The sequence below is a fragment of the Moschus berezovskii genome, chromosome 7, assembly GCF_049115385.1.
Source record: "Moschus berezovskii isolate FMDL1 chromosome 7, NW_MosBer_1.0, whole genome shotgun sequence".
NCBI lineage: Eukaryota > Metazoa > Chordata > Mammalia > Artiodactyla > Moschidae > Moschus > Moschus berezovskii.
The window spans coordinates 4,057,424-4,129,512 of record NC_142466.1 but is presented as its reverse complement, the minus strand read 5'-3'; the positions used below and the strand labels follow the sequence as shown (position 1 = coordinate 4,129,512).

The window sequence follows — 72,089 nt, the reverse complement described above, 5'->3', positions numbered from 1 at the left end:
AATCTAAAGAATATGATAGAGTCTTGCCTTTTCTACTTGCAGCTCATGATCCAGGCTACATTTCTAGTCAACTTACACCATGTTTCCTCTAGTATCAAGTGGGAACATTATGTCAGCCTCACAGTCTCTTATGAGAGTAGATTTAGAAAACATATATGAATATACCCATCATACTGCTGTGAAAACACAAAGCAACTTCAGCTTCTTTTATGGCTCTATGTGCAGCTAGTAGACAGGGAGAATTGACAATTTGAGTAATAATACAGAGAAACTTTTAAATATGCAGTACACTGGGAGAAGCCAAAGGGACTCATATGCTCATAGCAGTTGATCCAAGAAAGAATTATCCTTCTTCCTGCTTGGAATAAAGGTGATTATTTTTATTTTCTAATACATTTATATATTTTGTGTATGAAGTGTATTAAATTTTCTTTTCATCTCTCAGAAATGGCTTTCATTATTAAAATAAGTGTTTCCTGATTTTTTTTTTAAAGAATATCTAGTTATGGAGTGTTAGCTCACACACATTTCTTAATCTCCAGCCTCAAATGTATCATCTATCAAATTCAGTTCAGTTCAGTTCAGTCGCTCAGTCGTGTCCGACTCTTTGCAACAACATGAATCACAGCACACGAGGCCTCCCTGTCCATCACCGACTCCCGGAGTTCACTCAGACTCATTGTCACCCTGCTTATTTAACTTATATGCAGAGTACATCATGAGGAACGCTGGGCTGGAAGAAGCACAAGCTGGAATCAAGATTGCCGGGAGAAATATCAATAACCTCAGATATGCAGATGACACCACCCTTATGGCAGAAAGTGAAGAACTAGAGCCTCTTGATGAAAGTGAAAGAGGAGAGTGAAAAACTTGGGTTAATCTCAACATTCAGAAAACAAAGATCATGGCATCTGGTCCCATCACCTCATGGGAAATAGATGGAAAAACAGTGGAGACAGTGTCAGATTTTATTTTTTTGGGCTCCAAAATCACTGCAGATGCTGATTACAGCCATGAAATTAAAAGACGCTTACTCCTTGGAAGGAAAGTTATGACCAACATAGATAGTATATTAAAAAGCAGAGACATTACTTTGCCAACCATGGTCCGTCTGGTCAAGGCTATGGTTTTTCCCGTGGTTATGTATAGATATGAGAGTTAGACTATGAAGAAGGCTGATCACCGAAGAATTGATGCTTTTGAACTGTAGTGCTGGAGAAGACTTTTGAGAGTCCCTTATACTGCAAGGAAACCCAACCAGTCCATTCTAGAGGAGATCAATCCTGGGTGTTCATTGGAGGGACTGATGCTGAAGCTGAAACTGCAGCACTTTGGCCACCTCATGCGACGAGTTGATTCACTGGAAAAGACTCTGATGCTGGGAAAGGTTGGGGGCGGGAGGAGAAGGGGACGACAGAGAATGAAATGGCTAGATGGCATCACCAACTCTATGGACATGTGTTTGGGTGAACTCCGAGAGTTGGTGGTGGACAGGGAGGCCTGGCGTGCTGTGATTCATGGGATGGCAAAGAGTCGGACACGACTGAGCGACTGAACTGAACTGAATAACCTATTATATAATAGTATACATACTAGGGCTTCACAGGTGGTACTAGTGGTAAAGAATCTGCCTGAACATGCAGGAGACACAAAAATGCAGTTTCTATACCTGGGTCAGGAAAATCCCCTGAGTAGGGAATGGCAACCCACCCCAGTATTCTTGCCTGGAAAAATTCCATGGGCAGAGGAGCCTAGTGGGTTGCAGTCCACGGGATCACAGTGTTGTAACATGACTGGGAACACACATACATACATACTAACATAACAATGTTATATAACTAATGTATATGTAATATATGTGTAAGTATACATGCAATATAGCTAATTATATAATAATATTTAATATTATTATATAATAATATATGAAATGTATTATAATGCACACACAATATGTGTGTGTGTATATATATATATATACATAGGTCTGAAACAGTCCCAGACTCTTTCAATGGTAATTAGGTTACCCTTCTGTCATTGTTTTCTGACAGTTAAGAACATGATTTGAGTGATTAGTTAGATTCTGTTTATTAGTTCTTTGATATTTTCATTTTGGAATTTGCTCCTTTCTCTTTAGTCTCTCACCTGTTAATGGGGAAAACAGCCATGCCTAGATCTATGGATTGTTACTGAGATTATCAATAAGAAACAATATATTTTATTTCTTTTCTTTTTACTAGAATAAATATTTTGAACCCATATAAATTGATGAATTCAGTGATATCAAGTTCCAGTTTGATAGAATTTTATACATATTCAAAGAATGGTCCTGGGTTTGGCCTTTCCCATTTTCTTGCACCAATTTCTAATCTGCATCTTACAGAATCTAAGTTTGGTATTTTTTTGTCGTTGTTGCTGTTCGTTATTTCACTAGGTATTCTTTGCAGAGATTATCAGCAATATCCCTTTGACAGTAACTCTGTTCAATCGACTTTGCGTTCTGGCCACATTTATATTTCACGTGAAATAGCTTTACTTCTAAACCATTTCCCAATAGCAGTTTTCAACTGGGCATTCCTCAAGGTATAGATTAAGGGATTTAAAATGGGGGTTATCATAGTGTAGAATACAGCCACTGTTTTATCAATAGGCAAAATAACTGCAGGTCTCATGTATACAAATGTTCAGGTCACAAAGAATATGACAACTGTTGTGATGTGGGAGACACAAGTGGAGAGGGCTTTGCGTCAGGCCTCCGAGTGTTTTGTCCTTAGGGAGTGCAGAATGACCACATAGGAGCCAACCAAGAGAAGGAAGTTTAACAGACAGAGAACATCACTTTTGGCAGCAATGAAGAGCCCTAGAGTGTGGGTATCAGTGCAGGCAAGTTCGAGCAAAGGGTTCAGGTCACACGTAAAGTGATCTATGACATTAGGGTCGCAGAAGGGTAATCTGATGATGAAGAGGATCTGTATGACTCGGTGAAGAAAGCCTCCCATCCATGCCACTCCCACTAGCAACCAGCATAACCACCGATTCATGATGGTTGTGTACTGCTGCTGCTGCTAAGTCACTTCAGTCGTGTCCGACTCTGTGTTACCCCATAGACGGCAGCCCACGAGGCTCCCCCGTCCCTGGGATTCTCCAGGCAAGAACACTGGAGTGGGTTGCCATTTCCTTCTCCAATGCATGAAAGTGAAAAGTGAAAGTGAAGTGGCTCAGTCGTGTCCAACGCTTCGAGACCCCCTGGACCGCAGCCTACCAGGCTCCTCCATCCATGGGATTTTCCAGGCAAGAGGACTGGAGTGGGTTGCCATTGCCTTCTCCGGTTGTGTACTGCAGGAGCTAGGAAGTGTTCCCAAAAGATTTGATGCATGCATCCTTTGAAAGTACCGGTTTTCTTTTCACAGAGTGAATCTATGACCAGTTTAGGGGTATCAACACAGGAATAGCAGACATCAATAAAGAAAGATGAGCCAGAAAGAAGTACATTGGGGACACCAATAATGGGCTGGTGGTGATGGCGACCACAGTGAATACATTTCCTGCTATAGAGATGATGTTCAGTTCAGTTCACTTCACTTCAGTCACTCAGTCATGTCCAACTCTCCGCGACCCCATGAATCACAGCACACCAGGCCTCCCTGTCCATCACCAACTCCCGGAGTTCACCCAAACTCATGTCCACAGAGTCGGTGATGCCATCCAGCCATCTCATTCTTGGTCGTCCCCTTCTCCTCCCTCCCCCAACCTTTCCCAGCATCAGTAGACAACCGAAAACACAACAAATATGATTTTCTGCATCTTTGGATTTTGCATGAGTCCCAGTAGAATAAACTCTGTGACATTGTTCCTATTTTCCATGTTTTTCGTGTTCTTATTGATCACAGTACCTTAAAAAGTCACAATTTTTTAACACTACCTTGAATTTTTGTTTTTCATCTAATAAATAGCAATTGCCTAGATTCTATATATATCTAAATTCGAATAAGATTTTTTAAGATGGAAAATATTCTGATATCTTAAACATTTTTCAACTATGAGTACATGAGGATTTGAGTGCAAATATTAGAATATAAGTACAAGAATATGGGCACATGAGTGTAGGCATGAAGGCAAATTTGAGAAAGAGTGAATTTTGCATATAACTCTCGTAAAGATTTTTTGTGTGTGTGTGATTTGGACCAAGTGAGCTTTGAAGAGGTTCCGTAAGGAGATGGAGATCAAAATATTATGTATAACAGAGTAATTAAGCATTCACATTAAGTGTTATGGGGAACCCATAATAGGAAAAGAATGAATATAGGGGACTCTGGATACTGTAATAGAACTGAAAAGCCATGTTGCCTAAATCCAATAATTTAACCGTAGCTAACAGTGATTGATTGCTCTGTGCATGGCATGGTAGCGACCTGCACATGGCATTATTTCATCCATTTGCACAAGGTAAAGGATATCAGAGACTAATGTTAACAGTAAGACTAATAATGATAGCAGAAAAATGTAATTATAGCCACTAGCAACAATAAAACTCGGTTTAAAATCATAATGAACACTTACTGTGCTCTACATGTTTTTTCAGACATCTGATTATTTAATGCTCACTGCAGACCTCTGAAATGATTACTACTATCATTTTTATACTTATTTTTCACACTAGTGAGTAGACGTTTATAGAAAGTAAGGATCTTGACAAAAATCAAGCAACTAATGAGAGCAGATCTAAGACTAGTTCAGATTCTACTTCTTTTTATTTCCTCCAAATACTTAAATAGTGTTCTATCTTATTAGGTTAAAATAAACCATGTTGATCTAAAAAGAACCTTTACATATAATCACAATAATTATAATTAATGTTACTTCAGAGGTGAGTGTCTATGAAACAGTGTCACTTAATAAATGTAAATATATATACACAGACTCAGACACATACACACAGTAAAACTTGCTGAAATTCTTAATTTTGAATAACCACGTAATACTACTTTTATTGAGGGTCAATTTTAGTTTTATCTCTTCCTCACCCTTATTTCTTTTCTCCACAATTTCCCTACAACGCATTAACCTACAGACTCTTCTGCAAAATGCTGAAAAGATGATTCCTGCAGTTAAATATATTGATTTGAGAATCAGAAGAAAAATAAAACAGATAAGGATCTTGTCTTTCCCCACTTGCAGCTGCTTGATTCTGGGGTATATTTCTTGTCAGCTTACATCCTAGTTTCCTCTAGTATCAAATGAGAACAATAATGTCCACCTCACAGGCTGTTATGAGAACGGATTGAGGAAACATATATGAATATATCCACCACACTGCAGAGGACAAAAAGAGGACCTTCACTTATTTTCATGACTATGGCAATCCACTCCAGTGTTCTTGCCTGGAGAATCGCAGGGATGGTGAGCCACATGGGCTGCCATCTATAGGGTCACACAGAGTCGGACACAACTGAAGCGACTTAGCAGCAGCAGCAGCAGCAGCATGCACCTAGGAGACAGAAAGAATTGGTATTTTAATCAATAATACAAAGAAATATTTAACCATGCTATAAACTGAGGAATAATCATCTGGAATTTTATTTTTAAAAAAGCCACAGAGACTCACATTATCCATAATGATTGATCACAGGAAGAGCTCTCCTTATTCATGTTTGGATTAAACAGATGAAGATTTACATCATTTAGTATTTACACTTAAAGAAGGCAATGCCAAAGAATGCTCAAACTACGGCGCAATTGCACTCATCTCACACGCTAGTAAAGTCATGCTTAAAATTCTCCAAGCCAGGCTTCAGCAGTATGTGAACAGTGAACTCCCAGGTGTTCAAGCAGGTTTTAGAAAAGGGAGAGGCACCAGAGATCAAATTGCCAACATACGCTGGATCATGGAGAAAGCAAGAGAGTTCCAGAAAAACATCTATTTCTGCTTCATTGACTATGCCAAAGCCTTTGACTGTGTGGATCACAATAAACTGAAACACTCTGAATGAGATGGGAATACCATACCACCTGACCTGCCTCTTGAGAAACCTGTATGCAGGTCAGGAAGCAACAGTTAGAACTGGACATGGAACAACAGACAGGTTCCAAATAGGAAAAGGAGTGTGTCAAGGTTGTATATTGTCACCCTGCTTATTTAACTTATATGCAGAGTACATCAAGAGGAACGCTGGGCTGGAAGAAGCACAAGCTGGAATCAAGATTGCTGGGAGAAATATCAATCACCTCAGATATGCAGATGACACCACCCTCATGGCAGAAAGTGAAGAGGAACTCAAAAGCCTCTTGATGAAAGTGAAAGAGGAGAATGAAAAGGTTGGCTTGAAGCTCAACATTCAGAAAACAAAGATCATGGTCCCATCACGTCATGGGAGATAGATGAGGAAACAGTGGAAACAGTGTCAGACTTTATTTTTTTGGGCTCCAAAATCACTGCAGATGCTGATTGCAGCCATGAAATTAAAAGACGCTTACTCCTTGGAAGGAAAGTTATGACCAACCTAGACAGCATATTAAAAAGCAGAGACATTACTTTGCCAACAAAGGTCCGTCTAGTCAAGGCTATGGTTTTTCCCGTGGTCATGTATGGGTGTGAGAGTTGGACTGTGAAGAAAGCTGATCGCCGAAAAATTGATGCTTTTGAACTGTGGTGTTGGAGAAGACACTTGAGAGTCTCTTGGACTGCGAGGAGATCCAACCAGTTTATTTTAAAGGAGATTAATCCTAGGTGTTCATTGGAGGGACTGATGTTGAAGCTGAAACTCCAATTCTTTGGCCACCTCATGCGTCGAGTTGACTCACTGGAAAAGAGTCTGATGCTAGGAAGAATTGGGGGTGGGAGGAGAAGGGGACGACCGGGAATGAGATGGCTGGATGGCATCACCGACTCTGTGGACATGAGTTTGAGTGAACTCCAGGAGTTGGTGATGGACAGGGAGGCCTGGCGTGCTGTGATTCATGGGGTCGTGGAGAGTCGGACACGACTGAGAGACTGAACTGAACTGTCAATGTAAAAGTCTTGAGTGTGAAGTGTGTTACAAATTTGCTTTCATTCTCATGATTAGTCTTAATTATTAAAAGATATGTCTGTTGGCAAAAGAAGAGCATCTGGTGTTAGAGAATTGAGTCCTACAAAATTCTTATTCTCTATGAGCCTCAATTATTTCTTCATCTGCTAAAGTAGGTAATAATATTCATTAACCCTCTTTAGAGGAATGGGGTAAAGATTAAACACTCTATTATACTATTTGAAAAATGATGAACCATAGTCATTACTATATATGGAAACAAAGAATCTTTAATTAGAGTCAGCACTATTGAAGAATACTCTTTCAGATCTTATATGGTCTTAGTGATATTTAGGGGTATTCAGAACTAATCTCATTTGTAAAACAGACATATTCTTGGGATAAATAGCTTTCAGTACAAAAACTATGACACACTCAGAAAGACAGTATTCATACAATTCAGTACCGTTCAACAGTGGATAAGTAAGTCGTTTTATAAGCCTTAAATCTTCACTTCTAGCCTAAAGAATCAAAAAGTTTTCACAGAAAACCTGGAACTTAACTTCATAATGGATTCAGCTGGAGCAGTATGGAGAAATGTTCTTCCATTGATGGCTCTCATTTCATGGTCAGGAGGCACAATGTGTGGTGGAAACACACCAGAGTATTCATTTCACCCTTGATCAATCTTGCTCTGTAGATGTGAACAAGTAAAGGAAACATTTTTGCCTGCAATGCATGGATATTTAAAGAGGTCCCCACTAAGATTCAAGTACTTTGTCTTATAGTTTCTTTTTCTCGCCCAGGAATTAATTACATCTTTGAAGAGACATTTGAAAAACACCTATTCTTGAGTGGGGACTTGTATTCCCTGCACATGCAACCTAAGCATGTGAAATCCCTTTCTCTATCTGAATCTGAGTTTCTATGAATGCTGAATGTTCTGTGAAGACTGACAATGGCATAATTCTAGTGTGGGATCTGCAATACTGTTATGTCAGAGAGAGAACACTCATGTCAGATAGAGACTTCTGTCTTCTTTTCAACATTAAACCTTTTCTGGAAACCCAGTTTTGATTGGGCTTCCCAGGTGGAGCTAGTGTTAAAAAATCTGACTGCCAATGCATGAGACATGAATCACAGATTGCAATGCAAGCATAAAATTGATGGAAGCCACTTCAAAGTACTTGAATTCAAAACGTGTTTCACACCTTACAGAGTTACATGGGCTTCCCATGGGGGCACAGTGATAAAGAATCCATTTACCAATGTAAGAGACGCAAGAGATGTGGATTTGTTTATTGAGTTGGAAGATCCCATGGAAGAGGAAATGGTAACCCACTCCAGAATTCCTGAAAAATTCATGGACAGAGGAGGCTGGTGGTCTTTAGTACATGGAGTCACAAAGAGTCAGACACAACTGAGCAACTGAACACACACACAGAGGACTATGGAAGTGACTCAGATAGTAAAGTGTCACTTGCCATGCAGGAGACCCAAGTTCAATTCCTGGGTTGGGAAGATCCCATGGAGAAGGGAATGGGTACCCACTCCAGTATTCTGTCCTGGAGAATTCTATGGACAGAGGAACCTGGGCTTCCCAGGTGACTCAGGGGTACAGAATACACCTGCCAGTGCAGGAGATGAAGGTTCAATCCCTGGCGGGTAGGGAAGATCTCCTGGAGAATAAAATGGCAACCTACTCCAGTATTCTTGCTTGGGAAATCTCATGGACAAAGGAGCCTGGCAGGCACAGTCCATGGCATAGCAAAAGAATTCAACATGATTTAGCAACAACAGCAATAAATTGTGAAATGATTTCTCCCACGTGGTTCAGTAACACATCCATAACCTCAGCTTTATTTTCTTTTCTTTTGGTGAGAGTATTTAACTTCTATTCTCTCACCAACTTTCAGTGATGTAATACAGTCACCATGTTTTCAACTGTAGCCATCCTATGCTACATTAAATTTTCAAAACTTTTTCATCTTGTCACTGAAAGTTTGTAGAACTTCATCAACCTATTTCTGTTTCCTCAAGCCCTCAGCCCCTAGCACACATTTTTCTATTTTCTGTTTCTATGAGGTGACTATTTTTCTTAATTTATTTTGAATTGTAGGATACTTGCTTTACAATATGGGTTTGATTTCCACCATCCATTGACATGAATTAGCCATCTATGTTCCTCCCTCCCACATTCACCCTTTCCCAGCCCTCTAGGTTGTTACAGAGCCCCAGTTTGAGTTCCCTGAGTCATACAGCCAACCCCCGTTGACTGTGTGTTCAACATGTGGTGGTGTTTATGCTTGCTGGCTTCTCTCTCCTCTCACCGTCTCCCCCCTTTCCACCCCCACTTTCATCCATAAATCTGTTCTCTATGTCTGTGTCTCCACTGCTTCCCTGCAAATAGGTTCATCAGTATCATCCTTCTAGATTCCATGAATATATGTGTAGATATATACATGGAATGTTTGTTTTTCTCTTTCTGACTTCTTTCTGTATAGGCTCTAGGTTCATCCACCTCATTGGAACTGACTCAGATTTGTCCCTTTTCATGACTGAGTATTGTTCCATTTTGTGTATGCACCACAAACTCTTTATCCATTCATCTGTGAGTTGACTATGATTTGTTATTCTTTTGGCTTTTATTTCTATTCCACATTAACTCATATTTAAAGCTGATGACACAAAATGTAAAAAAGTTTGACACTTGTTCCCTAAAGTTTTCTTTATTTCTTAGTTAATGTGTTTAACATTCTCTTAGGTTAATATTTAAAACTGTTAACAATACTGGGCTGATATACGTAGTGAACAATTATAATTATAAATACTATAATTATAAATTGCATTCACTGAATGAAATAAAAATGTTTTGGTAAATATATATGATGTAGATATATATATTTTTTAAAATACATTTTGTAATGGACAGGGAGGCCTGGTGTGCTGCTATTCATGGTGTCGCAAAGAGTCAGACACGACTGAGTGACTGAACTGAACTGAACTGATGATGAAAATAATTAACACTTACCATGTTGTCATGTCTATTCAGAGTTCTTTATATATCAGTCAGTTCAGTTCAGTTCAGTCGCTCAGTCATGTCCGACTCTCCGAGACCCCATGAATCACAGCATGCCAGGCCTCCCTGTCCATCACCAACTCCCGGAGTTCACTCAAACTCATGTCCACAGAGTCGGTGATGCCATCCAGCCATCTCATTCTCTGTCGTCCCCTTCTCCTCCGTCCCCCAACATTTCCCAGCATCAGAGTCTTTTCCAGTGAGTCAACTCGTCACATGAGGTGGCCAAAGTATTGCAGTTTCAGCTTTAGCATCAGTCCTTCCAACGAACACCCAGGATCGATCTCCCTTAGAATGGACTGGTTGGATCTCCTTGCGGTACATATACTACCTTGTTTAATCCTTACAACAAGCCTATAAGATAGGGGTTATTTTCATTTCCGATATACACACAAAAATGAGGTCCAGTATTCCATCTCTCTGCCTTGAAATTAAAGGACTATGAGGTGGTAGAGACAGGATTTAGATTCGTAGAGTCTGAGTTCAAAGCTCATACTCTTAATCATTATGTTCTATACTCATCTCTAAGCTAGAATAAAAACAGTTCATAACCATTTCATCGATTCCTAACTTTTCATGTGTTGTAGACCACAATGCAGATGTGTGAATTAAGGGATAATGTGGATTAGTCATCTTTATTTATTACAGGGAATACATATGGATCTGGTTTAAAGCCTTGCTTCTGGTACTTCTTAGCAGAACCTTAAGGATACGTTCACTTCTCTGAACTCCAGATTTTCTGTTTGCATATTTTCAACAGACACATGGAACTTTGTAATATTTTTTGAGACATAGCATGAAAGCAAAAATAGCACTGGATACATATCAGGCATTCTACTTCTTCCAGAGAGAAGTGAAAGGATGCTTAGATTTCATAGTTCCTCTTTTCCATGAATTACTTTTGAGGGCAGGTGAATATCTAAAATTATACATTGTGTGTATATTATGTTCTAAAAGTTGTTTGAAAATTGCATCATTCCCCAATTTTAACTACAAATACTTTATAAACACTTAAAAAGCTTCTAAATTTTCTTCTCTGTTTAACTTCTTATTCTATTAACTTTATTTTTCACCTGCATGTTAACTCATTTTATTTTCTTCTTTACCTCTTAACTTTATCACTCATTCATCTGAAATACAAATAACTATGACACCCTGTATAGTGTCTGCATGTATATTTGTGTGTACTGGGTTTATGGAGGAGTAAATTAGATGATTTTATGATGGAATCTTTATTGTGTTTTTTTTTATATAATATATGGCCCTCCTCATGCATTGCATGTAGACACTGAACTTTGCATAGACCTGAAAATTTTTTAAAAAATGAGAAAAACAAAACTCAAGCTATTTTACTGAGTTTATTTCAAAATAAACTTTGACAAGAGAACAAGGTTAAAATTGGTAAATTTTGTCGATGTAAGAATGAGAAACCTTAGCGTTCATCTTACCTGTGAACTAGAAGAAAGTAGCAACTCATACCCTTTTATGAGAGAATATATCATTCCCACAATAAACACATACTATAACATATCTGTACAGACTCAGTCAAACCATGACTCGATAAGTAATCAAGCAAGGCCCTCAATTCATCTTTTACTTTTTGAGGTAATTCCAACATGCCATAACTTTCTCATGGCATTTTTCACTTCTGCATTCCTTAGTGTGTAGATTAGTGGATTGAGGAAGGGTGTTCCAATAGTATAAAATACTGTCACTATCTTGTCCATGGGAAAAGTGGTTGCGGGATGGGAATATATAAATATACATGGCCCAAAAAATAAGACAACTACAATGACGTAGGAAGTGCAAGTGGAGAGAGCTTTTTTCCTCCCTTCTGCACTGTGGTTTCGTAGTGAATGCAGGATAACAATATATGAGATTATGACAATTATAAAACTGCTTGTGCAAATGAACCCACTATTAAACACTACCAGTAGGTTCATCACATGAATATCCATGCAGGCAAGTTTCAACAAGGGCTGCATATCACAGCAATAGTGATCAATCAAATTGGATCCACAGAAGGGCAATCTCAAGGCCAGGATAATCTGAGCCATAGAATGTATAAAGGATCCTATCCAAGAAAGAACAGTCAAGATGATGCAGGCTTTCTGGCTCATGATGGTTGGATAATGCAAAGGCTTGCAAATGGCTGCATAGCGATCAATGGCCATGAGGACCAGGACAAAGATCTCCATGGAGCCAAAAAATTGCAGTGCAAAGACTTGAGTCAGGCACTCACTGTATGATATGATTTTCTTTGCAGACAGAGCGTCTATAATTAATCTGGGAGCCATGGAAGTTGAAAAGCAGGTATCAACCAAGGACAAATAAAATAGGAAGAAGTACATGGGGCTCCCAAGTGTCCGGCTAGACTTGATGGTCACAATAATAAGCAAATTTCCCACCATGGTTCCGAAATAGAAAATGAGGAAGATTACAAATACCATTTTCTGTCTCTCAGGATCCTCTGTCAATCCTAACAGTATGAACTCAGTTACACTCTTATTTTTCAGCATTGTTTCACTTGATGAGATGAAAGCACTGGCTAGAAAAAAAAAAATTCTGCAAAGGAGAAAAGGAAAGGTATTAATGAATACAAGGGTTTGATCCCATAAGTGTGAGATTGTCACTATTCAATGGGCACTCATTTATCTGCTATGTATTACTTTTACCTGAAGGAAAAGGAATATATAATACTTAATCTATTCCCTAGATTGCATATGAAAATAATAGTACAAGAAACAGGAAAACAATGAAAAATAAATTATTCTTCAGACATAATAAGTACACACACAAGATAGAGGGTGAGACAGAGAGAAAGAAACAATAAACATAAAATTTTAGTAACAAATACACAGTAATTTGGTCCAGGCCATCATTTCACTTATTTTAATAGGTTGCTTTTGACTAAATTTACTTTTTATTCTACTTCTCAAACATTTTGATTGCTTACAGTTTTAAAGTCACTCCTATTATTAACATGTAAAATCTTTAATTTATAGTATGCTGTCTACTTCATTGTTTTTCTGAGTCTTTCAATATGCTTTCTTAAGACACAGAGTCTCAGTGAGTCTAAAATGAAGGAAAAATATAAGTAAAACATTTGCCATAAATCAGAACACTGTTTCAATTTTCAGGTTTAAAATCAAGCACCAGAAATTTATTTATTTATTTATTGTCCTTTAAAAAAATTTTTTTTAATTTTATTTTTATTTTTTTATTGGAAGCTAATTACTTTACAATATTATATTGGTTGGTTTTGCATACATTGACATGAATCTGCCCCGGGTGTACATAAGTTCCCCTTCTTGAACAGCGCCAGGAATTTAGAAAAAGGAACTCAAGAAGCTCCAAGTCACACCTGGAATATTTCATTAACATTTTTGTGATAAATGTCTTGAATGTCCTGTACTCTCATCTTACCTAAGAGAATTTGGAAATTAAAAGGAAACTATTATTTATCATATCTAGCTAAACGCTAAACAGTAGAAAAATTGGTTTAAGTCCCCTATATTAGGGCTTCCTGAGTAGCTCAATGGTGAGAAGAATCTGCTTGCTGATGAAGGAGATGCAGGAGAAGTGGGTTTAATCCCTGTGTTAGGAAGATCCCCTGGAGAAGGGAATGGGAACCCACTCCAGTATTCTTGCCTGGAAAATTCCATGGACAGAGAAGCCAGGTGAGTTACAGTTCATGGGTCACAGAGTAGGACACAACTAAGTGAAGGAACATGCATTCACACTTTATTCTATTCAAATGAAAGTTAATAGCAAATTACAAACGTCAAACTGGACAAGTATGTTTGCTACTTTTATGTGAGACAAAATCATAATTTTCAAATATGAAGGATTTCACTTTTTAGGCTTAAAACGCGGCAAAGTAAATACTGGTGAAATAACCCATTTTAAAAAAGACTTTTCTGCTTATTAAATATAATTAGGGGCTTCCCTGGTGGCTTAGATGTTATAGAATCTGTCCGCAATGCAGGAGACCAGGGTTTGTTCTGTGGGTCACGAAGATTCTCTGGAGAAAAGAATGGCTACCAACGCCAGTATTCTTGCCTGGGAAACCCCATGGACAGAGGAGTCTGATGGGCCACAGTCCATGGGGTCACAAAAATCAGATAATTAACAACATGAAAATGTGCTCAATTGTATTCACTAATTAATACATTCAAATTTAATGTCTATTTAGATGATATTTCCACCTATCATTTTTACAAACTGTTCTTTGTGATGCAAGTTTCTTCATATAGAGTGCTGATGAGTTGTGGGTGTTAGCCAGCCTCACTTTTGTAGGAGTGTAATTGGGCACAATCTCTTAAGAGGCAATTTCCACCATCCATAATATTACAACTGCACATAGATATGGATCCAGTGATTTCATTCCCTAAAGATACTGTCACCCAAAAGGACAATAACTACCACTGCAACACTTGCTATGGTAGCAAAGATACAAAAAAGGACTTAAAACACATCTGAAAGGATTTTAATGAGTAAGGATGGTACTTTCAGTAATAACATCCATTGATAGAGCCATCCATAAAAACAAAGCAGATACATAAGCAATGTTATCTAAAGTCGATTTCAAAGTGAAAGCCAAGAGGATAGAACTGCATGCTTGAAAGATAAGTTAATTAAATCAGATAATATATATTAGATACATATGCTCATATATTAATGATGTATACTTAGAAGAATGTCAGCAAGATCATACATTTGAATTCTCTGTATGAGGAAATTTTGCTGGCATCAGCCACATGAGCCATGCCCAATTTTTAAGATATACTCTTTGATAATTTTGAAATACATAGTTATCATGTGTTGTATTTAAAAATATTTCTTTTAACCAGTTTTATTCTGGAAAGCATGGAACTGCAATGATCATGGTTAGACATCATTTCTTATTCTGATGTTGAAAATTTTTTGTTTAACAAATCTCTACTGAATGCCCAAGACTCTGAACCTTCTCAAAAAAAAATAAATTTATTCTGCTAAAAAATTAATGCTTTTTGAAACCTCATCTTAGTTAATGGACTATTATTCACAATTGCACATCCTTAAGCAATAATAATTGCCTTCTTATTTAGGCAGGAGTGACAGTGATATTTTGGTGAGAATATAAGATTTGAGAGCATGAGTAAGATGCTAAGGCAAGTGCAGAGGCAGTTACAGAACTCAGTGCTTTTTAACCACATTGAACAACAACACACTACATTTAACTAACAGTTTACTTGTCTAATTAGGTGTTTTCCGAGTATACCTTTGTCAAGATTCAACAATCAAATGAAACTTTTTTTGCTGTTTATATCTATGAAGAATAGTATATAAATATTTATCATCTATATTTATGTATTTATACATATATACAGATTGATCGTGTTGCCATCGAGCCTGGTGCGCCTCAAGAAACTGATGAGTTCTGCAAGTTTGCCACCTACCATCTTCTTCTGTGCCACACCCCCTGATGATGGGACCCTCTGCCGGTTCTACAAACACAATGCTAACTTCTGCTACAAGTCAGTGCCCAGGGCCCAGCCACAGCACCTGGGACCTCGTCCCTGATGTTTTTGATGTTCTTTCTTCTAGTTTGCTGTAGTGGTTTCTTCCTTCTTTTACGCTCATAATTCTAGACATTAAGCATTCTCTCAACAGGCCTGCCTTTCTTGGGTGCATTGAAGACAGGTCACCTGACTAGGGCTAGGACTGACCCTCAGTGTTTAGATTTAGTCGTTCAGTCTAACTTTCCCTCAAGTAGAACAATAATAGAAAATCATTGCTGGAATCAGTCACTCCTCTCCAGCCATCTTGGAAGTAACTTATTGGGATTGTCCTCTATTATTGGTTTCCACTGCAGCTATAACAAAGATATCTTGTAACAATAAGAACCTTAACAACAACAATGACAGCAACAACCAGGGTTTACTGTGGCGTAGAGCCACAGGACACGAGCTTTGGGACCCTGGTTCCACTCACTCCTTGTGAGTGACTTTGTGGAAATGAACTTAACCTTCTTCACAGTCTCTTTAACCACCTGGAGAGTAAATGTGACCATGCATATAGAGACACAATGATTGTTATTACCTGCCTGGCCTTGTGCTATTAAGTTCTCTGCATGGCTTATTTGACTTCCATAAGAGTGATGGTGATGTGGACCCCAGGATTATGTGAGAATTAGCAGAGGCAGGAGAAGGCTGATTAGCTTGGACCCAGAAGAGAGCCAGAAGCACAGACAGGGTGGCTGTGATTCTCAGACTCTTGCCCTATTCTCACTATCCTAGCTCAGCTTTCAAAGTGATTGGGGAAATTGTGTCTGAGAGAAACAAAGTGCTATACCTTCTGCACGGGCCTGGCCATGGGGCTCTGGGCCGCTGGTGTGCTACTTTCCTTCTCAACCGGACAGGCAAGTTCTCTGCACCCCAGCCTGGCCACAGCAGTGGCTCTTTTGGCCAAGATGGGACTTGTTCAATGGAGGCCAGGCACTCGTCACAGGGGCAGTCTGACAGATCTGAGTTTTCTAGTGTCTACCGGAAGCCTTGAGAGGAGTCACAGGCCAGGGACTGCATGATGAGTTTAAGTTGGCACTCAAGGAGGGAGCAAGTTACAAGGGCAGAGTCTGCCTTTGAGCAAGTGGTTCCTAAACCAGCCCACCTTTCCTGGGCCCTTTCCAAGTCAAGGTGCCCAACAAGTTTTTTGTGGAAGGCATAAGAGCATAGTGATAAAGCTTGAGACTAACCACTGATCTCTCCTATTTGCCAACTGTGTGACCTGGAGAAAGTTAAACTTTGTAATCTCAATCTTCTAGATGGTAAAATGGAAATAATAGCATCAATATGATGAAATGCATAGAATTAATACATTTTAGTGGATTAATTCCAGAAAAGGCAATGGCAACCCACTCCTTACTCTTGCCTGGAAAATCCCATGGGTGGAGGAGCCTGGTGGGCTGCAGTCCATAGGGTCATGAAGAGTCAGACACGACTGAGCGACTTCACTTTCACAGATTAATAGTTGATAGATAGTCACATTTGAATCATTCTCATAATATATTTATATCTTTATAACTATGTAGATACATATGCTTACATTAAAATTGCATGCATACAAATGACACTAGTTGGAATGAAGAAACCAGGAGCATAATTTTTACCCATAAACTACTGAATTTGAGCACCTAGAAAATAATAGGTGCTTGACCAATATCTGTTGAATGAATCAAAGCTTTAAGGAAATCTTCTATGCATACAGTCTAACAGTGTTTCTCACTACACTATACTTGGATGCCACTGAGGAAAACAGAAGTCTGCATTCTCCTACACTCCCCACAAATGATCGTATCTACGGAATATATCCTGAAGCTCACAACAGATATTATTTCTATTTACTGATGTCTCACATCCTCAGTTCCAGTACTTCAGAAGCTGCTGTGCAAGGCATTTATTTCCATCATCTGAATTTAGAATACAAAACACACCTAGAAATGTTCTAAACTTTCAATTCTTCCATAGCTGTGTTATAGGTACTAGACACTAACAGTGTCATTAGTCAGATTCACTTTCTCCAAGTATCGTATAGACTGTTACTCTTCAATAAAAGTCATATTAGCTCTGTAAGAGTTCATGCAGAGGTTACGATGTTCAGTTGCCCTCTTTTCAGCCTAAGGACATTTTGAACACCATTTACTGAACTGATAATAGACCAAGTCATCCTAAAATTCAATTTATCTAGAACCAGGGATTCTGTGATCTCATGAGGAGACTTAGGTCCTCACCTGCACATCAGAAGACAGAGTTGATTCCGGATTCACCCCACGCCTTCTGAAATCCACTCCATATAAGATTTTGACTGGGCAAGTGTATCTCTTTTGTCTTCCCTGTAGAAGTATTTACATGTGGATGATGCAAACCATAGAATTCTGGAGAAGGCCATTCCCTTAAATGCCCCTTCCCTTCACACACACTGATGAAAATAACCCAAAGGGACAAAGGAACCAAATAAGAGGGCCCCCAGTGCCCAGTGCTAGGAAAAAGGTCAGCAAGAAAATAAACATTGAACTGAGATATAATGCAAAGATCGAGATACAAATACCTGTGAGTTATAATGATGTAAATAATTAAATAAATAACTATATATATATAATTAGGTGAGAATAGACAGAAGAATTCCAAACATGTTATGTAGCTATTCTATCTTCAAACACTTAAATGGCTTCATTCCAAAGAGTACAACGAAATGAGAGAAAAGAGTAAATTTACCGGGGGGGGGGGGTGTGGATTATTACAAACAGTACCTCAGTTAGGTGATCAGGATTCACAGCACAGTGATAAATCACATTGGGAGTATTTACTTGCTGATATGGTATGGTGGAAATAGAACTTCCTCTGTGGGTGTTCTTCCAATAACCTATAACCTTTGTCTAATTGTGAGCAAAATATCAGACAAACCCCAATGGAGGGTCTTAATACAAAATGTCTGACTACTCCTATTCAAAGCTATCAAGGTCTAGGTCATTCAAAACAAGAAAAGTCAGAGAAACTGTCACTGTCTGGAGGAGCTGAAAAGAACTTGAAAAGTGAACATAATGTGGTTTTTCACAAACTGGAGGAGAAACATGGCACCAGTAAACACAAATGAATCTAGTTAAAGTATGGATTTTAGTTAAAGTGTGTGATATGGTCTTTAATTAGCTGTTACATATGTACTGTCATAATACAATCTGATAATAGGAGGAACTGAATGTGAGGAACCTACAAACAACCCTACCACTAGGGTTTCTCTAGTGACTCAAACAGTAAAGAATCAGCCTACAATGTGGGAGACCTGGGTTTGATCACTGGATTGGGAAGATCCCCTGAAGAAGGGATTGACTACCCACTCCAGTATTCTGGCCTGGAGAATTCTGTGGACTATACCGTCCATGGGGTGCAAAGAGTTGGACACAACTGAGTGACTTTTACTTCACTTCACCTGTAAATATAAACCTATTAGAGAAGGTAAAGTTTATGAGAAATGAATGACTTATTTAACACATCCTCACAATTTATCTGTGTTGTACCATGAGTACACTTGCTGCTTTTTAACACTGAATAATATTCTATTGACTGTATACCACATTTTGTTTATCTATTCATGAGATAATGGATACTTTGTTTGCTTAAATATTTAACTCTTCTGAATAATACTGTAAAGAACGTGGTTATACAAATTTGGAATAAAAGTTCCTTTCAAGTTCTTTGCCCATTTATTAATTGCATTATTATTAGTTTATTGATTTACAGAAATTTCTTATATAGTCTGGATATGAACTCCTTATCAGATATGTCTTTGTTTCCTTCCATTTTGTGGGTTGCCTTTTCTCTCTGCTGATTGTATCCTTTGACAAATAAAAGTATTCAATTATGATACAGTCCTATTTACCTACTTTTTTTTTTTCTTGTGCCTTTGTTTTTGGTGTCATTAAAAAAAAAATTGTCTAATCTAATGGCCAGAATATTTTCCTCTCTATTTTTTCTAAATGTTTCATGATTTTAGCTCTTATGTTAAGGGGTTTGATCCATTTGAGTATATTGTGATATGATGAAATCTAAGAATCTACTTTCATTCTTTTACATATAGACATCTAGTTTTGCCAAGTAAATATGTTGAAAAATTGCTTTTTAAATTGGATGATGTTGGCATACTTTTAAAGTCATTTAACCATTCATGTAATGGTTTATTGCTGGCTCTCTTTTCTATTGTTCTATATGCCTGTTTTTATACCAGCACCACATTGTTTTGATTATTGTGGCTTTACAGTAAGTTTTAAAATCATGAAGTGTGAGATATCCAAATTGTCCTCACTTGTCTTGCACCCATTTCTTCTCCCCTTGCAGAATCTATGACGTATACTGACTGTTTATTTTCCTTTTATCTCAAAGATATTCTTTGCTGAAAGTATCAGTAATACACTTTTGACATTTGCATCAACAGAATCCATACTGGGCTCCATGCATCTTTTTTATCACCTGAAATCACTCTTATACAAATACCTAATGGCATTTTTCATCTGGACACTTCTCAAGGTATAGATGAAGGGATTTAACATGGAAGTTATTAAAATGTAGAATACAGCAACTGCTTTATCAATAGGTAGAGTAGCTGATGGTCTCAGGTACACAAATGTGCAGGGCACAAGAGGCGTGATAACAACTCTGATGGGGGAAACACAAGTGGAGAGTGCCTTGCACCTCGCCTCCAAACTGGTTCCTTAGGAAGTGAAGAATGACCACATAGAATCCCATCAAGAGGAGGAAGTTTAACAGACAGAGGAATCCACTGTTGGAAACAACAAAGAATCCTAGAGTGTATCAGCGCAGGCAATATTGAGCAAAGGATTCAGATCACACAAAAAATGATCTATGACATTGAGGCCACAGAAGGGTAATTTGAAGACGAAAACAGTCGGTATGATCCCATGAAGAAAACCTCACACGTATGTCACTCCATTAGCAGTCCACACACCTGCCACTTCATGATACTTGTATAGTGCAAGGACTTGCAAATGGCAACATCACTATCATAGGCCATCACATAAGCAGGATGACTTAAGTACTGCCAAAGAAATGTTCCCCAAAGATTTGGATCATGCATTCATTGAATAGGATGGTCTTCTTTTCATGGAGTGAATCTAAGATCAGTTTAGGCATATTCACAGAGGAATAGCAAGTATCAATGAAAGAGAGATAGTCCAGGAAAAAGTACATGGAAGAACTCAGTATTGGACTGACTATGATAGCTACCATGATGAGCACGTTTCCTACACACTGAAGATGTAGATGAAAAAAAAAAAAAAAACACAGCAAATATGATCTTCTGCATCTTTAGATTCTGTCTGTGTCCCACAGGAATAAATTCATTCATGTTCCTAGTCTCCATGTATCTTGTATTATGACTAATTATATTACCTGAAAAAATACTTTCTATCAGCTCAACTGTGAGTTCACTAAGCCTCTGCATGTAATAAAAAGATAAATGGCTTGATTCTATTGAATTACAAATTATTTTCAGTTTTTCTTTTGATACAGGAAAAAAAGTTTCTGATCTCTTAAGTCCTCTCAAGGGTGGAAGTGAATAATGTTTAAAGTTAGATACATGAGGAACTCTGAACACACAGGCAGGGGATTGTCTGTGCACATTTAATCATGTGAGATGCTCAGAATCTAATATGAATTAATAGATCTCTCATATAGTTGCAACCAACCTGAAGTGAAAGGTAGAAAATAGTTGTAAAAGCTATGAATGTAAAGCCAAGTGATTTTCCCTTTATTCTTAGGAAATTGGAAACCATGCAAGGTAACCAATAATGAGAGTATAAGGATGAAGACAGATTTGAAAAAGAGTGAATGTGGATGTTATTCTGGGAATGAACTTTGACTGATCTGTATGAAGTATGCTGAGTTTAAATAGGGAGATAGAAGACACAAAAGATCACTAGACTCAGACTGTTTATAATAATTGACATAATGTGTAACAGAGCATTAGTAATGGGGAAATAATGAAAATATATGGAAGCTACTGTAATAAAATTAACATATTTTTAAATCTAATAACTTTTAAGTAACTAATAAATATACACTCAATGATTGACTTCTATATGCATGATATGATTACAACCTAGGTAAATGGTATTACTTCATCCATAAAACAGATGAGAAAAATCTTATTATATAATAGTAATAATACAATAATAATAATAATAATAGCTAAAGCTAATTGTTAATGGAAGATACTTTGTTATTTAGGCTTGGATGCAATCTCAAAAATGACAGAATGATCTCTGTTCATTTCCAAGGCAAACCATTCAATATTACAGTAATCCAAGCCTATGCCCCAACCAGTAAAGCTGAACAAGCCAAAATTGAATGGTTCTATGAAGACCTACAAGACCTTTTAGAACTAACACCCAAAAAAGATGTCCTTTTCATTATAGGGGACTGGAATACAAAAGTAGGAAGTCAAGAAACACCTGGAGTAACTGGCAAATTTGGCCTTGGAGCAGGGAACGAAGCAGGGAAAATGGTAATAGTGTTTTGCCAAGAGAACACACTGGTCATAGTAAACACCCACTTTCAACAACACAATACAAGACTCTACACATGGACATCACCAGATGGTCAATACCGAAATCAGATTGATTATATTTTTTGCAGCCAAAGATAGAGAAGCTGTATACAGTTAGCAAAAACAAGACCAGGAGCTGACTGTGGCTCAGATGATGAACTCCTTATTGCCAAATTCAGATTTAAATTGAAGAAAGTAGGGAAAACCACTAGACCATTCAGATATGACCTAAATCAAATCCCGTATGATTGTACAGTGGAAGTGAGAAATAGATTTAAGCGACTAGATCTGATAGATAGAGTGCCTGATGAACTACGGAGGGAGGTTAGGAACATTGTACAGGAGACAGGGACAAAGACCATCCCCAAGGAAAAGAAATGTAGAAAGCAAAATGGCTTTGTGAGGAGGCCTTACAAATAGCTGTGAAAAGAAAAGAAGTGAAAAGCAAAGGAGAAAAGGAAGGATATAAGCATCTGAATGCAGAGTTCCAAAGAATAGCAAGAATAAGAAAGCCTTCCTCAGCAATCAATGCAAAGAAATAGAGGAAAAAAACAGAATAGGAAAGACAAGAGATCTCTTCAAGAAAATTAGAGATACCAAAGGAACATTTCATGAAAAGATAGGCTCGATAAAGGACAGAAGTGGTATGGACCTAACAGAAGCAGAAGATATTAAGAAGAGGTGGCAAGAATAAACGGAAGAACTGTACAACAAAGATATTCATGACCAAGATAAACACGATGGTGTGATCACTCACCTAGAGCCAGACATCTTGGAATGTGAAGTCAAGTGGGCCTTAGAAAGCATCACTACAAACAAAGCTAGTGGAGGTGATGGAATTCCAGTTGAGCTATTTCAAATCCTGAAAGATGATGCTGTGAAAGTACTGCACTCAGTATGTCAGCAAATTTGGAAAACTCAGCAGTGGCCACAGGACTAAAAAAGGTCAGTTTTCATTCCAATCCCAAAGAAGGGCAATGCCAAACAATGCTCAAAGTATTGCACAATTGCACTCATATCACACGCTAGTAAAGTTATGCTCAAAATTATCCAAGCCAGGCTTCAGCAATACGTGAACTGTGAACTTCCAGATGTTCAGCTGGGAAAAGAAAAGGCAGAGGCACCAGAGGTCAAATTGCTAACATCCGCTGGATCATGGAAAAAGCAAGAGAGTTCCAGAAAAAAATCTACTTCTGCTTCATTGACTATGCCAAAGCCTTTGACTTTGTGGATCACAATAATCTGTGGAAAATTCTGAAGGAAATGGGAATACCAGACCACCTGACCTGCCTCTTGAGAAACCTGTATGCAGGTTTGGAAGCAACAGTCAGAACTGGACATGGAACAACAGACTGGTTCCAAATAGGAAAAGGAGTATGTCAAGGCTGTATAGTGTCACCCTGCTTATTTAACTTGTATGCAGAGTACATCATGAGGAACACTAGGCTGGAAAAAGCACAATCTGGAATCAAGATTGCCAAGAGAAATATCAATAACCTCAGATATGCAGATGACACCACCCTTATGGCAGAAAGTGAAGAGGAACTGAAAAGCCTCTTGATGAAAGTGAAGGAGGCGAGTGAAAAAATTGGCTTGAAGCTCGACATTCAGAAAACTAAGATCATGGCATCTGATCCCATCACTTCATGGGAAATAGATGGGGAAACAGTGGAAACAGTGTCAGACTTTAATTGTTTGGACTCCAGAATCACTGTGGATGCTGATTGCAGCCATGAAATTAAAAGACACTTACTGTTTGGAAAGAAAGTTATGATCAACCTAGATAGCATAGTAAAAAGCAGAGATGTTACTTTGCCAAACAAGGTCCATCTAGGCAAGACTATAGTTTTTATATTGGTCATGTATGGATGTGAGAGTTGGACTGTGAAGAAAGCTGATCGCCGAAGAATTGATGCTTTTGAACTGTGGTACTGGAGAAGACTCTTGAGAGTCCCTTGGACTGCAAGGAGATCCAACCAGTCCATTCTGGAAATCAATCCTGGATGTTCTTTGGAAGGACTGATGCTAAAGCTGAAACTCCAATACTTTCGCCACCTCATGCGAAGAGTTGAATCACTGGAAAAGACTCTGATGCTGGGAGGGATTGGGGGAAGGAGGAGAAGGGGATGACAGAGAATGAGATGGCTGGATGGTGTCACCGACTCGATGGACATGAGTTTGTGCGAACTCCAGGAGTTGGTGATGGACAGGGAGGCCTGGTATGCTATGATTCATGTGGTCACAAAAGTCGGACTCGACTGAGTGATTGAACTGAACTGAAAAACTTGTAAGGTGGTAATTGCTTACCGTGAATGGTGTCAGATTCCTGATCTTTGAAGATTTGGCCTCAGGACCAGGGACCAGGCTAGACCACGGAAGAACTTTCGTGGAGCAGAGTTTTATTAAAATGAAAAAGGACAGAGAAACCTTCTGACATGGACAACAGAAGAGGGTGGAGAGTGCACCCCTCGCTTTTCTTAGAAGAGGGAATTGCACATTTAGTCAATTAGTTATTCAGTTCAGTTCAGTTCACTTCAGTACATTCGCTCAGTCCTGTCCGACTCTTTGCAACCCCATGAATCACAGCACGCCAGGCCACCCTGTCCATCACCAAATCCCGGAGTTCACTCAAACTTCTGTCCATCGAGTCAGTGATGCCATCCAGCCATCTCATCCTCTATCCTCCCCTTCTCCTCCTGCCCCCAATCGGTCCCAGAATTAGAGTCTTTTCCAGTGAGTCAACTCATCGCATGAGGTGGACAAAGTATTGGAATTTCAGCTTTAGTCCTTCCAATGAACACCCAGGATTGATCTCCTTTAGAATGGACTGGTTGGATCTCTTTGCAGTCCAAGGGACTCTCAAGAGTCTTCTCCAACACCACAGTTAAAAAGCATCAATTCTTTGGTGATCAGCTTTCTTCACAGTCCAATTCTCACATCCATACATGACCACGGGAAAAAACATAGCCTTGACGAGACGGACCTTGGTTGGCAAAGTAATGCCTCTGTTTTTTAATATGCTATCTAGGTTGGTCATAACATTCCTTCCAAAGGGTAAGCGTATTTTAATTTCATGGCTACAATCAGCATCTGCAGTGATTTTGGAGCCCCAAAATTAAAGTCTGACACTGTTTCCACTGTTTCCCCATCTATTTACCATGAAGTGATGGGACCAGATGTCATGATCTTAGTTTTCTGAATGTTGAGCTTCAAGTCGACATTTTCACTCTCCTCTTTCACTTTCATCAAGAAGCCTTTGAGTTCCTCTTCACTTTCTGCCATAAGGGTTGTGTCATCTCCATATCTGAGGTTATTGATATTTCTCCCGGCAATCTTGATTCCAGCTTGTGCTTCTTCCAGCCCAGCGTTCCTCTTGATGTACTCTGCATATAAGTTCAATAAGCAGGGTGAAAATATACAGCCTTGACGTACTCCTTTTCCTATTTGGAACCAGTCTGTTGTTCCATGTCCAGTTCTGACTGTTTGCTTCCAAACCTGCATACAGATTTCTCAATAGACAGTTCAGGTGGTCTTGTATTCCCGTCTCTTTCAGAATGTTCCACATTTTATTGTGATCCACACAATCAAAGGCTTTGGCATAGTCAATGAAGCAGAAATAGATGTTTTACTGAAACTCTCTTGCTTTCTCCATGATCCAGCGGATGTTGGCAATTTGATCTCTGGTGCCTCTGCCTTTTCTAAAACCTGCTTGAACATCTGGGAGTTCACGGTTCACATACTGCTAAAGCCTGGCTTGGCAAATTTTGAGCATGACTTTACTAGCATGTAGTTCAGTTCAGTTCAGTCGCTCAGTCGTGTCCGACTCTCCGTGACCCCATGAATCACAGCACGCCAGGCTTCCCTGTCTATCACCAACTCCCGGAGTTCACCCAAACTCATGTGCACAGAGTCGGTGATGCCATCCAGCCATCTCATTCTCTGTCATCCCCTTCACCTCCCGCCCCCAACCTTTCCCAGCATAAGAGTCTTTTCCAGTGAGTCAACTCGTCGAATGAGGTGGCCAAAGTATTGAAGCTTCAGATTTAGCATCAGTCCTTCCAATGAACACCCAGGATTGATCTCCCTTAGCATGGACTGGTTGGATCTCCTGGCGGTACAAGGGACTCTCAAGAGTCTTCAACACCATAGTTCAAAAGCATCAATTCGTCGGTGATCAGCTTTCTTCACAGTTCAACTCTCACATCCATACATGACCACGGGAAAAACCATAGCCTTGACTGGACGGACTTTGGTTGGCAAAGTAATGTCTCTGCTTTTCAATATATTATCAAGGTTGGTCATAACTTTCCTTTCAAAGAGTAAGCGTCTTTTAATTTCATGGCTGCAGTCAGCATCTGCAGTGATTTTGGAACCCAAAAAAATGAAGTCTGTCACCGTTTCCACTGTTTCCCCATTTATTTCCCATGAAGTGATGGGACCAGATGCCATGATCTTTGTTTTCTGAGATGAGTGTAATTGTGCGGTAGTTTGAGAATTCTTTGGCATTCCCTTTCTTTGGGATTGGAAGGAAGACTGACCTTTTCCAGTCCTGTGGCCACTGCTGAGTTTTCTAAATTTTCTGGCATATTTAGTGCAGCACTTTCACAGCATCATCTTTCAGGATTTGAAATAGTTCAATTGGAATTCCATCACCTCCACTAGCTTTGTTTGTAGTGATGCTCTCTAAGGCCCACTTGACTTCACATTCCAAGATGTCTGGTTCCAGGTGAGTGATCACGCCAAGGTGATTATCTTCGTCATGAAGATATGTTTTGTACAGTTCTTCTGTGTATTCTTGCCACCTCTTCTTAATACCTTCTGCTTCTGTTAGGTCCATACCACTTCTGTCCTTTATCGAGCCCTTCTTTGCATGAAATGTTCCCTTGATATGTCTAATTTTCTTGAAAAGATCTCTTGTTTTTCCTATTTTTTTGTTTTCCTCTATTTCTTTGCATTGATCACTGAGGAAGGCTTTCTTATCTCTCCTAGCTATTCTTTGGAACTCTGCATTCAGATGCTTATATCCTTCCTTTTCTCCTTTGGTTTTCGCTTCTCTTCTTTTCACAGCTATTTGTAAGGCCTTCTCAGGCAGACATTTTGCTTTTTTGCATTTCTTTTCCGTGGGGATGGTTATTACAGTAAGTCAAAAGAATGTCTCAAGGCTGTAAAAATCTTACTAAACACACTCACACAATTTATATTTTAACATGACAGTATTAGAACTAACAATAGAAAGATCTTACCAGACCCACTCCCATAATATACATTTTAAGATAGCAAGATTAGACAGAAGGTTCTTGATGAGGAGAAACATGTCTTCCAACAAGATACATTGTTATACTTACTAAGATATATTCCTAAATAAATTCCCTTACAATTATACAATGGGAGTGACAAATAGATTCAAGAGATCTGACAGACAGAGTGCGTGAAGATCTATGGAGAGAGGCTCCTGACATTGTACAGGAGACAGGGATCAAGACCATCTGCATGAAAAGGAAATGTAAAAAGGCAAAATGGTTGTCTGAAGAGGCCTTACAAATAGCTGTGAAAAAGAAGAGAGGTGAAAGACAAAAGAGAAAAAGAAAGATACACCCATTTGAATGCAGTGTTCCAAAGAATAGCAAGGAGCGATAAGAAAGCTTTCCTCAGTGATCAATGCAATGAAATAGAGGAAAACAATAGAATGGGAAAGACTAGAGATCTCTTGAAGAAAATTAGTGATACCAAGGGAATATTTCATGCAAAGATGGGCTCAATAAAGAACAGAAATGGTATGGACCTAAGAGAAGCAGAAGATATTAAGAAGAGGTGGCAAGAATACACAGAAGACCAGATAATAACAATTGTGTGATCACTCACCTAGAGCCAGATATCCTGGAATTCGAAGTAAGTGGGCCTTAGGAAGCATGACTATGAACAAAGCTAATGGAGGTGATGGAAATCCAGTTGAGCTGTTTCAAATCCTGAAAGATGATGCTGTGAAAGTGCTGCACTCAATATACCAGGAAATTTGGAAAAGTCAGCAGCAGTCATGGGGTTGGAAAAGGTAAGTTTTCATTCCAATCCCAATGAGAGGCAATGCCAAAGAATGCTCAAACTACCACACTATTGCCCTTATCTCACACACTATTAAAGTAATGCTCAAAATTCTCCAAGCCAGGCTTCAGCAGTTCATGAACTGTGAACTTCGAAATGTTCAAGCTGGTTTTAGAAAAGGCAGAGGAACCAGAGAACAAATTGCCAACATTCACTGGATCATCGAAAAAGTGAAAGAGTTCCAGAAAAACATATGCTTCTGCTTTATTGACTATGCCAAATCCTTTGACTATGTGAATCACAATAAACTGTGATAAATTATGAAAAAAAATGAGAATGCTAGACCACCTGACCTGCCTCCTGAGATATCTGTATGTAGGTCAGGAAGCAATAGTTAGAACTGGACATGGAACAACAGACTGATTAAAATCAGAAAAGGAGTATATCAAGGCTGTATATTGTCACCTTGCTTATTTAACTTATATGAAGATTACATCATGAAAAATGCTGGACTGGATGAAGCACTAACTGGAATCAAGGTTTCTGGGAGAAATATCAATAACCTCAGATATGCAGATGACACCACCCTTATGGCAGAAAGTGAAGAGGAACTAAAAATCCTCTTGATGAAAGTGAAAGAGGAGAGAGAAAAAGTTGGCTTAAAGCTCAACATTCAGCAAACAAAGATCCAGGCATCTGGCCCCATCACTTCAAGGCAAATAGAATGGGAAACAATTGAAACAGTGACAGACTTTATTTTCTTGGCTTCAAAATCACTGCAGATGGTAATTGCAGCCATGAAATTAAAAGACACTTTCTCCTTGGAAGAAAATTTTTGACCAACCTAGACAGCATATTGAAAAGCAGAGACATTACTTGGCCAACAAAGGTCCATCTAGTCAAAGCTATGGTTTTTCCAGTGGTCATGTATGGATGTGAGAGTTGGACTATAAGGAAAGCTAAGTGCCGAAGAATTGATGCTTTTAAACTGTGGTGTTGGAAAAGACTCTTGGCAGTCCCTTCGACTGCAAGGAGATCCAACCAGTCCATCCTAAAGGAGATCAGTCCTGGGTTTTCATTGTAAGGACTGATGTTGAAACTGCAAAAATTTGGCCACCTGATTCGAAGTACTGACTCATTGGAAAAGACTCTGATGCTGGGAAAGATTGAAGGCGGGAGGAGATGGGGACAAGAGAGGTTGAGATGATTGTATGGCATCACCGACTCAATGGACATTAGTTAGGATAAACTCCAGGAGTTGGTAATGGCCAGGGAGACCTGTTGTCCTGCAGTTCATGGGGTCACAAAGAGTCTGACATGACTGAGCAAAACTGAAGAAAACTGAAGACAATTAGGAAAAAAAAAATAGTTTGTCCTTTCCTCCTTGAGAGCTCCAGACCCGTTTCTCCTTGTGGATCCCAGACTTCTTGTCAACTTACTTAGGAATTGACTCTCAGTGGTTACTACTATCATTTTTATGTTTATTTTACACATTGGGAAATAGAATTGTAGAGCAGGTCCCCATCCCAAATCAGGCAGCTAAAAAGAGCAGAGCTGAGATTAGTTTAGACTATGCTTTTTTTTTTTTTTCCTTCAAATTCTTAGTTCAAGTTCTATGTCATTATTATAATAGAAAATGTTGAATTAGTAAATTTATTTTAATATGACTGAAATGCTCATATTTATCTTAATATTACTTCAGAGACTGTATATATATAAAGCTATTTCATCAGAGCCTATGAACAGACTCTGAGACATTCACACACAGTATAATTTACCAGAATCCCCAAATATTAAGAACTATGCGTCACTGGTTTCTAGAGAAGGAAATAGCAACCCACTCCAGTATTCTTGCTGGGAAAATCCCATGGACAGAGGAGCCTGGCAGGATACAGTGCATGGGGTTACAAAGAGGCGAACATAACTGAGCCACTAAGCATGGACCCACTGCTTTCATTGAGGGTCCATTTTATCTTTCTCTTTTCACATGTTTTTCTTCCATCCACGATTTCCCTATCATGGCCCCACAGACTCTTCAGAAATATGTTGAAATGATGATCCCATTGGTTGAGCATATTAGTTTGGGAATCAGAAAAATCAGATTAGAATCTTGCCGCTTCCTACTTGCAACTTTTTAATCTGAAATGTATTTCTTATCAACTTACATTATTATTTTTTCTAATATCGAGCGAGAAGAGTAATCCACCTCACAGGCTGCTTTGAGATCTGATTGAAGAAACATTCAGGAAACAGCACACTGCTGTGGATACACACAAGACCTTCACCTGTTTTTATGACTATGCACCCAGGATTAGGAAGAATTGACAGTTTTGGAAATAATAGAGAAAAACATGTAATCATGCATGAAACAGAGGAAGAATCATCTCCAGTTTCAGGGAAGGCTGGCATGCTACAGTCCATGGGGTCACAAAGAGTCTGAGACGACTGAGCAATTGAACAAAAACACCAACTATTTGCTGACATCACTTGTGGAAGAGATTATTCAAGTCCTATCGAAAGGTACTGGCAAACTTGTGAAAACACAACTGACAAAAATATGTATAAGTTTACCTTTGGACTTTATATTTTTTTAATCTATGTCTGTCTTACTTTAGTACACTTTAAATTATTGTAGCTTTTGGTAAGTTCAGTTTACAAATAAGAGTTTTCCAAATGTGTTCTTAATTTGTCAAGACTGGCTCTTTGGCGTTCCTTTCAGAACTTAGGAATTTTAGGTTCACTCTTTTTTTACCAAAAAAAAAAAACACAAAAAGGCTGTTAGTATCTTAACAGACATTGCTTTGAATCTGCAGGTCATTCTGGGCAGTGTTGTTAATTTTTGTTTAGTCGCTAACTCATGTCTGGCTCTTTTGTGACCCCATGGACTGTAGCCCGCTTGGCTTCTCTTTCCATGGATTTCCCAAGCAAGAATACTGGAGTGGGCTGCCATTTCTTCCTCCAGGGAATCTTCCTGACTCAAGGATTGAACCTGCACCTCCTATACTGGCATGTGGATTCTTTACCACTGAGCCACCAGGGAATCTTTTAACCCATAAATATGGGATATCTTTCTGTTTATAAATCTTTAACTTCCTTAAAAATATTTCACAGTTTACAGTGCAAAAATCTTCACACACATGGTTAAATTCTTTTTTCTTTTTTTGAGCATATGAAAATGGTTATTTATTTTTTTTTAGTACAATAGTTTTTAAACTTGCTATTTTATATTGGAGCATAGTTGATTAACAGTGTTGCTAGTTTCAGGTATACCACAAAGTTTCTCAGTTACACATAAGCAAATACCCTTTATCAAATCCTTTTCCCATTTAGGCTACTATGGAATATTGAACAGAGTTCCCTTTGAAATAGGAAGGTCCTTGTTTTTTTTTTTTTTTTCCTCTATTTTTAAATTTTTTAAATTTTTAAAACATTTTTATTTTTATTGGAGGCTAATTATTTTACAATATTATATTGGTTGGTTTTGCCATACATTGAAATGAATCCACCCCAGGTGTACATGAGTTCCCCCTCCTGAACCCCCTCCCACCTCCCTTCTCCCCTTATACTCCCTCTGGGTCATCCCTGTGCACCAGCCCCGAGTATCCTGTAACATGCATCGACCCTGAACTGGCGATTCGTTTCACATATGATAATATATATTGATATATCAATGCCATTCTCCCAAACTATCCCACCCTCACCCTCTCCCACAGAGTCCCAAAGACTCTTCTATACATCTGTGTCTCTTCTGCTGTCTCGTATACAGGGTTATCATTTGCATCTTTCTAAATTCCATATATGCGTTAGTATATTGAATTGGTGTTTTTCTTTTTGGCTTACTTCACTCTGTATAATAGGCTCTAGTTTCATCCACCTCATTAGAACTGGTTCAAATGCATTCTTTTTAATGGCTTAGTAATACTCCATTGTGCATATGTACCAAAGCTTTCTTATCCATTCGTCTGCAGATGGACATCTAGGTTGCTTCCATGTCCTGGCTATTATAAACAGTGCTGCAATGAACAGTGGAGTACATGTGTCTCTTTCAATTCTGGCTTTAATGTAGAAGAATGTCTATCTTTCAATGTTTACACTGGAACAAAGGGCTTTCCATAGCATCGTTACAGTAGTGTTCTGTATCTGCCTTGATATGTGACCACATAAAACAAGTGTTAGAGTTTCATTGTATTCACATTGCTATCCATTGTCCTTATAACTAGAAGAAACTGCTTTAGTATTTGTTACAAGGCAGATTTGAAAAGTTAAAGTGTTGTTCACTCAGTGGTATCTGATACTTTGTGAACCCATGGACTGTAGCTAGCTAGGCTTCTCTGTCCATGAAATTCTCCAGGCAAGAATACTGGAAGGAGGAGCCATTCCCTTCTCCATGGGATCTTCCTGACCTAGGGATCAAACCCTGGTCTCTCACACTGCAGCCAGATTTTTCACCACTGAGCCACCAGAGAAGCTCAAAACAGGTGTGGTGGTGTTACAAATTCCCTCAACTTATAATTGTGTGGAAATGTCTTTATATCCTCATCATTTAAAAAAAATTATTGAGGTATAGTTGATGTACAATATTGTGTGTTTCCAGTGTACAACAGAGTGACTTATAATTTAAACTATTTTATTCTATTTATAGCTATTATAGGATATTGACTATACTCCATGTATATTATAAAATATTCTTGTAGTTTTTGTTTTTTTATACTGTTGGTACCTCTTCATCCCCTACCCCTAACTTGCCCTTGTCTTTTTCCTCTCCCCACTGATAATCACTTTATCTGGATCTGTAAGTCTATTTTTTTCCCCTGTTATATTCAGTAATTAGTTTATTTTTAGTTTTTGCATATAGGTGCTTTCATACTGTGTTTGTCTCTCTGTCTGACTTACTTCACTTAGTGTAGTATTCTTTAAGTCCACCCATGTTGTAACAAATGGCAAGATTTTGTTATCTTCATGGCTGAGTAATGTTCCTATATATATATAAAGCAGATATGACAATTGAAGAGACTGTACCTATCTGAATTAGTGTTCTCATCTTTTTCGGACAAGTACTAGAGTGCAATTTCTGAGCCATGTCTGTGTGTGCTTAGTTACTCAGTCATACTTGACTCTCTGCATCCCTATGGAAACCCACCAGGCTCCTCTGTCCATGGAAATTTCCAGGCAAGAATACTGGCATGGATTGCCATTTCCTCCTCCAGGAGATATTCCTGACCCAGGGATCAGAACCCATACTCCTGTGTCTCTGTCATTGGCAGGTGGATTTTTCACCACTATACCCTTCTGAGCTGTTTTCCATAGTGATGGCACCAATTTAACTTCCCATCAGTGTACAATTGTTCCCTCTTCTCCACATCCTTGCCTACAATTTGTGTCTGTGTACTTTTTAATGATAGCCATCTCGAGATGTGTGAGATAATACCTCACTGTGGTTTAATTTGACAAAACAATTTTGAGAAATAACAGAGCTGAAAGTTTCAACTTTCAAGATTTCAGACTATTTCAAAGCTACAGTAATCAAAACAAGGAACAATAGCAGACACAGAGGTCAATGTAACAAAACAGGGAGCCCAGAATTAAGGCTACACACTATGGCCCATTAATCTGTTATCTTAAAAGTGGTAAGAATATGCAGTGGAGAAGACATCCTCTTCATTAAATGATGCTAAAATAATTAAAAGCATCACTACGAACAAAGCTAGTGGAGGTGATGGAATTCCAGTTGAGCTATTTCAAATCTTGAAAGATGATGCTGTGAAAGTGCTGCACTCAATATGCCAACAGATTTGGAAAATTCAGTAGTGGCCACAGGACTGGAAGAGGTCAGTATTCATTCCAATCCCAAAGAAAGGCAATGCCAAAGAATGCTCAAACTACGGCACAATTGCACTATTCTCACACACTAGTAAAGTCATGCTCAAAAATCTCCAGGCCGGGCTTCAGGAATATGTGAACTGTGAACTCCCAGATGTTCAAGCAGGTTTTAGAAAAAGCAGAGGCATCAGAGATCAAATTGCCAACATCCGATGGATCATGGAGAAAGCAAAAGAGTTCCAGAAAAACATCTATTTCTGCCTCATTGACTATGCCAAAGGCTTTGACTGTGTGGATCACAACAAACTGTGGAAATTTCTGAAAGAGATGGGAATACCCGACCACCTGACCTGCCTCTTGAGAAACCTGTATTCAGGTCAGGAAGCAACAGTTAGAGCTGGTCATGGAACAACAGACTGGTTCCAAATAGGAAAAGGAGTATGTCAAGGCTGTATATTGTCACCTTGCTTATTTAACTTATATGCAGAGTACATCATGAGGAACGCTGGGCTGAAAGAAGCACAAGGTGGAATCAAGATTGCCAGGAGCAATATCAATAACCTCAGATATGCAGATGATACTACCCTTATGGCAGAAAGTGAAGAGAAACTAAAAAGCCTCTTGATGAAAGTGAAAGAGGAGAGTGAAAAGGTTGGCTTGAAGCTCAACATTCCGAAAATAAAGATCATGGCATCTGGTCCCATCACTTCATGGGAAATAGATGGGGAAACAGTGGAAACGGTGTCAGACTTTATTTTGGGGGGCTCCAAAATCACTGCAGATGCTGATTGCAGCCATGAAATTAAAAGATGCTTACTCCTTGGGAGGAAAGTTATGACCAACCTTGATAGTATATTAAAAAGCAGAGACATTACTTTGCCAACCAAGGTCCGTCTAGTCAAGGCTATGGTTTTTCCCGTGGTCATGTTTGGATGTGAGAGTTGAACTGTGAAGAAAGCTGATCGCCGAAGAATTGATGCTTTTGAACTGTGGTGTTGGAGAAGACTCTTGAGAGTCCCTTAGACTGCAGGGAGATCCAACCAGTCCATTCTAAAAGAGATTAATCTTGGGTGTTCATTGGAAGGAGTGATGCTAAAGCTGAAACTGCAATATTTTGGCCACCTCATGCGACGAGTTGACTCACTGGAAAAGACTCTGATGCTGGGAAAGGTTGGGGGCGGGAGGAGAAGGGGACGACAGAGATTGAGATGGCTGGATGGCATCACCGACTCTGTGGACATGAGTTTGAGTGTACTCCGGGAGTTGGTGATGGACAGGGAGGCCTGGCATGCTGTGATTCATGGGGTTGCAAAGAGTCGGACACGACTGAGTGACTGAACTGAACTGAACTCTACTGAACTGAAAAGAATTACAAAGCTACATCTAAAAGAATTAAATTGAAATATTTTCTAACTCCATTTATTTTTAAAGGTATACTCAAAATGGATTAAAGACCTGAATATAAGACTAAAACCCATAAAACTCCTGAAAGGAAGAATAGGCAGAACACTCTATGACATAAATCATAGCAATATTTTTAAATCAGATTTATTCTGGTTCCTAAAGCAAAGAAAACAAAAATAAACAAATAGATCATAATTAAAAGTATTTTCACAGCAATGGAAGCTATCAAGAAGACGAAAAGATCATCTGAGCAGGAGAAAATATTTGCCAATAATATGTTTGATAAGGAGTTAATATCCAAAATACCTACATAGCTCATATAATTAAAAAAAAAAAAAAAAAGATTCAAATTGAAAGAAGACCTAATAGAAATTTTTCCAAAGAAGGCATGAAGTTGGTCAAGAGGCACTTATAAAGATGCTCAAAGTTTTTAATCTTTAAAGTAATGCAAATTATATCCTCTTCTTTTTTAAAAGACACTGCTTTATGTATTAAAATCTTGCTTGGAATTTTTTTCATTTAATCGTTTGACTATATTGTCTTTGTTCAATCAGTCACATCAGACTCTTTGCAACCCTATTGACTGCAGCACACCACACTTCCTTGTCCATTATCTCCCAGAGTTTGCTCAAATTCATGTCCATTGAGTCTGTGATGCTATCTAAATATCTCATTTCATTGACTATATTACACCACACTTTTCTGTTCTGCTAAGTTTCTTACACCAGGAGGGATAATTTAGGTTCTAGTTGGTAGCAGATGTTTCTGGATGACCAACTATTTATTTTTTTTAGTGTTTTTTTTGTTTTATTTTTTATTTTTTTATTGGAGGCTAATTATTTTACAATATTATATTGGTTGGTTTTGCCATACATTGACATTTACCAATTATTTTAATGAATAACTATTTTTATTCTTTTTTTTAACCTGCTCTCTCTACCATTCATGTGTTTTATTTGTCTGTTTCCCTGTTAATGTTGTTCAGTGTGAAGCACCTAAGAATTCCAAATCCTTGTTTCTATGTGATTAATGAAATTGAGAACAATTTACGTGTTTTCCTAATAAGCTAAATAGATAGATGAAAGTTGCTTATTCCACATGAGATGTTTCTGACTAGCACAGTGGGGAAAACTTTACGGAGAACACTCTCTATGATGCCAATAACTTACGTCACTATTTCTTAAAATATTCCCCCTGGAATTCAGACAAGAGTGTGTTTTTTCACTGCTCTCTGAAAAGGTTGCTATCAAAAAGATGGTCTGAATAGACACTTATTCAGTGTCTTCTAACAGGTAAGTGAAAAACATTTTCAATCTTTTACTCAGAGAGGCATCATTACAAAATTAGCCATCATAATTTTCTAATACACTTCCATATTTATTTTGAATACACTTTTTACCACATAACTCTGAGTAGGAAATAGAAGTTTTTTTTTTTTTTTTATTTTAAGATTTACTGTTAAAATAAGAAATAAATAAAATGAACACAAATGTTGAGGAAAAATGATGTTATGAACTCAATAAATCTTGACATGTTAAAACTCATTATTGTAATGAAATAATAGAAGAATGTATTCATGTGTTATTGTTTTTATTACAAATTCTAGAGATGGCAGAGTGTAAGAAATTTCATACATAATGTTGATGTAAGGTAGTGTGACAAGATTCATCCTCACTAGGAGCTAGAGGTACTAGAAAGTTTGAAGAGATTATGTCAGAAATCAGACAAAAGGTTCGTGGAGACAGTGACCTTCACATAGCCTTGGGAGAACGCAACTTTTCCATCACCATGTGACAACTTTCCACAGAATATCTTATATCACAATATAGAATCATCACTCCTTATATTCTCCCAAAATAACATCATAGGTTTATGTTCGGGTCCTTTAATGGACTGGGACCTGGTGGTGCAGAGACGACGATAAGAAAGTGAAAGAGAGAGAGAAAGAGGCTGATATTCTCTAGTTTACGCAGAAAACCAATAAAGTCCTTGGCACAGGACTTGCATCTCCGACGAAGGCACTGGACGCCCTCTCGAGGGGAAGTGAAGGCACAGGGCACCTTCTAGAGAGAGTCTTAGAAGCCCAGGCAGGAAAGTGGGCAAGACGGGTCTCTATGCTCTAAGGAATCGGCCAAGGAGAGAGGAAGAGAGAAAGAAAGAAAGACACAGGGAACCAAGCTCTGTTGGAGCAAATGTACTTTAATGATTTCTCTGTGAGTATATAAAGGCTGTGGTACAAGAAATTTCTTTCAACAATGATAAAGATCAGAAAACCAAATGCACAGTAACCATTACCAAGGGAACCAGGGGTCACAAGGTCAGGAGACAAACCATATCTCAAGAATGAAGATTGAGAATAAGCAGTTTTGTTATAAAGAGAATATTTACTAAAGGAGACTCAAGCCTGTCTCACACAATGACCTTAGTTCCTGGGAACAGCGTTCTGTTCCGCTTAAAAACAAACAAAGGACGTGTGAGAAACAGTATGCAGGAATCCTCCTGTTAAACATTCCCTGACAATTCCCCCTTATTTATTTATGATATTTGTAAAAAGAATTCTGACCATTAGAGTTTGTTTAGTTTTAACACTCTTGGCATGAAGGCAACGGTAGATGACAAATACAATTGTTAAGACAATCACCAAAATTACAGTTTTAGATCCGATGCTGTGAGTAATGCTTTGAAACCATCTATGTGGGTCTAGCGCAGATAATTGATCAGCTAGTTGTTCAGCTAAAGTTTTCAAATTAGTGGAAAAGTGGAGATTATTAGAAAAGGTTTCAAATACTTTTTTAAATAATTGTACATTTCGAGAGGCATTATCGTGTATGTTTTGTAAATGAAATTTGATTTGTTCCTAGTTGTAGGCGTTATTATTGAAATGAATAGGTGTAACACAAAATTGAGTAGAATTCCAATCACATTTTAGTATCACCTTTTTTTAAACATATGTCAATTGATCTCCAACCCATTTGATGCCTGTTTTTAGTTCCTGTATTTTCTCTTGAATATCTTCATCAATATGAGCTTGAGTGGCCCACATAGTATGGGCATTTTTAGTCCAATTTTGAATAAAAGTATGTGTTTGAATTGAGGTTTATAAAGCAACATCAGTGACAGCAGCAGTGGTGCAAATAGCTATTAATCTCAAAATGCCAAATATCAGCCATCCAGTGAATCATTTAGATCGCTGGAGCAATTTAGTACGTAAGTGGGAAGCAAGTCCAGCCGTGGGACCTTCCCAGGGCCACTGGAGATTTATTGGTAACCACAGATTATGTTGAGATCGGAGAATCAAAAGGGAGTCATTTCTCAAGGAAATAGAGGAGTTAAGAATAGTATATAATTTACAATTTATGAAAGTTACAGAACGTAAAGTCTTATTGAATTACAAATTTCCTATAGCTATTACAAAAGGAAATGGAAGATAATCTTGTACAAAATATGATTGATTATAGTGAGAGAAATAATTGCTATGGCTATGATTAGTCCTTGTGAAATGTCCAGTTCAAGTCCAATGTTCCTTGGTCCTTGCAGCAAGTTTCCAGATGTCCCATTGTTTAGGCCCAATATGTTTATCAAGAATGATTCGAGGACAAGTGTAGGCCATTCCACCGTCAAGCCATCCAAGAAGTCTTTTGTCATGGTAATGCTTCACTGTAGTACTAGTAACTTTCTATGCCAAGGTCCGTCTAGTCAAGGCTATGGTTTTTCCAGTGGTCATGTATGGATGTGAGAGTTGGACTGTAAAGAAAGCTGATCGCTGAAGAATGGATGCTTTTGAACTGTGGTGTTGAAGAAGACTCTTAAAGCTCCTTGGACTGCAAGGAGATCCAACCAGTCCATTCTAAAGGAGATCAGCCCTGGGTGTTTACTGGAAGTACTGATGCTAAAGCTGAAACTCGAATACTTTGGCCACCTCATGCGAGGAGTTGACTCACTGGAAAATACTCTGATGCTGGGAGGGATTGGGGGCAGAAGGAGAAGGGGACGACAGAGAATGAGATGGCTGGATGGCATCACTCACTCGATGGACGTGAGTTTGAGAGAACTCCGGGAGGTGGTGTTGGACAGGGAGGCCTGGCGTGCTGTGATTCATGGGGTCGCAAAGAGTCAGACATGACTGAGTGACTTAACTGAACTAAACTGCAGATTTTCAGATACTTGAACAATACAGACTCTCCTGGGAATAAAACCATGATTGGATCCTATATCAACCACCTGATGACACACAACTATCTCCCCAAATTACTCCAGATCTAAGATGTTTAAGAGAAAAATACTAACTTTTGAGTAATAACCCACCATCCTCCATTTAGTACGGTAACTTCAGGAATTCTGAGTATTCTAAACGGTGGTTTTTAGAAGTTGGGAAAAAAGATAAACTGGGATATTTGAGATAATGGCATATGGAATAACATTTATTTCTGATCATTAGTAGACAGAATATCACCTTCAAGATGATAACAGCAGATGATTTAAAGGGCATGTTTCCTTTTTCATTGCTCAAGCTGTAATAACTGGAACAAGAGTGCAAGGAAGAGGTGGAACATATTAAATATATATACATAGATATATATGATTATTTTATCTCTATGTATATCAATTATGTGATACATAAGTTTTTGTGTGTGATGGTTTTAACAGAGTGAAAGGTGTAGTGTGACTTTATATTTATATCATGAACCTCCAATAGTAGTCATGTATATCCTAAATCCCAAGTGATATATCATCAAAAACATGTGCTGTAAAATTTTTGAATATGACAAACAAATGAAAGAAATAACAAAGACTTATCTTTTAACTATGCATTCAACACATTGGAAAATTTAGTCAATAATGATATTAAATTTAGCAAGCTTTCTAAAAAACAAACTTATAGAAAATTATTACTTTCAGAAGCTTATTTGAAACTCATAGTAAACCTTTGCAGCGGTCATTAAAAATTATCACACAAAGTGTTAGCATGAGTTAGTTATTAAGAAATCACAGGTACAATGGCCCCCAAAAGCAATATTCCATAACAACATGTAACATCCTATGAATTATTCCCTTATTTTTTGCAGATTAATCATTTCACACTCATGTCTTCTCCTCTTTCATGAAATCATGCCGCTGAAAAATAATGTGACTGAGATTATTCTGCTTGGGTTCACACAAGATCCTGTCAGGAAGAAAACAGTGTTTGTCATTTTCTTGGTTCTCTACTTGGGGATATTTCTGGGTAACCTGCTGATTATTGTTACCATCAAGACCAGCTTAGCACTTGGGAGTCCAGTGTACTTCTTCCTTTTCTACTTATCCTTATCTGATGCCTGCTTCTCTAATTCCATAGCTCCTAGAATGATTGCTGATGCCCTTTTGAAGAAGACCACTATCTCTTTCAGTGAGTGCATGATCCAAGTCTTTGCATTCCACTTCTTTGGCTGCCTGGAGATCTTCATCCTTGTCCTCATGACTGTTGACCACTATGTGGCCATCTGTAAGTCTCTACACTATACAACCATCATGAGTCATTGAGTCTGTGGTGTACTAATATCCCTGGCCTGGGTGGGGTCCTGTGTGCATTCATCAGCTCAGATTTTTCTAGCCTTGAGTCTGCCTTTCTGTGGTCCAAATGGAACTTACCACTACTTCTGTGACTTACAGTCTTTGTTACAACTTGCCTGTACAGACACCTATGTGACCAACCTACTGTTGGTGTCCAACAGTGGGGCCATCTGTACAGTGAGTTTTGTCTTGCTGATGTTCTCCTATGCTATCATCTTGCATTCTCTGAGAAACCAGTGCTGAGGGGAGGAAAAACGTCCTCTCCATCTTCATCTCCCATATTATGGTGGTCAATTTTTCCTTTGGTCCTTGCATATTTATATACACACGCTCTGCCACCACCTTCTCCACAAATAAGATGATAGCTGTGCTTTATACAATTGGAACACCTTTCTTCAACCCTTTGATTTATACCCTGAGGAATGCAGAAGTGAAAAATGCCACGAGGATGCTATGGAGGAAGAAGTTAATTTCAGATGACAAAAAATGAATAGAAATTTCAAAATGTATTCATTGTTTGAACTGACCTAGAAAAAGTCCATAGAGACCATTCTCTTCTAATTGTGAGGCTAGTATAATTCTGTCTTAGTGTGTGACAGCCACTGCCTTTAAGATTGAAAAGGAGTGTTCACACATATACTTGTTAGTGTTGAGTCAATCTTATGTAGAGGAAGAGAGGACACTAGGTATAAGCAGGCTTTAAAGCCCAGTAGCTTAGATGCTGTGTATCTGTATCTCTCACTTGCCTGGTATTAATATTTATGTGGTTTTCACCTAATGTGTTCCCCACCCTTCATCACCTTGCCATCTATTATTTTGTTCCTATGTAAACTTGCCCTATATTCTTATAAACACAACTTAGTAACTTTTTGTTTTCTCAACATTTTATTAAAAGTTTCTGTTTCATCATATCTATTTAATCCCCTTCAACTTATTTTTTTTTCCTGATTAATAGTTCAGTTCAGTTCAGTCTCTCAGTCGTGACTGACCCTTAGCGACCCCATGAATCACAGCACGCCAAGCCTCCCTGTCCATCACCAACTCCTGGAGTTAGATTTGAATAATTGCAGAAGCTTCATGTAGTAAGAAACAGTATATAATCTAGTAATTTTTTTCAATTATTTGTTGTTCACTTCAAATTCTTACCATATGTTCAACCAGATTCTTCCTTCTCAGATGGAAAGTTAAGACTCTGAGGTCATTTTTTTTTCCAATATCAAGAAGGTTTTAATTGTTAAGTTTCTACTCAGTTTAACATTTTTAATACAATCTACATTATGGTCCTGACACGACTGAAATGACTTAGCTTGCAAGCACATTGTGATCCTAATTTGATTTCTTCTAATTTGGGGACAATATTAATCTTTCTATTGAATCATACTTATCATGATATTGAAAAAACAGTAGTGGGCTATTAGAAATATAGTACAGATGTTACAAATTAAATAGATTTATGTGGAGCTGGAGATAGAGTGTAGACAGTTGATGTTGGTGAATTACAAAATATTAATATATTTGAGCACTGAATGAGATAAGTCATATGATATTTATGCTGAGAAAGAATTATTTATGTACACATATATGAATTATAAATTTCCTTTCTTGAAAAGGAAAAACTAGAATCAGAAAAAAGTATAGTGGTTTCTGGAAATTTCAAAGGAGAAGTAATGGGATGAATAGGTAGCACACAAACCAGTTTTAGGGAAGGAAAACAATCCTGTTTTATGTACTTAAAAGATGACATACAAATGAACAAGAGACATATCAAAGATGTTCAATATCGCTAAAGTATTAGAGAAATTCAGATTAAAGCTACACTAAGATATCACCTCACAGCTTTCAGAATGGCCATCATTAAAAATGTTACAAATGATGAATGCTGGAGAGGGTATGGGGAAATGGGAGCTCTCCTACATTGCTGGTGTGAATGTAAAATGACACAATACCTAAGGAGAACAATATAGAGGTTCCTTAAAAACTCAATATACCTACTATATTACCCAGCATATGGATCCTGGATATTTGTTAGGAGAAAACCTTGCTTCAAAAGGTTACATGCAGTCTGATGTTAATCACCGTGCTGTTTACAATTGCCAAGACTTGGAAGCAACTTAAATGTCATCAAAAGAGAATGGAGAAACAAGATACAGTATATATATACAATGGAATATTACCCAGCAATTAAAAATAAGGAAATATACCACTTACAGCAACAAGGTTGGACCTGAGATTATCATACTAAGTGAAGCAAGTCAGAGAAAAACAAATATCATACGATATGGCTTATATGCCAGAATCTTAAAATAAAAGATACAAACAGACTTATTTATAAAACAAGAACACTCACAGACTTAGAGAACATAATTATGATAACCAGGGGGAAAGGGGGAGAGGGGAGGGATAGACTGTGAGTTTGGGATTGACATGTACAAGCTGCTATATTTAAAACAGATAATCAAGAATATACTGTATAGCACAGGGATCTCTGGTTAATATTCTATAATAATCGAAATGAGAAAATAATTTAAAAACAAAGGATAATTGTGTGGGTATCAGTGAATCACTTTGCTGTGTACATGCAACTAACACATTATTGTTAATCAACTGTATTTTAATATAAAATATAAATTTGAAAAAACAAGAAAACGAACAAAAGCAAGGTTGTGAAGTATTGATGTAAGAATAAACATAGCCCACTGCCCCAGTGCGGGGCATCTGCGGCTGAGGGCTGTAGTGGCGCCGGCTTCTGGGGAATGGCAGAGACCGCCTCTGCTCCTGCCTCGGGTTGCTGCTTTTTCTAAGAGAGCACCCATGACCCTGATGGTGTTTCCAGTTTTGATCAAGTGTTCTATTGCAGTTATTGATTAACTGAACAAATTCAGTTGATAATTATAGTGACCTGGTTTCAAGCAGTTAATATCTTTCATTGGAAATATGTGATTTCATCAGCTTCTTACATTCTAAGGGAAAAAAGCATGTAGAGTCCATGAAGCACAGGAAAATAAAACTTCCTACTCATACCACCAGGAGGATCTCTTGAAAAGATTCACCATAGGACTACAGGAGAGACTAATTTGTCTGAAGCATCATGTGTTGAAACAACGAAAGGCTACAGCCTTCGCACTGGTTAGAAACAGAGTGATGAAGTTTTTAATTCTTTGAGCTCCAGGACCCCAGGAGAGTGAGTTGAAACTCTGAAAATGTGGCCATTTGACTGGTTCCTGGAGTTGGATCATGCTCATTCTTTTTGCCTGGGGGACCTTGCTATTTTATATAGGTGGTCACTTGGTACGAGATAATGACCACTCTGATCACTCTAGCCGAGAACTCTCCAAGATTTTGGCAAAGCTTGAACACTTAAAACAGCAAAATGAAGACTTGAGGCAAATGGCTGAATCTCTCCGAATACCAGAAGGCCCCATCAATCAGGGGCCAGCTTCAGGAAGGATTCATGCTTTAGAAGAGCAACTTGTGAAGGCCAAAGAACAGATTGAAAATTATAAGAAACAAACTAGAAACAGTTTGTGGAAGAATCATGAAATCCGAAGGAGGAGGATTGAAAATGGAGCTAAAAAGCTTTGGTTTTTTTTTTACAAAGTAAGTTGAAGAAATTAATGAATTTAGAAGGAAATGAACTCCAAAGACATGCAGATGAATTTCTGTCTGATTTGGGACATCATGAAAGGTTTATAATGATGGATTTATACTACCTCGTCAAACAGATGGAGCAGGTGGTTGGCGGGAAAAAGAGGCCAAAGATCTGACAGAGCTGGTGCAGCAGAGAATAACGTATCTTCAGAATCCCAAGGACTGCAGCAAAGCCACAAAGCTGGTGTGTAACATTAACAAAGGCTGTGGCTATGGCTGTCAACTCCATCATGTGGCCTACTGCTTCATGATTGCATATGGCACCCGGCGAACACTCATCTTGGAATCTCACAATTGGCGCTATGCTACTGGCGGATGGGAAACTGTGTTTAGACCTGTAAGTGAGACCTGCACAGACAGATCTGGTGTCTCCATGGACACTGGTCAGGTGAAGTAAAGGACAAAAATGTACAGGTAGTCGAGCTCCCCATTGTGGACAGTCTTCATCTTCATCCTCCATATTTACCCCTGGCTGTACCAGAAGACCTTGCAGATCGACTTGTATGAGTCCATGGTGATCCTGCAGTGTGGTGGGTGTCCCAGTTTGTCAAATACTTGATCCGCCCACAACCTTGGCTAGAAAAGGAAATACAAGAGGCCACCAAGAAGCTAGGCTTCAAACATCCAGTTTTTGGAGTCCACGTCAGACACACAGCAAAAGTGGGAACAGAAGCAGCCTTCCATCCCATTGAGGAATACACGGTGCAGGTTGAAGAACATTTTCAGCTTCTTGCTTGCAGAATGCAAGTGGATAAAAAGAGAGTTCATTTGGCCACAGATTACCCTTCTTTATTAAAGGAGGCAAAATAAAGTATCCCAATTATGAATTTATTAGTGATAACTCTATCTCTTGGTAAGCTGGACTACACAATCGATACACAGAAAATTCACTTCGAGGTGTGATCCTGCATATACGCTTTCTCTCTCAGGCAGACTTCCTGGTGTGTACTTTTTCATCCCAGGTCTGTCAAGTTGCTTATGAGATCATGCAGACACTGCATCCCGATGCCTCTGCAAACTTCCATTCTTTGGATGACATCTACTATTTTGGAGGCCAAAATGCCCACAACCAGATTGCCATTTATCCTCACGAACCTTGAACTGTGGATGAAATACCCATGGAACCTGGAGATATCATTGGTGTGGCTGGAAATCATTGGGATGGCTATTCTAAAGGTGACAACAGAAAACTGGGAAGGACGGGCCTGTATCCCTCCTACAAAGTTTGAGAGAAGATAGAAATGGTCAAGTACCCCACATACCCTGAGGCTGAGAAATAAAGCTTTGATGGACCAGAAAGACCACCAAACTCAGTTCAAACCATTTGGGCCAAACAGTAGATGAAGAAGGCCCCAACCTAACAGCCCATGTTTAAAATGAGTCAACATCTTCAGCATCAGGAGCAGTTGGGATCTGACAGATGCTTTATTGGTAGAATTGCTCTTTAATAGGGGCTATAGTGCCCTTAAACCCATACACAGTCCAATAATGTACTGACGTATAACATGCAAGCAGATTGTTTTCTATGTTACCCCTTCTTTCAAGACTATGTCCCCATGAAACAAACACTGCCACATTGTGTAATTTAAGTGACACAGACATTTTGTTTGAGACTTCAAGCATGGTGCCTATTCGTGAGAGACCTGTGTGACCAAATGAGATGACTTGAATAGTTCCCTCTTGTGGGGAGCTTGATTCTTAGCCAGTGGTGGTATTGTAACCACTGAATTCACTCCAGTCAGCAGATTCAGAATGAGAATGGATGTTTTTGTCTGGAATTTTTTTTTTTAAGTAATTGCACCAGTTCATCCACCTCATCATTAATAAGTGAAGGATACAACAGAAAATAAAATATTCACGCTCCATTAGGAACTTTTGTAAAACAATGCCATGAACAGATTCTTTAGTACTCAATGTTTCTGGACATTCTCTTTGATAACAAAAAATAAATTTTGAAAAGAGGAAAAAAAGAAAAGAATAAACATAAAAACCATTGAAACATAATAGAAAGTTCAGAAATAGACTTAAATAGATGAATTGTTTTACAAAGATATCAAAGTGATTAAATCAGAAATAATATGTTTTTCAACAAATTACACTACACCACATCAATTGGATATCATTATATATAAAAAAAGGAACTTCAACCACTACCTCATGCTATAGACAAAAAATAGCTCAAAATGAGTCAGAGATCAAGATGTCAAAGCTAAACCTATAGAAAATCTATAGGAAAAATACAATCAAGAGCCATAAAGAAACTAAAAAGTTGAACATTGTCAATATTTTAAATCTGATCATTAGAGATCATACATTTTAAAAGTAAAAAAGCTATCCACAGAGTATGAAAAAAATTGTATCTATATTCATATGTACAAAATTTTACATTATATATAAATTTATGTGTAAATTTGTATATGTAAATTTATTTTATATATAAATACATATATATGAAAGAAGAACTATATCTAGAATATATATATATATATATATATGCATCACCTATAATTTAGTGATGAGAAACCCAGAACTCCTATTTTAAATTGCACAGAGGTCTTCAAAATAAAACCCAAAAACCTTCCAAAAAGGTGTAGAAATTGCCTATAATATTAAACATTAAAAATTATTAGCTTCAGTTCTTATCAAGAAACCAAACTAAAACCTCAGTAGCTGATCACTACACACGTCCTAGAAGGACCAAAATGATACCAAGTGGCAGAGATGTCAAATAATTCACTTTGAAATCAGAAATAACTTCCTGTGTTTCATGTGTCTACCCACATGGGTGTTGTCATTCAGCATTCCATAATGACTGCCACAACTCTCCCAGACGTAACTTACTGGAAACTTTTTAGAGTTTCTCTCTATATTCATAGTCTTCTAATGATTGTGAAAAACAAGCTTTGCATGCAAATACTTTAAAATTGTTGTCATTAGTTTTATGACCTCACTGCTCCATCTCTTAAGTATATTATCATATGTGAAACAAATCGCCAGTCCAGGTTCAATGCATGATACAGGATGATCGGGGCAGTGCACTGGGATGAACAAGAGGGATGGGATGGGGAGAGAGGTGGGAGGGGGGTTCAAGATGGGGAACACATGTACACCCGGGGCAGATTCATGTCAATGTAAGGCAAAACCAATACAATAATGTAAAGTAATTAACCTCCAGTTAAAATAGGTAAATTTAAAAACAAAAGGAAAAAAAAGAAAACAGTACTAGGTTTCCAAGAACTTTGATACTGATAACAAGGAAGAAGATCTGTCTCTGACATAAGTGCACAAATTAACTATATTGCAGGTTCCAAGGCTGGAATAATGCTCTCCTTGTCATTACATGGCATTTATCCTTAGAAAACCAGGCTTGTATAAAAGGGATTCACCTATTTTAGCTGCAAGTGCAGTTAATACAATTCCACACTCTCAAGCATGTTTCTTCAGAATACCTACTTCTAAGAAAAAGCCTTTCCATCAAAGCAGGTAATTAGTTCCTGGGAAAGAAAAGAACAGCTATAACACAAAGTCCTTGAACCTGTATTGGAACCTTCTTAAATATCCACATATGCAATTGAAAATATCTTCATCTGTTATTTACATTTCCAGAGAAAGACTTATCAAGAGTGGAAAGGCCCTTTTGGAGGTGTTTCCACCACATTTTCTGCCTGCTGACTTTTGGAATAGACCATCCATGGATGATCATTTTTCCATGGTTTTCTAAATCAATTTATTCTAAATTCAAGTTCCAGGTTTTCTGTGAAATTTCATTGACACTTTAGGCTAGAAGGAAATATATAAACATACAGAATGGTTTATCTACTGATTTGATATTGAGTTATCTGAATAACTTCTTTCTGAGTGTGTCGCATCTTTCGTATTAAAAATTCCTTATCCTACGAGTAGGTCAATTTGAAGATGGGATTAGTTCTGAATACCCTTAAATATAATTAATATCATCTAAGACCAGAAGGTAAGTTCTTCAACAGTGGTGATGCTTAGTAAAGATTGTTACTTTATGTATACTGTTGTTCAGCTCCTCGGTCACGTCTGACTCTTTGCAACCCCGTGGACTGCAGCACGCCAGGCTTCCCTGTTCTTCACCATCTCCTGGAGCTTGCTCAGACTCATGTCCATTGACATGAGTTTATATATATATATATATATATATATATATAGTAATTATGTTTTAATACTTTTCAAAAACAATAGCAATTTTAAAGAATTAAATTTTAAAATTTATTTTTAATTTTAAAAGAAATAATTCACCTCATTCTTCTGCAAAATGTTGAAAATGACAATGCCAGTGACCAAGCATATTAGTTTGGTAATCAGAAATACCAGATTAGAATCTTGTCTTTTCCTACTTGCAACTTCTTGACCTTGGGTGCATTTCTTGCAACCTTATGTTCTTATTTCTTCTAATATCAAGTGAGAAGAATAATCCGCCTCACAGGCTGTCATAAGAATATGAATGTATCCAGAACACCGCTAAAGACACACAGAGGAAATTTACTTATTTTTATGACTATTTACGCACCCAGGATTATGAAGAATTGAATTTTTGGCAATAATACAGAAAAAAAAAATTAACCCTACATTAAACAGTCATCTCCAACTTTAAAGAAGCCAAAGAGACCCATATTACACATAGCATTTCCTCCAAAGAAGTGTTCTACATATCCATGTTTGGACTAAACAAGTCATGGTTTGTATCAATTAATAATCATGTTGATGTACTTTGTGTGTGAGGTGTATTTAAATTTTGTTTTCAATGTCATAATTAGTCTTCATTTTTAAAAGAAGTATCAGATGGCAAAATAAATGTAACAGAGGTTAGATAACTGGGTCTTCTTAATGTTGATGAGACTCAACTTTTTCATCTGTAAAATTAGGTTAATGACACAATTACTATTGTGTGCTCTGATTGTTTCTGCTATATGCATGTAATGATACTATTCACACAGATTCATTCCAGATCACTTCTCTACACGGATGATTCCTCACAGGCAGGTCCATCTGTGTTTGAAAGCTGAATGGTCCTTTCATAGTGTATATATTTATTTGTGCATCATTTGCTAGCACTTTTTTCTTTGGCAGTTTACTAATATCAAACATTTAGCCTCTGATTATTTGTGACTTCGCATACTAATAGTCCAGAAGTATACTCATTGGAAAGGAATTGCCCTTTTTTTTCCTCACCCCTCCCCAACTCCCCCATCATTCTCTCCAGAAATAATGAACTACTGTTAACAACTGGATGTGCATTTTTCCAGATGGTTTGTATTCATAAGTGTATTTTTTTAAATAGCAATATGTCATAAGGTACAGCTGATTGGTTACGTGTTACTGAATGGTGTGGGCACCTTTGTGTGTGTGTGTGTTTCTGCCTTGTCCTTTTCCTGTTGTCTGGTCTATCTGTCTGTGTTCATCACTTTAATAGCTGCCTTCTCTTCTTTGAGTCATTAAATACAGTCCTCATGATGGGACATTTTCTGGTCTTGTAAATAGCTGTACAGCCAGCATCTTTGCACACAGCTGTTTGTGCCTTTATCTGCTTCCTCAGGATAAACTCCTAGAAATGGGGTTGTTAGAGCAAAGGTAGGTCATTACATGGAGGGCCCAGGAACTTTTGCCAGCCTGAAACTCTCATTGTCAATGTTGAGAACCAATTTCCTCCCAGCTGTCTCCAATGGTCACTGCCCAGATGGGCCTGTCCATCAGTATTAACAGCCACACATCTTAGGCTGAGGCTCTAAGCTTAAATTTGTGTTGATCTCTGTTTATTTGGTATGTCCACTTTTTTTCTATCACTGCACAGTATGAAGTAGCGCTAATGGTAAAAACCCGCCTGCCAATGCAGGAGACATGAGACGTGGGTTTGATCGCTGGGTCAGTACGATCCCCTGGAGAAGGAAATGTTAAGCCACTCCAGTATTCTTGCCTGGGAAGTCCCATGAAGGTAGGAGCCTGTTGGGTTACAATTTATGGGATCGCAAAGAGTCAGACACGACTGAGGCAACTTAGCATCTACACAACCATGACATGCATATAGTAATCTACAATTAAAAGTATACCTATAAATTAGTGATTAGGGAAATTTATAGGAAAGATGTTAATTTTGTTGCAGTCACTCCTGTATCTTTTCATTACTTTCCCATACATTCTCTGCTATAATTTGTGTCAGCTCATATATAGTCTGATTCTTGTATTCCTTTCAGTCTTGCATCCTTCTATCATATAAATCACACAAATATCTTTACTGGAAATATATGCAGCATTCCCTGTTTCTCAAATCTCTCTTCATCCTTACACTCACATTCTCAATTACTTTACACGGTTTCCCATTTCCTAAGAGTAGCAAGAAAATCCATCAACCATTCATAACTTTCACATCCATTTACTTTTTTTTTAAATTTTTTTTTGGAGGCTAATTGTTTTACAATATTATATTGGTTGGCTTTGCCATACATTGATATGAATCCGCCCTGAGTGTACATGAGTTCCCCCTCCCGAACTCCATTCCCACCTCCCTCTTACCCTTATACTCCCTCTGGGTCATCCCCGCATACCAGCCCCGAGCATCCTGTAAAATGCATCGACCCTGAACTGGCGATTCGTTTCACATATGATAATATACATGTTTCAATGCCATTCTCCCAAACCATCCCACCCTCACCCTCTCCCACAGAGTCCCAAAGACTGTTTTATACGTCTGTGTCTCTTTTGCTGTCTCGTATATAGGGTTATCATTTGCATCTTCCTAATTTCCATATATATGCGTTAGTATACTGTATTGGTGTTTTTCTTTCTGGCTTACTTCACTCTGTATAATAGGTTGTAGTTTAATCCACCTCATTAGAACTGGTGCAAATGCATTTTTTTAATGGCTGAGTAATACTCCATTGTGCATATGTACCAAAGCTTTCTTATCCATTCGTCTGCAGATGGACATCTAGGTTGCTTCCATGTCTTGGCTATTAAAAACAATGCTGCAATGAACATTGGAGTACATGTGTCTCTTTCAATTCTGATTTCCTCGGTGTGTATGCCCAGGAGTGCGATTGCTGGATCATATGGCAGTTCTACTTCCAGTGTTTTGAGGAATCCCCACACTGTTCTCCATAGTGGCTGTACTAGTTTACATTCCCACCAACAGGGTAAGAGGGTTCCCTTCTCTCCACACCCTCTCCAGCATTTATTGCATGTAGACTTTTGGATAGCAGCCATTCTGACTGGTGTGAAATGGTATCTCATTGTGGTTTTGATTTGCATTTATCTGATTATGAGGGATGTTGAACATTTTTTCATGTGTTTGTTAGCCATCTTTATGTCTTCTTTGGAGAAATGTCTGTTTAGTTCTTTGGCCTATTTTTTGATTGGGCCATTTATTTTTCTGGAATTGAGCTGCAGCAGTTGCTTGTATATTTTGGAGATTAATCCTTTATCAGTTGCTTCATTTACTATTATTTTCTCCCATTCTGAAGTCTGTCTTTTCACCTTGCTTATAGTTTCCTTTGCTGTGAAGAAGCTTTTAATTGTAATTAGGTCCCATTTGTTTATTTTTGCTTTTATTTCCAATATTCTGGGAGGTGGGTCTTGGAGGATCCTGCTTTGATTTATGTCAGAGAGTGTTTTGGCTACGTTCTCCTCTAGGAGTTTTATAGTTTCTGGTCTTACATTTAGCTCTCTAATCCATTTTGAGTTTATTTTGGTGTATGGTGTTAGGAAGTGTTCTAGTTTCATTCTTTTACAAGTGGCTGACCAGTTTTTCCAGCACCACTTGTTAAAGAGACTGTCTTTTCTCTATTTTATATTCTTGCCTCCTTGTCAAAGATAAGGTGTCCATAGGTGCGTGGATTTATCTCTGGGCTTTCTGTTTTGTTCCATTGATCTATATTTCTGTCTTTATGCCAGTACCATACTGTCTTGATGACTGTGGCTTTGTAGTAGAGCCTGAAGTCCGGCAGGTTAATTCCACCAGTTCCATTTTTCTTCCTCAAGATTGCTTTGACTCTTCGAGGATTTTTGTATTTCTATACAAATTGTGAGATTATTTGTTCTAGTTCTGTGAAAAATATCGTTGGTAGCTTGACAGGGATTGCATTAAATGTATAAATTACTTTGGGTAGTATACTCATTTTTACAATATTTATTCTTCCAATCCATGAACACGGTATATTTCTCCATCTCTTAATGTCCTCTTTGATTACTTTCACTAGTGTTTTATAGTTTTATATGTACAAGTATTTTGTTGCCTTAGGTAGATATATTCCTAAGTATTTAATTATTTTCATTGCAACAGTGAATGGAATAGTTTCCTTAATTTCTCTTTCTATTTTCTCATTATTAGTGTATAGGAATGCAAGGGATTTCTGTGTCTTGATTTTATATCCTGCAACTTTATATCCTGTATTCATTGATTAGCTCTAGTAGTTTTCTGGTAGAGTCTTTAGGGTTTTCTGTGCAGAGGATCTTGTCATCAGCGAACAGTGAAAGTTTTACTTCTTCTTTTCCAATTTGGATTACTTTAATGTATTTTTCTGCTCTGATTGCTGTAGCCAAAACTTCCAGAACTATGTTGAATAGTAGTGGTGAGAGTGGGCACCCTTGTCTTGTTCCTTACTTTAGGGGAAATGCTTTCAGTTTTTCACCATTGAGGATAATGTTTGCTGTGGGTTTGTCATATATAGCTTTTATTATGTTTAGGTATGTCCCTTCTACTACCACTTTCTGGAGGGTTTTTATCATAAATGGATGTTGAATTTTGTCGAAGACTTTCTCTGCATATATTGAGATAATCATATGATTTTTATTTTTCAGTTTGTTAATGTGGTGTATTATGTTGATTGATTTGCGGATATTGAAGAATCCTTGCATTCCTGGGATAAAGCCCACTTGGTCATGATGTATGATCTTCTTAATGTGTTGTTGGATTCTGATTGCTAGAATTTTGTTAAGGATTTTTGCATCTATGTTCATCAGTGATATTGGCCCGTAGTTTTCTTTTTTTGTGGGATCTTTACCAGGTTTTGGGATTAGGGTGATTGTGGCCTCATAAAATGAGTTTGGAAGTTTTCTTTCCTCAGCAATTTTCTGGAAGAGTTTGAGTAGAATAGGTGTTAGCTCTTCTCTAAATTTTTGGTAGCATTCAGCTGTGAAGCCATCTGGACCTGGGCTTTTGTTTGCTGGAAGATTTCTGATTACAGCCTCTAGTTCCGTGCTTGTGATGGGTCTCTTCAGATTTTCTATTTCTTCTTGGTTCAGTTTTGGAAAGGTGTACTTTTCTAAGAAATTGTCCATTTCTTCCAGGTTATTCATTTTATTGCCATATAATTGCTGATAGTATTCTCTAATAATCCTTTGTATTTCTGTGCTGTCGGTTGTGATTTCTCCCTTTTCATTTCTAATTTTATTGATTTGGTTCTTCTCCCTTTCTTTCTTGATGAGTCTGGCTAGTGGTTTGTCAATTTTATTTACCTTCTCAAAGAACCAGCTTTTGGCTTTGTTGATTTTTGCTATGGTCTCTTTTGTTTCTTTTGCATTTATCTCTGCCCTAATTTTTATGATTTCTTTCCTTCTACTGACCCTGGGGTTCTTCATTTCTTTCTTTTGAAGTTGCTTTAAATGTAGAGTTAGGTTATTTAGTTGACTTTTTTTCTTGTTTGTTGAGGCATGCCTGTATTGCTATGAACTTCCCCCTTAGCACTGCTTTTGCAGTGTCCCAGAGGTTTCGGGTTGTTGTGTTTTCATTTTCATTCATTTCTATGCTTATTTTGATTTCTCTTTTGATTTCTTCTATGATTTGTTCGTTGTTCAGCAGCGTGTTGTTCAGCCTCCATATGTTGGCATTTTTAATAGTTTTTCTCCCATAATTGAGTTCCAATCTTACTGCATTGTGTTCAGAAAAGATGCTTGGAATGATTTCAATTTTTTGAATTTACCAAGGCTAGATTTATGGCCCAGGATGTGATCTATCCTGGAAAAGGTTCCATGTGCACTTGAGAAAAAGGTGAAATTCATTGTTTTGGGGTGAAATGTCCTATAGATATCTATTAGGTCTAACTGGTCTATTGTATCATTTAAAGTTTGTGTTTCCTTGTTAATTTTCTGTTTAGTTGATCTATCCATAGATGTAAGTGAGGTGTTAAAATCTCCCACTATTATTGCATTGCTGTTAATTTCCCCTTTCATACTTGTTAGTACTTGTCTTACATATTGCGGTGCTCCTATGTTGGGTGCATAAATATTTAGAATTGTTACATCTTCTTCTTGGATTGATCCTTTGATCATTATGTAGTTTCCTTCTTTGTCTCTTTTCACAGCTTTGTTTTAATGTCTATTTTATCTGATATGAGTATTGCTACCCCTTTCTTTTGATCTCTATTTGCATGGAATATCTTTTTTCAGCCCTTCCTTTCAGTCTGTATGTGTCCCTCGTTTTGAGGTGGGTCTCTTGCAGACAACATATATGGGGGTCTTGTTTTTGTATCCATTCAGCCAGCCTTTGTCTTTTGGTTGGGGCATTCAACCCATTTATGTTTAAGGTAATTATTGATAAATATGATCCTGTTGCCATTTTCTTTATTGTGTTGGGTTCGAGTTTATACACATTTCTGTGTTTCCTGTCTAAAGGAGATACTTTAGCATTTGTTGAAGAGCTGGTTTGGTGATGCTGAATTCTCTCAGCTTTTGCTTGTCTGTAAAGCTTTTGATTTCTCCTTCATATTTGAATGAGATCCTTGCTGGGTACAGTAATCTGGGCTGTAGGGTATTTTCTTTCATCACTTTAAGTATGTCTTGCCATTCCCTCCTGGCCTGAAGAGTTTCTGTTGAAAGATCAGCTGTTATCCTTATGGGAATCCCCGTGTGTGTTATTTGTTGCTTTTCCCTTGCTGCTTTTAATATTTGTTCTTTGTGTTTGATCTTTGTTAATTTGATTAATATGTGTCTTGGAGTATTTTGCCTTGGGTTTATCCTGTTGGGGACTCTCTGGATTTCTTGGACTTGGGTGATTATTTCCTTCCCCATTTTAGGGAAGTTTTCAACTATTATCTCAAGAATTCTCTCATGGTCTTTCTTTTTGTCTTCTTCTTCTGGGACTCCTATGATTCGAATGTTGGGGCGTTTAATATTGTCCCATATGTCTCTAATATTGTCCTCATTTTTTAAAATTCGTTTTTCTTTTTTCCTCTCTGTTTCATTTCTTTCTACAATTCTATCTTCTAGCTCACTTATCCTGTCTTCTGCCTCTGTTATTCTACTGTTTGTTCCATCCAGAATGTTTCTGATCTCATCTATTGCCTTATTCATTGTATATTGACTCTTTTTTATTTCCTTTAAGTCCTTATTAAACTTTTCTTCCATCTTCTCAATCCTTTTCTCCAGGTTATTTATCTGTAACTCCATTTTGCTTTCAAGATTTTGAATCATTTTCACCATCAAAATTCGAAATTCTTTATTAGGTAGATTCCCTCTATCTTCCTCTTTTGTTTGTGTTGGTGGGCATTTATCTTGTTTCTTTACTTGCTGGGTATTTCTCTGCCTCTTCATCTTGCTTATATTGCTGTGCTTGGGTTGGCCTTTCCCTCTTCTGGCTGTTTGTAGAGTTCTCTTTATTATGTAGTTTCCTCGCTGTGTGTGGGGTTGGACGGGTGACTTGTCAAGGTTCCCTGGTTAGGAAGCTTGTGTCGGTGTTCTATTGTGTGGAGCTGGATTTCTTCTCTCTGGAGTGCAATGAAATATCCAGTAATGAGTTATGAGACGTCAGTGGGTTTGGAGTGACTTTGGGCAGCCTGTATTTTGAAACTCAGTGCTATTTTCCTGTGTTGCTGAAGAATTTGCATGGTATGTCTTGCTCTGGAACTTGTTGACCCTTGGGTGGTGTTTGGTTTTAGTGTAGGTATGGAGACTTTTGATGAGCTCCTACTGATTAATGTTCCCTGGAGTTAGGAGTTCTCTGGTGTTCTCAGGATTCGGGCTTAAGCCTCTTGCCTCTGGTTTTTGGTCTTATTCTTGGAGTAGTCTCTAGACGTCTCTATCTGTCATTTCCAAGGTGGTTCCCTCTGTTTTAGCTTCTGTTTGCTAGTCTCTTCAGTGTCTAATTTCCGCCCTGATACTAGGGGGCGGGTAGACACTTTTTAAGGCTCAGTTATTCAGTCCTGTTCTGGGAAGGGAGGAACGCTGCAGACAAATATCTCTGGCATCTGTGGGGAATACTCACAGTGTCTTGGCCACACTGGGTTTGCCTCCACTCACTGTGCATGTGTTGTCCCAGTCTACATTGCACAGGCTCTAGCTTGCTCTGCCGGGAACTGTCCGAAGTTGGTGCTGGGTTGTATGCACTTCCCAGGTCTGAGAGTCTCAAGTTCAGGTTCTCGGGTACTCCACAAAGGTTCAGACTTGGCTGGGTCTGCGTTTTGTGCCTTCCCCGGTCCGAGCAGCTCAGTTGACCAGGTGTTTGGCGAGAGCAGTCACTGCGACTTATTGCCTCTCCAGTCCCTGCCACTTGGTTTTCTGGGTGTACAACTGGCGCACCTTCTCAGGCAGATATCGACCGGCCCGAGCCCAAAAAGTCTTGATTAGCAACAAACCTGCCTGAAGTTTGTATCGGATGCCTTTCTGGGGCCGCGGTTGCCCCCTCCGGCTCTGGCCGACCTCCCTGCCTCTCTTGGCAGGGGATGGGGGATGGGCAAACCGCATCTGGCTAGCTCTGCTCAGCCCTTTGTTCTGTGATCGGGGCTGGCACAGTCTTAGGTTAGAGCTTTCCACCTTTTCGTTGGGAAGCTATCCAAGTCTGCTTTGCTATCCCCTGTTAGATCTCTCAGATTGTTCTCGCGACATTCAAGCCCAGTCCTCTCTCTAAGCAGTTCAGCCGGCTTCTCCCTGCCCAGCCCCCACTTGCTAATGGCATATGCAGGCGTCTGCGCTATTTCTCCACTGGGAGTTACCGTTTGGTGGGTAATCTGTGGGTTTTAATTATTTCTTTCTTTTTCCTCCCGGTTATGTGGCCCTCTGAGGTTCCAAGGCTCACCACAGACTAGCCAGTGAGAGTGTTTCCTGGTGTTTGGAAACTTCTCTCTTTTTAAAGCTTCCCTTCCCTGGATGGAGCTCCGTCCTTACCTCTTTTGTCTCTCTTTTTATCTTCTATGTTTTTTCCTACCTCCTTTCAAAGACAAGGGGCTGCTTTTCTGGGTGCCTGATGTCCTCTGCCAGCATTCAGAAGTTGTTTTGTGGACTTAACTCCACGTTCAAATGCTCTTTTAATGAATTTGTTGGGGAGAGAGTGGTCTTGCTGTCCTATTCCTCCGCCATCTTGTTCTTTGTCTTTTATATCCATTTTCAACCTCTTGGGCTTAGCTACTACTATGTGCTCCCTCAGTCGTGTCTGACTCTTTATGACCCCATGGATTGTACACCATCAGGCTTCTCTGTCCATGGGATTTTCCAGGCAAGACATGGAGGGGTTGTCATTCACTTTTCCAGGGAATCTTCCTAACCCAGGGATCAAAGCTGCCTCTCTTATTTTTCTTGCATTGTCTGGCAGATTATTTCCCACTGAATCACCTGGGAAGCTTTGCACTATTATGTGTAAGACCTATTGATTCACATTAGGTTCTGGGTCATCTCAAATGATTAAATGTACACAGATGGTCTACTGCTGTGTGTGCATCATGTTCCTTATGTGTCCAACTATAAACATATCCTAGGAGAGGATTTGAGTTAACTTCAAGAGATCAGAAATATTTTCTTCCTTTATCAAAAGAAAAAAATAATACTCGTCAGAATTCAGAACTCAACAGAATTTGGCATTTATTACATGGAAAGGATAATGAATTCAAGATTGAGCTAATATGATGTATTTTTTCAGGTTATGTAATTAACCATAATATAATATAAATGGGGAATAGGAACAACGTGACAGAGTTTGTTCTACTGGGACTCACACAGAATCCAAAGCTGCAGAAAGTTATATTTGCTGTGTTTCTTGTCATCTACATTGTCTCTGAGGTAGGGAATGTGCTCACCTTGGTCACTATCACAGTCAGCCCATTATTGGGGTGCCCAGTGTACTTTTTCCTATCTCTCCTTTATTGATGCTTATTAATAACCTCTGTCAATAACCCAAAATTGATTGTAGATTCACTCCATGAAACAAAAGCTAGCCCTGTCAATGAATGCATAACTCAGACCTTTGGGGAACACTTATTTGGAGGTGCTGATGTCATCCTGCTCACTGTGATGGCCTATGACCACCATGTGGCCATCTGCAAACCTTTGCACTATACGACCATCATGAGCTGGCAGTTGTGTTGGCTGCTAATTGGAGTGGTATGGGTGGGAAGCTTTCTTCATGCACCCATTCAGATCCTCTTCATCTTCAGGTTACCCTTCTGTGTCCTAATGTCATAGACCACTTTATGTGTGATCTGAACCCTTTGTTAAATCTTGCTTGCACTGATACCCACACTCTAGGGCTCTTTTTTGCTGCCAACAGTGGTTTCCTCTGTCTGTTAAAATTCCTCCTCTTGTCGGATTCCTATGTGGTCATTGTGTGCTCCCTGAGGAAACAGAAAAATGTTGGCTGAAGCTCAACACTCAGAAAACTAAGATCATGGAATCTGGTTCCATCACTTCATGGGAATTAGATGGGGAAACAGTGGAAACAGTGTCAGACTTTATTTTGGGGGGCTCCAAAATCACTGCAGATGCTGATTGCAGTCATGAAATTAAAAGACGCTTACTCCTTGGAAGGAAAGTTATGCCCAACCTAGATAGCATATTAAAGAGCAGAGACATTATTTTGCGAACAAAGGTCCATCTAGTCAAGGCTATGGTTTTTCTGGTGGTCATGTATGGATGTGAGAGTTGGACTGTGAAGAAGGCTGATCACCGAAGAATTGATGCTTTTGAACTGTGGTGCTGGAGAAGACTCTTGGGAGTCCCTTGAACTGCAAGGAGATCCAACCAGTCCATTCTAGAGGAAATCAATCCTGGGTGTTCATTGGAAGGACCGATGCTAAAGCTGAAGCTCCAATACTTTGGCCACCTCATGCGAAGAATTGACTCACTGGAAATGACTCTGATGCTGGGAGGGATTGGGGGCAGGAGGAGAAAGGGACGACAGAGAATGAGATGGCTGGATGGTATTACCGACTCTGTGGACATGAGTTTGAGTGAAGTCCGGGAGTTGGTGATGGACAGAGAGGCCTGACATGCTGTGATTTATGGGGTCACAAAGATTCGAACACGACTGAGCAACTGAACTAAGCTGAACTGAAGGACACACAGTTTGGAGGCAAGTCACAAGGCCCTCTCTGCATGTGTCTCCCACATCACAGCTGTCATCATATTCCTTGTACCCTGCATTTTTGTGTACCTGATACCAGCAACTACTTTTCTGACTGATAAAGCAGTTACTGTGTTTTATACCGTGATAACTCCCATGTTAAATCCCTTAATCTATACCTTGAGAAATGCTCAGATGAAAAATGCTGTTAGGAATTTATGTAATAGAAAAGTGATTTCAGGTGATAGATAAAATTTACAGGAATCCCACCATTGAGTTTACTAATGCAAATGTCAAAAGGACATTGCTGATGCTTTCAACAAAGAATACCTATGAGATAAAAGGAAAATAAATAGCGAATATATATCATAGATTCTGCAGTGGGGAGAAGAAATGGGTACACAGAAAGTCAGGAAAAACTTAGCAGGAGACTACTTTTGCATGTTTGGAACATCAACCATGTTGTGGTTTAGTTTTTCCAGTTTTATCAATGTATGTGGATTAATAAACTCATTCTAATAAGAAAATAAATTTAAAAAAAACACTGATATTTACCAGTAATCTTTGCAACAATCCAATGAAGTCAACATTGCTACTACCCTCATTTTACAGGTGGGAAAGCAAGCAGAAAGAGGAAAGTTCCAAAAAAGAAATATTGAAGGTTATTTAGCTGTATTTAGCTGATCTCTCAAACTTGTTCTCAGCTGCCAAGCTATGCTGCCAGGCAATGGTAACAGAAAGGATACATAACTATATTATTACTTCCATTTTTTGAGACAGGCACTGTGCTGAAACACACACACACACATACACATGCATATATATATGTATGTATATACATATACACACATATATAATTTTATATATGGTATATAACTAGTTTAGGGGTTCAAACTAATAGGCCATTTAACCTCTAAGGGGTATATAAGTTATATTACACCATATTTCCAAATGTTCTTGTTACTTTCAGAATCATTTTGCTGTGCTTATGTCATGACCTTATCCTGATAATCCATCAAAAAGAGTGATGATTCAAGTAAAAGTATAGTTTAATGTCAGAAAGAAATTTAGCTTTACTATATGCATTAAATGTCATACTCTCTATAATACTTACCTACTTGCTAACAATAGTTTCTGCAAGTAGCACAACATCTGGTTTATGATAAATACTGAATCAGTTCAGTTCAGTCTCTCAGTCGTGTCTGACTTTTGCCACCCCATGAACTGCAGCACACCAGGCTTCCCTGTCCATCACCAACTCCCGAAGTTTACTCAAACTCATGTCCATCGAGTTGGTGATGCCATCCAACCATCTCATCCTCTGTCATCCCCTTCTCCTCTCACCTTCAATCTCTCCCAGAAGATACTGAATAAATCAGTGAAAATATAAGGGAAGATGAAAAACTCACATAAAATATACAGCAAAATGTAGCATTGCACACTAGGATTTATGTCATAGTCTTCGTAGACCAGGACCTGGAGACTGGAGTTGATGAGAAGAAAGACACAGGGGACCCAAGTCTTGAGTGAAACAAGTGTACTTTATTTGCAGAAATTCATGCTTATATATCTTCAATAAAATGATTACTCAGCCATTAAAAAGAATGGAATTCCACCAGTTGCAACAAAATGGATAGTCCTTTAAGTAAAAGGTCACTGAAGGGATTCACTGAAGGGAATCCAAGCAGGTGCTCTTTCCCACGATCTCAGTCCTGGGAACTGCGTGCAGCTCTGCTCATTCCTGTTTTCCAGGAACTAATAAGGAACAAAGAGTCCTTGAGAAACTGCACACAAAAGAAGAAAACCTATTGCATCCCTTAAAGCTGAATGTCTCCTGGCAGATTTACATTCAATATTACAGCTGGGGCAAGTAAGAAAGGCTCTAATGATTTGTATTATAAATCCAGGAAATACATGAGGGAATGGATAAAAGTAGAAAAGTTATTAACTTTGATCAGGACTGATTTACTGATATGGGCTCACTAAACAGTGGTGGTAGTTTAGTTGCTAAGTTGTGTCCGATTATTTGCTACCCCATGAATTGTAGACCAGTAGGCTCCTCTGTCTATGGAATTTCCCAGGCAAGAACACTGGAGTGGGTTGCCATTTCCTTCTTCAGGGGATCCTTCCCTCTCAGAGATGGAACCCAGGTCTTCTGTACTGCAGTCAATCTCCTGAATTGCAGGAAGATTCTTTGCTGACTTAGCCACTTGGGAAGCCTCCACTAAACAGAGATCTTGCATGTAATGTAGCAACTGGAGGAGGTAAGAAAGACTCCAATAGATTGTGTGTGTGTGTGTGTGTGTGTGTGTGAGTGTGTGTGTGTGTGTGTGTGTGTGTGTCTCTAAGATATGTCTGAGATGGCTCTTTTCTATATGCCAGCCCTCTGGTTTCTGGTTTGAAAATTCGAATGTGTTACAAGTGATTTGATCCTGGGGAACAGTAGCCAATTAGTACACTCAACCCCAAAGGCAAGGTGGGGTCTCTTGGGGACTCAAGTGTGCTTACCACTGGACTTAACAGCTTCTAAGAGCCAGATGAAGGTGCTTTACCCCTGACTGTTGAGATTCATTTACTATGTGCTGTTTCAAATTCACTTCTTTCCTTTCACTTTGACCCTTGAGTGGTACCAGCCTAAATACTTAATAAACTGGTGTTTGCTACCAACCTGTGGACTACATCTTGAATTCTTTAAAAGACTCTCTGAAGCAAAGCCAAAGATATGGTCAAAATGACAACCAGAGCAATCAGCACAAGAGGACTTACAGTGCTGCCCAGCTCAGAGAAGACGCTTTCTCAGTTCTCAGTTGGACTGTGTCAGTGGAAAAGTTCAAGATTAAATAAACAAATATATAGCTCAAATCATTAAAACAGAAATTCATGTCATCAAATCAATTCTCAGACTTGCTCCAGTTTACAGACTCAAAATACTATGAATGGGGGGGGGATATTCAATACCCTTGAAGAAGGACCTTGGTACCTTGCTAAAATTTTATAATGTATCTTTCCCTCAGATTTGGACCTCCAACCTTTTATCAGGTTAACTATGCAATGTGATAAAGTAAATAATCAGATCTTTCAGAACACTGGCTTTGACCTGAAACTCATTCCAAGAGATCCAAAGCAATACTGTAGTTCTTCAGTCAGAGTAAGAGTTTGTGAAGGATTGGCGATCAATGGAATTTCAGCCCAGGTCTATTTACAGTGGTTATTTCCTCAGCTCCAGAATTCATAATTGGAATAGATATTCTTAGCAACTGACAGAATTGTTTGACTAACCTGTGAAGTAAGAGACATTATATCGGGAAATGCCAAGTGTAAGACAGTGCTACTGTCCTACCTAGGAAAATAGTAAATCAAAGCTGAATCATATTGCCATTGCCAAACCTTGAAAGATGCAAGGGTGGTGATTCCCACAACAACTCTCTCATTTTGCCTATTGCCAAAGACAGATGGATGTTGGAGAGTGAGTGAATAATTCTAAGGTTAACCAGCTCCTGTATCAGATGTAGTTTCATCCCAAGAGTAAATTATCAGAACTGCTGGTACCTAGTGTATAGCTTAATGTCTCTGTAATAGCTTTTATGTCTCTGTTAATAAGAACCACCAGAAGCATTTAGATTTCAGCTTGAAAGGCTGACAATAAACCTCCATGGTCCTTCATCAGGAATGTGTCGACTCTCACCAGAACTGTGCTATAATATAGTTTATAGGAATCTTGGGTGTCTTATATTCTACAAGGCATCACACTGATTAGTTATACTGATGTTACCATGCTGATTGGACCTACTGATTAAGAAACAGTAACTTGAGGTAATAGGAACACAGGTTGAAAAAGAATTTCCAGACACAGATCATTTCAGAAGGGAGTGAGTTTATTAAGAGCATGAAGCAGACATAAGGAAGGGACTACAAATGCAGTGGGCCAATCTCCTGACAGACCAGGAAAAGTCGAGAGTTTTCATGGGTTAGTAGCCAATTTTTACAGCCTCCAGGCAAAGTAAATTCCTGCTGAAATGTTGGAATAAGGTGATTGGTTTCGGTGCTACAGGGTAACTGTTGGAGTGGGCATTTTTGCCTATTTTGAGGTCAGGAAGCCTACTGGTGATGATCAGGGGGGCTTTTGGCAAAGGTTACAATGGAGCTCAGCCAGCTTCGGAGGTGACCTCAGTTCTGGGCTCCGCTTCTGTGGCCTTGGTGCAAGGACTTGCAACCTGTGGCCTTGGGGAAAAATTCAACACAAATTACTTTTGACTTTTTGGTAAAATATTTCTGTGTTACAGGGCAATACAAGTTCAACTAAAATTTGGAGACTCAAACTCAATGCAATTTCTAGGGACCCAGTAGCATGGGGCATATCAAGTTATCCCTTTTAAGATGAAGGATCACTTGTTCTATATGGCCTCTCCTATAATCAAAGATGATGTATAATGTCCCGAGGGTCTCATTGGATTTGGGAGTCAACATATCTTTCATTTTGGAGTATTAATCTGGCTGACATAAATTATTCAAAAAGCTGATAACTTGAAGTGGGCTCCAGAAATAGAAACGATTCTGCAAAAGTTTGGGCCATCTCATAAGCTTCTCTTCCACTTAAAAAACATGATCCAGTAGATCTATGGTGCTTGATGTGTCAGTGGCAGATAAGAATATTGGAAATGTCTGCCCTCCATATGTGAATTGCAGTGAGACACTTAGGATTTTGGAGAAAAATTCTTGCCATCCTTGAAAGATAACTGAATGTTTCATCATGGGCCACCAAGTCACTCTGCAACCTAAGTTTCTATCATACATTTGGTATTATCTAACCCATCAAAGTCATAAAGCAGAGTGTTCACAGCAGTAATCTATCATCAAACTAAGTGCTACTTACTTGATTTGGCCCAAGTAGGACCTGAAGGCAAAGTTCCAGAGGGAAGTGGCAAAAATGCTCATGGTCCCCACTCTCACTACGTTTCCTTCTCTCTCCCTGCCTGCACCTATGGATTCATGGGGCCAACTGACTGCGGAACGTAAGACTTCAGGCTTGTAAACGGGTAGTTCCGCAGTGATCTCCAACATTGGAAGCTACAGAAACGCAACCTCACTCTGAAAATGCCTGACACTCAGTAGTGAAGGGAAACCATCACAGTGGGTGCATTTCAAGGGGTGCATCTAGTTGATTACTTTACTTGGAAGGAGAAATGTCCCAATGTATAACATACACCGATTCATAGTTTTGGCCAATGATTTGTTTACATGGTCAGAGGCTTGGTTGGCGGGGGAATATAGCTGCAAGATTGGTGACAAGAAAATTTGAGGAAGAGGTATATATATACACTAGTTTGAATGGGCAAAAAAAAAAAAAACAAAAACAAAAACCTCCTTGCTTCCCAAATCACAAAAGTTGAAAATGGGAGTAACAATGCATACCACTAACTCTGGTAAACTATTAACAAAATGTGTGCTTCTTGTTCCTATTAACTTATGTGCTGTTTGCTTAGAGGCTTACTTTCAAAGAGAGAAATGCTTCCACCAAGAGTTACACAAGATTCCGCTGAACTGAGCATTAAGACTTCTGTCCAACAACTTTGGGCTGTTCGTGCTTCTGAATCAACAGGCAAGTTAGTAACTTAGGGTTATGACTGGGGTATTGGTCCTGATTACTAAGAGGAAATTGACTACTACTTCTCAACAGAGATAGGGGAAAATGTGTCTGAAATATGGTAGCTCCCAAAAACTCCCCTCTTAGTATTATCACGTCTGAAGATTAAGATCAATTATAACTATCGAATCCAATCACAATTACTAATGACCCAGAGTTTTCCTCAGTAAAGGTCTGTGCCACCCACCAGGTAAGGATCCATGGCCAACTTAGGCTCTTTCTGAAGGCACCGAGAGTATAAAATGAGTAACAGAAGAAATTAGTTATAAAAACAAGTCACAACCATGGAACCAGTTACAAAAATGAGAATTGCAATTGTCGTGTGTCCAATTTATTTTATGACTGTGTCGGTATACAAGTTTATTTTATATGTGTATATGTGTGTGTATTTACACACACACACACACATATGTATTTGTTTTCTTCTTTCTTATATTTATCATTTAGGATAAGATGATTTTTCTCAGATGGAAATTCACCCATCTGAGGTAGTCTATTTTTTGTTTGCTTTCAGTTCTTAGAAAGGTTTTAATTGCTAGGTTTATACTCAATATACTACGGTTTATTTATATTTAATATTATTTTTGGGCTTCCCTGGTGGCTCAGAGGTTAAAGCGTCTGCCTCCAATGCGGGAGACCCGGGTTCGATCCCTGGGTCGGGAAGATCCCCTGGAGAAGGAAACGGTAACCCACTCCAGTATTCTTGCCTGGAGAATTCCATTAATGGAGAAGCCTGGTAGGCTACAGTCCACGAGGTCGCAAAGAGTCAGACACGACTGAGTGACAGAATGGAACGGAACGGATTTATTTATTTGACTATGCTGGTTCTTAGTTACCACACACAGGATTTTTAATTCTGGCATTCAAACTCTTAGCTGTGGCATGTGGGATCTAGTTCCCTGACCAGGGATTTATCCTAGTCACTCTGCATTGGAAGTGAAGCATCTTAGCCCCTGGACTATTAGGGAAGTCCCCAGAAGAGACATTTTAATAAAATCTACTTTGTGCTCCTAATTTGATTGCTTCCAGTTTGGGGGGCAATATTAAGCTTTCTCTTAATATTGAGTTGCTCAGTTGTGTCCAAATCTTTGTGACTTTTTGCACCCCACAGGGCTCCTCTGCACATTGGCTTCTCCAGGAAAAAATACTGCAATGACATTTCCTCCTCCAGAGGATCTTCCTGACCCAGGGACTGAACCCACCCGTCTGGCATCTCCTGCATTGCAGGCAGATCCTTTACCACCAAGCCACCTGGGAAGCCCCAAGGTTTCCCTTGAATCATACCAATTATGATGTTTTAAAAATAATAATGGGTTATTATAAGTATATAAAGCACAGATGTTTAAAATTAAAACATATGTATGTGGACTGGTTGTAGAGTTTAAACAGTTGATATTAATGAATTTCAAAATAGTAATAGATTTGAGCAATAAATGAGACAACCCAGAAATTATTTACACTTGAGAGAGAATTATTTATACAATATGTGTGAATTATGAATTTATTTTCTTGAAAAGGAAAATCTTTGGAAGCAGAAATAAGCATATAGTGGTTTCTAGGAATTCCAAGGGAGAAGTAATGGCATGAATAGAACAGCACAGACCAATTTAAGAGACGGGAAACCATTATGTTTAATATTGTAATGGTGTATAAATGACATACTGTGTTATGTCAAGACTCATAAAACTGTATAACAAGATGTAAACTGAAAATTATGTCCTTTATTAAAAATGTATCAATTTTGGTCGTCAGTTTTAGCAAATACACTGCAGAAATGCAAGATGTCAGAAAACCGGGAAATTGAGAGGGATACAGAGTGGGTATATGGGAACTGTCAGTATCTATTGTACGATTTTCTGTAAACTTAAAACTTTTCTAAAATAGTCTGTTTAAAAGGTTATTTACCCAGGTGGTTCAGTGGTAAAGAATCCATCTGCCAAGCAGGAAACACAGGTTCAATCCCTTGGTGGGGAAGATCCCCTGTAGAAGGAACCTGCTCTAGTGTCCTCACCTGGGAAATCCCAGAGCCTGGTGGGCCACAGTCCATGGGGTCACAAAGAGTTGATCACAACTTAGTGACTAAAGAGCCAGCAGCAAGCTCAACTTCTATTTACCATATTTAAAATATTTTATGTGAATTTTTATTTAATTTATTCTATAAATGCATATTTTATTAAGCTACATATTAAAACCCACAAATCCTCGTAAGCTAAACAGATATCATTAATGAACACCCTACCTCTTGTTTAGTGGCATGGCCTGACATCATTTGACAAGATAACTCTGAATGCCTTTTGAGAATTAAGAATAGACACAGAGATGTTGTGAGGGATGCTGTAATAATCTAGAAAAGAGACTATGAAAGTTAGAATCAGGTGAGTAGCAGTGGGTGGTCAGAAAATGTCTGCTATGGATTCAGCGTTAATTTTCAATGGGGGTGTTAAATGGCACATCCACTTTGGATAATGTTCCAGATGGTTAGCATAAAATAAACATATACATGGCATATATTCCAACAATTTTGTCTTTAGCCAAATATCCTGGAGACATGGTATGTTTTCAGAATTTGTACTATTATCTTCACACTTGCTTTGTACATAATAGACAAGAGACTTCAATAACCCAAAAATATGTTAAAAGAGAAGGATGGAAAGAAAGAAAGTGAAGTCACTCAGTCCTATCCGACTCTTTGAGATCCCATGGTTTGTAGACTACCAGGCTCCTCCGTCCATGAAATTTTACAGGAAAGAGGACTGGAGTGGGTTGCCATTTCCTTCTCCAGTGAATCTTCCTGACCCGGGGATCGAACGTGGGTCTCCCACATTGAAGGCAGACACTTTACTGTCTGGACCATCTAGGAAACCCCAAAGAGAAGGATAAGTTGTAATAAACATATAAAATTAAATCTTCCTCAGCAATAAAAACCACACAACATCATTAATTGCAAAAATAATTTGTTCAGTTCAAGTCTTGCTTAAAAGTATTTATTCATGGTTTCAATTGTATTGAACTATAGAACAGACAAAACTAATCTGTGTTGGAAAAATAAAACAGTGATTGAATATAAGGGGTAAGGGACTAAGAATTATTAAGGAAGCAGCTTGAGGAAAATTTCAGGTGTAAAAAAAAGTTGTTAAATCTTGATAAGTACTAGGTTCATTTCAGTTCAGTCGCTCAGTCGTGTCCGACTCTTTGCAACCCCATGAATCACAGCACACCAGGCCTCCCTGTCCATCACCAACTCCCGGAGTTCACTCAAACTCATGGACATCGAGTTGGTGATGCCATCCAGCCATCTCATTCTCTGTCGTCCCTGTCTCCTCCCACCCCCAATCCCTCCCAGCATCAGACTCTTTTCCAGTGAATCAACTCTTTGCATGAGGTGGCCAAAGTATTGGAGTTTCAGCTTTAGCATCAGTCCTTCCAATGAACACCCAGGATTGATCTCCTTTAAATGGACTGGTTGGATATCCTTGCAGTCCAAGGGACTCTCAAGAGTTTTCTCCAGCACCACAGTTCAAAAACATCAATTCTTCGGTGATCAGCTTTCTTCACATTCCAACTCTCAACCCATGTATATTCATTTTTAAAGATTAAATATTTGAAAAAAATGCACAATAATTTGCTGGAGAATTTTTTTAAATTTTTAACTGGATAATTGCTTTACAAGGTTGTGTCTGTTTTTGCTATACAACAATGTAAATCAGTCATAAGTAAGCAACATACACTAGTAATATCCACTTTTTAGTAATTTCATTTCCTTTCTGAAAAAAAAAAGTGGATTTTTATTGTTTTCTTTCAGTAACTTCATCATTAAAGAGTTAAATATTATTTTTTTATGAAAATTGTTCTATTTATTTTTTACTTTTCTATCATAATATACTCATTACCACAAATTATTATACATCTTCATAGGGCATTATTTTAAGAGGCATATAACATTTCTCCTTACAGAGCACAAAAGTATGTTAGTCACTTGTTTACTACTTGAATTGTATATTCCATTCTATTTGTGAAGTTACTAAACATTGTGTAAAATAATTTTTTCCACATTCATTATAATTTGGATATCAACATCACATTCCATTAGTCATATTCAACAGTGCCTGAGACTCATTAGATATTAACATTGATCCTCTATGTGCTTTTCCATGTGAGACTCAATAACTCTTTGGTATATTATTCTGGATGACCAAGGTATGCCTTGACCTTTGACCCAGGCTGAAACTTTGGTGCCCAGGATGGTAAATGGGGCTCTGAAGATGTTAAACAGTTGGAAAAAGGAAGTCAGGTCCTCAGATAAGGAGCCAGTTCTGCCCTTATTTATTATGGACTATACCACTAAGCGAACAATGCATTCAAAGTAATTATGGAAAATATATTAGAAAATTATGTTGGTTTATTTTGCAATGATGCCTCTCTGAATAAAAAATGGAAACTATTTTTCACTTGCCTATTAGAAAACACTGAATTACTCTCCATTCTTATCATCATTTTTAATAGTAGTCTCCTCATCGGGCACTGAAAAAAAATGCTCTTGTCTGCATTTCAGGGGGGATATCTTAAAAAACAATGACATAAGTTATTGGCATCATAGCAAGTATTTTCCCCTCTATGCTAATCATAAACACCTCATGTATAATAAACAACTTTGATTTTTCTATTTAGCTTATAAGGACAGCATGTTAATCACCTCATGCTCATTCATCACATACCAACAAGGATTTGACGCCCTTAGGTGCTTCACACTGAGCAATATCACCAGGGAAAAAGAGGAATAAAGCAAATAAACAGTGGGGGGAGAAGGCAAAAAACAAAAAATGAACATAATGTTATTTATTTAAAAGGAAGTAGGTCACCCAGAAACAACTCTGCTACTATCTAGGGCCTTAAATGACCTCTCCTGATTTTAGAAGCTTAGCAGAATCATGTAGTATAATATATTCAAAGCCTTAAGTGAAAAGACAAAAATGAAAAGCAAGAATTCAATACACACAAAAAAAGTGTCATTTAAAAAGGGTATAATTTGCTTTTTTCTGATTATTAAAAATGTTTAATATCTTTGCAAGTGCCTGTTCACCAACTGTGTGTCTTCTGTGAAAAAATATTTATTAGGTCTTCTATCAATTTTTAATTAAGTTTCTTTTTTAAAAAATACTGAATTGTATGAGCTGTTTATATATTCTGGATATTAACCTATCAGTCATATTATTAGCAAATATTTTCTCCCATTCATGTTGTTTATCCACTTTGTTGATGGTTTCCATTGCTGTGCAGTTTTAAATTTACTTAGGTACCATTTGTTCATTTTGCTTTCTTTGCATTAAGAGACAAATCCAGAAATATTGCTACAATTTTTATCATGGAGTGTTCTGCCAATACTTTCCTTTAGCAGTTTTATGGCTTCCAGTCTTGCATTTAGCTTGTTAATTCATTTCAAATTTACATTTTATACGGTATTAGAGAATGTTTTAATGTCTTTTACATGTAGCTGTTCAACTTTCCCAGCACCATTTATTGAAGAGACTGTCTTTTCAACCTTGTATGTTCTTACCAACTTTGTCATAGACTAACAAACCATAAGTGTGTGGGTTTATATCTGGTGTCTCTATTTCGTTTCAATCATGTCTGAGTCTGTTTCTGTGCCCATAACATACTGTTTTGATTACTGCTTTATCCTGGGAGAATGATACATTCAGCTCTGCTCTGCCTCAAAATTGTTTTGGCATATTAAACCACAATGAGATAGTACCTCAAACTTGCCAAAATGGCTATTATTAAAAGGAACACAAATAACAAATTTTGGCAAGGATGTGTAGAAAAGGGAATCCTTGAAAATTGGTACAGCCACTATGGGAAACATAATGGAGGTTTCACAAAAAAGTAAAACTAGAACTACCAAATGACCCAGAATTTACACTCCTAGGGATATGACTGAAAAAAAAAATAATGAATGCTAATTCAATAGATACATTCACCCAATGATCATAGTGGCATTATTTACGATAGCTGATGTATGGAAGCGGTTTGTGTCCATCAACAAGTAAATGATGAAGATAATGTGATATACATATTTAATGGAATGCTATTCTACCACAAAAAAAAAATAATGAAATCTTGCCATTTGCAATAACATGGATGCACTTGAAGGGTATCACACTAAGTTAAATGAGTCAGACAGGAAAGATAGATACAGTATGATACCATCTATATGTGGAATGCAAAATATAAGCTACTTTATGAGTATACAATCTCACACTCTAGCAAAGTAATGTTCAAAATTCTCCAAGTGAAGCTTCAGTAGTATGTGAATCGAGAACGTCCAGATGTTCAAGCTGGATTTAGGAAAGGCAGAGGAACCAGAGCTCAAATTGCCAACATTTGCTGGATCATAGAAAAAGGAAGAGAGTTCCAGAAAAATATCTACTTATGCTTCATTGAATACATTAAAACCTTAGACTGTGCAGATCACAACAAGCTGTAGAAAATTCTGTCTCCTGAAAAATCTGAATGCAG

At 38.3% G+C, this 72,089-nt stretch overlaps 1 protein-coding gene and 3 pseudogenes across 1 annotated transcript; 3 read left to right on the top strand and 1 right to left on the bottom strand.

Annotated features, from left to right (window-relative positions):
• Positions 1–11,669: 11,669 nt before the first annotated feature.
• On the bottom strand, positions 11,670–12,602 carry LOC148777235 (olfactory receptor 4C11-like). The gene has a single exon (XM_088837630.1). The coding sequence runs from the start codon at positions 12,600–12,602 to the stop codon at positions 11,670–11,672; it is 933 nt and encodes a 310-aa protein (XP_088693756.1).
• Positions 12,603–40,554: 27,952 nt separating this feature from the next.
• On the top strand, positions 40,555–41,485 carry LOC148777234 (olfactory receptor 4C16-like; annotated as a pseudogene).
• Positions 41,486–44,687: 3,202 nt separating this feature from the next.
• Positions 44,688–45,923, top strand: LOC148777233 (alpha-(1,6)-fucosyltransferase pseudogene; annotated as a pseudogene).
• A 12,613-nt stretch (positions 45,924–58,536) lies between these two features.
• On the top strand, positions 58,537–60,181 carry LOC148777232 (olfactory receptor 4C46-like; annotated as a pseudogene).
• The last annotated feature ends 11,908 nt before the right edge of the window (positions 60,182–72,089 follow it).

Coding starts and splice junctions, on each gene's coding strand:
- LOC148777235 (XM_088837630.1), bottom strand. CDS start 12,602: ATGCTGAAAAATAAGAGTGTAACTGAGTTCATACTGTTAGGATTGACA.